Source organism: Poecilia mexicana, unplaced genomic scaffold (genome assembly GCF_051168715.1).
Source record: "Poecilia mexicana isolate PSO_F unplaced genomic scaffold, ASM5116871v1 scaffold_5, whole genome shotgun sequence".
In the NCBI taxonomy this organism is placed as follows: domain Eukaryota; kingdom Metazoa; phylum Chordata; class Actinopteri; order Cyprinodontiformes; family Poeciliidae; genus Poecilia; species Poecilia mexicana.
In genome coordinates this window covers 10595360-10665365 of record NW_028263374.1, presented here as the reverse complement: position 1 = coordinate 10665365, position 70006 = coordinate 10595360, and the positions used below count along the sequence as shown (strand labels likewise).

Sequence of the window (70006 nt, the reverse complement as noted above, 5' to 3'; positions counted from 1 at the left end):
TGCAGGTTCAGCTCACATTTCCACAAATGTGCAACAACTTGATGACGCAACAGCACACAGAGAATTCAAGGACGCTCATTGAGGATTCAGCGCGCACACACACACACACACAGAGTACATGCACAGAGACGGCCAGATGGCTGTTACCATGGAGACTAGCTGTGATGTGCGCTGTGCACGCGTGTTCAGCCCTGCATTCACCTTGGTACACGCTCGCCACAAGCTGGGCTCATACAAACTTTAAGTATCTTTTGCAGAACTGCCACGAGTTGCACAAACGTCATTTGGGTTTGAAGTCAAGCAACAGAAGCGTAGAGAGAGAGGAGGAAAAGGAACTGAAAAACAATAAGAACCAAAGACTCCCGGAGTGGGGACAAAAAGGCAGCAGAAAGAGGGGGCGGGGGGTATGGAAAAAGTAACTTACACATCGTTGAACTCCTCTAAGCTGGTTGCAGGCGTGAAAACATCTAAGAGTCCGATTACCTGCAGAGAAACATAAGTTAGGAGGTTAGTAATCATTTACAACTGCCTGCTCTTCGACACAGAACACGGCACTGGAAAATACTCGGCTCACATGATTAAATATGCTTGTTTTAAATCAAAAGAAAGCATCACACTTGCACCCAAGTTGCTTGAGGTGAGAAACAAGTTTGATGAGGCCTATTTTTACCGCGCAAAGCCAGGTTCCCACTGATTTTCCGTTGCAACAATACAGACTTTGCAGATGGAAATTTGCTCAAAAATAAATGTTTTTTTTTTTTTTTGCGTTGGCTTTTTTGAGTACTAGAACCTCACCTGCAAAACAAACAGGTCCTGGCATCTGTATGTTCTACAAATCATCAAACAAGACAACACAGAAGTTGGTTTTCAACGTCTTTGTGTGGTGAAGGGGCGATTTAAAGTTTAAAGGCTTCTGGTGGACCAATGTAGATCAGTGGAAACTCAACTATTTATCCATATGCAATTGCTTTCTTTATTAGTTTTCTAGATCTGGAAAATAACAAAAGTAAATTCCAAACTATTTAAGATTCTGTAGTAACCTTGACTGAAGTACAATAACCAGATATCAAAGTGACCTCAAATGTTTCTTTAGATTAAGCCCAACTAACAAATCTAATTTGATCTGATTACATTATTTGTAGATCATGCTATGTTTTGACTGCACAGCTCTTTAATCACACAAATGGGGACATTACACAGAATACAGTTTTTTACTTCCTTTGTGGTCAAGTGTGTGCAGAAAGCTAAAAAACACAAACCGGTAGGATGCCACCGATGTGTCTAAATACAGTTCATTATAAAAGAAAAGTTGCACACATTAAAATGAGCAGTGGCTCTTTTGCGCTCATCTACAATCTTGTCAAGTGAGACTGAAACTGCAAAAAAGAAAAACCAAACACGATGCGTTGAATATCTGAACATGAATAAACTGCTTTCCTGCTGTTGCAGGATGAACCAAAACAAAGGTGAGGAATGCTGTGCAAAAGCAACTCTGTGCGATATGTATCTGAAGCACCTGCTTATGCACGCAATCATGCATATTTATATATACATAAATGTGCAAGCATGCACACTGACATAGAGTGCCAGCCCTGCCCCCATCCCCTAGAGAAGAGACCGAGATGGATAAGGTGCTGTGAAAACATTTGAGCGGCCCACCCACACAGCATCCTAACTCTGAGCTTATTGGCGGAGCTGAAGCCACAGCAAACAGCCGATTGGCCCAGTCTGACTTTCCAAAATCAAAACCCGGGGAGTCTCCTGGCAACAGCACGAGCAAAACACAGAATCCCTTTTCTGTGTGTGTGTGCGTGTAAATCTCACGTTTGTATCAAAAAGCTGCGCAGCTTTATGCTTTTGCTTCCTGTAAACATGACGAACAAGAGCTCGATAGCATGCATGCACTCTTGCATAAGCCCTTCAGTGTGATTTTATTATGCGAGCAAACTATTCAGTTTCTATACAATGTCACTGATATGCATTTAGCACAATGATTCCACTAATCCCAAATAATCCCCCCCCTCCACTTCATGTAAAACCTGTTTTTCATATGAATACAGAGAGGTAGCTACAGTATCGCCGCTTTGTGCAACACTAATTCCAAAACTGCTCAGCAAACATGCTGTAGCTGTTCCAGTAGTGAAATAAGGGTGTGTTCAGAAAACAGGATCTAGTTAAAAAGTCATGTCGAGAGTGCAATGAATCACAACCAGCTTTCATCGGGTTTTAGTCAAAGGAATCAGGCTCACACAAAGATTCTTTTACGACGACGTATTTTACAGAGATTTTATGTGACGGACCCACAGAAAGTAGAGTAAAAATCCAAAAGTGAAAGGAAAAGACAAGATTTGAGTCAATATTGATTAAATCTGGAAAACTGAATCTTTATCTCATGTGTCAAGCTTTAAAAGGCCTTTTGAAAGCCTGACGTAGAATAGTTCATAAGCACACTTTCTAAATCAAAAGCTTTAATGACAAAATAAAATAAAAACAGAAAGAAACGCACTCTCTTCCATACATGATTGCTCGTCCTCCTTTCCATCAAATCTAACTGTTAAAATTTGCTAATGTCATCACAGCGCTCAGCCTCATCGGCACTGACGAGACACTGTGCAGGACTGAACTGCAACATCAACAATGACCCGATTCTGAACATCGGGAAGATCAAGGAAATTATTGTGGATTTCTGCAGAAGCAGACAAAACCACTCACAGATCTCTGCAGGCGGGGAGGTAATAGAGAGACTTCCTAACTCTAAATACCTGGGAGTAACTACTTCAGAGGATTTGACCTAGAACAATAAGCAAAGTGGCTAACACAGCAGAGAAAGTTATTGGAGCCAATTCTTTCAGAGAGCAATAACATCCGCACCAACCACTGGCTGAGAAGAATCTGCAAAAGTATTTGTAACCAACACCATCCGGTGCATCACCTGTCCCATCTGCTGCCCTCAGGTAGAAGGTGCAGGTTTATACAAGCTTGTAGCCTCAGGCGGTGAGGCTGCTGAACAGCGCCTCCCTTCTTCTGTCTACCCCATCCAGAGACAATCAGCCTAACTGCATTAATCAAACATTACTCTTCTGTGTTGATATTGGAGATGTGCCGATCAGGTTTTTTCCTGGCGATTCTGATTCCGATCACCCATGAGGCCCGATCACGGCCGATCACCGATACCGATCACATAATTATTTTTTTAATCATAAGCACTACTGGTTACATTATGTGGAAAAAGTAACCATGAATTCACCTTAATTTAGACAAAGACTTGTTTTTAATAACTTTTTCCAAGAAAAAAACAAAACAGGCATTGTGCAAATTGTAGTGCTATTGATAATACTATCTTTAACAGACTGATATCATATGAAGGCTCTGAAGAGGCTAAATAATGCACAGCCAAAATAAAACCTCTCAACATTGCCAAGAAATTCAAGTATAAAACTTGACATTCAAAGGCAAAAACAGGATCCATTACAACAAACAATCGTGAGTTACTGAATGAAAACTTCCTGTTAGCATGGCGGCTAGCTGATTACTGCTAGCTCTGATTGGCTGTTTCTGACTGAGCGGAGTAATTATGCAGAACAGGGAGGAGATCGATTATTTTCTCAGAGATAATCTGTCTCATGTTAGGACAGCAAAAGTTTTAATAAGTATGTAAAATGTATTTTTTTTTTTTAAGTTAGATGCTGCAGCTTTAAGCAGAGGTTCGGTGTGAGAGTCACTACCAGGTGGAGCAGAAGCGAAGCTCCGTCTGTGAAATATTACTACCTGTAGCGTAGCAGCGGTTCAACAGTGAGAGCAGAACCAGCGTCTTACATCGCAGCTTGAAGACTTAAATAATTTTGCAGGTTATTTGTTTAGCTTTCTGACCGTCATGCTAATCCGGGTGAGTGTTTGTAGCTGTGCGCTGCTTTACCTGCTATCTGATCCTCCGTATGTCTTTTTTACTGCAGTGAGCCTCGATGTAGCCAAACTCTGTCAAGTATGGCATTGTTTTTATGCCATATTGGATTCGTCGTGTTGATGCATTTTGACCTGCTTCAATTTTCCGCCGCAACAAGCAAACTTCCCCATTCACTCAGTGCGATATAGTTCCACACGGCATCGCTTATAGGATTTGTTGCTGCGCGTTTGCGCAGTGTGAAGGAAAGAGGAGACCAGCTGCACAGGCAGGCTGCGAAATGAGATGCAGGTGATGATCGGTTTGTGTGATCGGCAACAAGAGACTGTGATCCGATCATACACTTTTTCACGGAAATCGGCCGATTATGATCGGTGGCCGATCGATCGGACCACCTCTAGTTGATATGCTGTCACTGCTTACTAAACTTGTGCCAACACTGAAATCATTTACTGTGCATTGTGAGTGCTGGGCTAATTTTGTAGTGGGTGTTTAGAGGACTAATCTTGAATTTCTGAATGAATGAACGTGACAAAATGTCGGGTTTTTTTTTTTTAAGACAAATAATTGAAAATAAGAAAGGAATTTCAGATATTTGTTCAGCAAAGTCTCTTTCTTACTCCTGTGATAGCTGCAAGCACACCAACAAAAACAAACTCTTGGCCATGCACATTTCTCCACACACAACTTAGTTCTAAACCTTAAATAGCCGATATCTGCTTATGTAGAGTAACTCAGTCATTTGTGGAGTGCTACTATTATTAGAGTTCCTACACAATTTTCATATAAAATACTTTTTAATTTGTAGAGTTCCATTTTTAAGTCCATGCTTGTAAAGCTTTAAATTGGAACCAGGAAACGCCACAGAAGAAGGAAGAAGGAACACAGATAAAGCAAGGAAGGATCATGGGATAATGAAAGTACAGAAGGAAGGAAGGACACCAAAAAGGGAGACCAAGGAAAGAAAGTGAAGAGAGGAAGGAGACAAAAGGAAAAAAGTAAGACGGCATGAAGGAGAAGGACTTGAATAACACAAAGAGCGACAGAAAGGAGAGAAAATAAAAGGGAAAGAATTTCGGAAGGAAGGAAAGTATAGCTTTAAAGAAGAAAGGGAATAAAGAAAAGAAAGAATGGAAACAACAAATTTGAAATATTTTTCATACTTCTTTTTCTTCCTCATGCTCATCCAGACTTTGGAATCTATTCAATCAAAATGGGAGCAGAAGCAGTGATTTGTGGCAACTGAAGCCACTGCCCTGAGTAATGCACTGTGACAAAAAGGGACACACAGAGAAAGAAGACTCCGTAGAGCAGAGGGTGATGAGAGAGTGCATCTAGTAAACTTGTTTGGTGACTCAGAAAGCACAAAGCGGCACAGAGCCACACGCAGGGGGAAAACCTCTCCATGCAAGAGTCGACACCTGCCTCAGCTGGCCAGTTCAGTCTTGGGTTGGTTATGCTATCATTCACAGAACAACAGAAACCTCAGTGTGTTGCTATGACCTTCACTTTTTCTCATAATTGGAGCCTTTTCAAACGTGCCATATAAATAACCTGTAACCTGATTAATACAGTCTAGTTACATGTGTCACAACATGTTTTCCTCTGTTCTCTCCCCCCCCCTCCAGAATCAGCACTGCATGATGCCCTAATGTCACCTGGCTCTCCCTGCATGTACAGCAGACATAAATGTGACCGGGCGGTTATTAAGGCTTAAAATAAACAAAAAACATATGCAGGTTTGCGTGCGGGTTTGCAGAGCCAGGACAGAGGTATTGCTGGAAGCGAGGGAGGCCGAACTGCAGGGGGACTTACGTTCTCGTGCTTCATGTGTTTGAGCAGCCGCAGCTCTCTGTACGTTCTCTTTGCGTGGATGATGGACTGGAAAGGTCTGGACAGCTTCTTCACCGCCACCTTGAGGCCCGTCTTCTCGTCGAACGCCGAGCTGTGAACGAGCAGAACGCATGAATCGCGTGAGACGAAGGCAGCCGATGTCTTAATGCAGGCGGGGAATAAATAACTGCATCAAAAGCTCAACGTTTCCCTTGATTTAGCAGACGGTGAGATCCTTCACCTGACTGTGCAGGTGGTCACAACCCAGCAGACGGAGCAAATAATTGCATAACACTGAGCCCTCGGTTTCAGTTCTTACTTTAATAACTGAACCTGCTGCTGAACATTATGACCGCTGTGGACGGCAACAGGCAGAAGAACAACAGCCACTTTAGTACTGAACTGCTGTTCAAAGCACTGTCCAGATAAAGCAAACCTACCGTTGTATATGGAGTATTTTACATTTGCTAAGTTTGAATGCTGTAAAGACGGATTTTGTCATCATATTAAGCATTACAACTTTAAAAACCTTGTACTGGGGAATACATATCCATCATCAAATCTCTTATAACTAATTACTCTTATCACACAAAAGCTGCACAACATATTAGGTATCCTTATTACATACATATGCTGATTATAATATCTAAGTGTACTGTATTTCTGTATTGTAATTACAAAGGACTGCTTTGAATGCATTATTTAGCAAGTCATTAGACTCTGCATCAAAGAAATTGCATGCAAAAAAAATTACTGGAGCTGAAAAACATCAAATATTGCTACCTTATAAAAATGCTAATTTGTGATTATTTACACTGCAGAGATTTTTCAAATTAAAAAGAAGACTGCCGCACAACTTCTTTGCTTACAAAGCAACGGTTTCTAAATAAAAACAGTTGAACGGGATATTTTTTGTCAAAAACAGCGAATCCGGTCGGACCAAACATGCAACACTCGGAAAAGCAGAGAAGTGATTTTGTTTTATCAAGTTTCAAACGTTACTCAGGGATTTTCCGTGGTCTCCTCAACACACAGGCAGACAGATCTTTCCTTTAAAACACACAACATATTTCTGCCTTTACTGTGTCTGAAAGGAGCACAACCTGCTTGAGATAACCCACATTCCTCTCAGGTCAATCACCTAATCTGAATAGATATAAAGACGATTGCAAACCCGGGTGGAAAAAAAATAGCAATCTTTCCTGATAATGATGCTAACAAATTTGTTGTTACAATGGTAGTCTGCTTTTTGTCAAGACTAGACTACAAATACAAAACAGGAACTTTAGTCAATGAGCAGCAAAACTCAGAAACAGAGCAGTGTAAATTTCTCCTGGACACCTTAATACACACTTGGACGGTCAACATTTTAAACTACCAAGAATGCAAAACACATCCTAGAATTTACTCCCAGCTGTAGCAGGGTTAGTGGTAAACTATGACCCTATTTGTCATGCGTCCATAACAAGAACATTAAGATAAGCATTGCGCTCTTTCCAGTAAGCCGAAGATAATCTCCCACACCCAAAGTTGGAGGCTTGAGGAACAACCATGTGTGTGTCAGCAGTGAGGGAAAAGTCAGACTCAGCAGAACCAGAACTAAAATAAAAAAAAAATAAAAAAATATGACACGAGCAAACCATGTTTAAAACTACTGCTAATCTACAAGGCAAACAGAACAAGCCTAAGAACACATCGTCCAATTAGTCTGCGATAAATGGAAGTGCAGCAACAAATGGCCATAAACTGTGGGCTGTAAAAAAGGAGCAGCGCTGTGAGGCCAGCTTCTCATGGAAGTGGAGAGCCAGGCTGCTGACTAACAGGCACGCTAAGTGAGCAAACACATAAATGTGTACTACAAATGACTGGTAGAGATGTCTGTAATGGGTGCAGTGTCATCTTTCAGTGCATTTTAGCTGTTCTCTCCTGGAGAAAATCGTAAACCTACAGTCGCATTGTTGTGTGAACTAAATCTGAGTAAGCCATTTTGTGCCAGCCTACATCCATTTACACATCGAGATCTTTATCTTACGGTGTTTGGTCACATCTGACAACAACACCTCAGCAAGTTTTAATGCAGTCTAATCACAAGAGTCTGAAGACAGGTGCTTTTCTTTAGTGAAATTTCAGATTATTAGAGCATAAACCAACGTGATTAAACTGAGACAACAAAAACTTTTCTATAACCGTCAGCAGCAGCATACAGTATGTCATTCTTAATTTTCTTTCTTTTTATATATTTTTAACACTTTATCTTTATGTGACCCCACATGCCCTGACCCTGCTGTTACACCAGAATTTCCCCACTGTGGGACCCACAAAGGATATTTATATCTATACCTATATTTATTTCTAGCAATGTCTTCAGCAGCAACACATTGGGAACTCTAATCAAATGAAAACAAATAAAAACTTTACATACAAGTCTACAATGCATTTAGCCTTTGTTACTTAGTGTGTTTGTTTTTAGAACAATCGCGTACAAATGCAATATTTAAATTAACTAAAGTGAATTAAAAAAAAACATCCTTTTTTTTTTTAAAAAAAAAAAAAAGGACAAATATAATTCTTACAACTTTTAAGGCTCTCAAAATAATTTTAGGTGACTTTTGCTGTCACAACCCTAATTTTCATTTGCAAAGAATGGAGGAAAAAAAAAAAACACGCACCAAGACATAAAACTAATTAATGCAGGTATGCAAGACAGGTGTTATGAGTACTAATCTTTTTATCCATTTTAAGACAAGAACAAACATCAAGATGATCCAGAAATGTAGGCCAGTGCAGCCTTTCCAGTTAACACACTAACCTTTGAGAAACATGACAAACTAAGAAAAGAAAAAAGAAGCCATTTTTAAGGTTTGTCATAGAGGTATTTGCACTCTTCATCATCTAGATTTGCTGTTTTTGGGCTCAAGATGTCAGAGCTCACAATGCACATAATTACAGAGCTCAGGTGTTGATGTCCTCCTAGTGACATAAGGCAACAAGAGCAATCAATGCAAGAAGTGAACTGGTATGACAAATATAAGAGCTGTGATAACTTAGTCAAAATTGGCAGCCAAGCTACACCCTGCTTATTTACTGTTTTTTGTTTTTCTTGAGCAAACTGAAGCAGTATTAACGTGAAAAAGAAAAAGTAAACTGCAGTATAATAGAAAACATTAACATACAGTGAAGCTGTAATATGCTCTGCTCAGAAAGACACATAAAACACATTTTCTGAATGCAATACTAAAGGACATAACTTTCCAGGCAAAATAAGTCTTTTCCTTTCATCTAGAAAAAAAGGACGGAGCTGCGGGGGGCGGGGGGGGGGGAACTGCAAATATGTTAAACTGAAGTTTTCAACCATTTGAGAGTTGCTGTAACGTTTTGTGACGTCCAAACTACAGACTAAAAATGATTTCTAAAGATGCTGAAGTTAAAGACAGAAAAGGACTTGTTCTTAAACTTAAGCTGAAAACATAATACTGCGAGACGAGAACTGAGTGAGTCAGAGCGCAACAAGGCGTGTAATTTGAATTTCAAAAACTTTGCTACACACTTGTGCCCCATTTTTATCTTTGACTGTCTGACACTTTGAAATGTGACTGACCTCTGGCTCTGTATTGGGTTCGTGTTTTTGTTGTTGTTCTTAGCTGAGAAAAGTCAACTTGGAGCCCATTCAAACCATTCAACGCTGACTTTCTGCAAACAGTGACATTCAGGGTAAACTCTACACAGCTTTAAAATCGTTTGAATCAGTGCGACTTTTTAAAATAAAACTGAGCACTGCTAAGACGACATGGGATTGTTTTCACATTATATCACTGAGAGGGAAACCAATAAACCAGCATAATAAATCTTTTTCGCACAAATTTGTGTGACAAAATTGAGCAATACTATGGGAGCAACAATAAAAGACTTAAAAGGAGTGCAGCTAGAGGAGCTGACGGTATTCATGCTTTTCAGAAACAATGAAGGATTTCAGAGGCTGGAGGCTGTTTGGAGAAACTGGCCGGATGATTTATTAGAAGTTACTGTAGTTAAACAGGCTTTGATGTTTCTGACAAAGACGGCATGAACTTGTTGTGGGATTCAAAAAAAGAGAAGGACTTCTTTTTCCCTTTTTGATTTGCTTAACTTTTAAAAACAGTAGCAGCTGACAGCAGTGTGACATGAGTGAAATTGCAAGCTCAAAGTTTTATCAACCCTTTTGCAGTAAAGTCGCAAGGAAAAGATGAGCGTAAAAGGAAAATATAAGATAGTTTGACATATAAATCACACAGAACCTCACAAGAGTAATAACAGCATTACAACTTTTTAGACTGTGTCCCATTTGACTGACTTTTGGAGGAACTGTATGCGACAGACCAACACAAAATAGTAAATAATTGAGAAATGAGGCAAAAAAAAGAAACAAAGCTTTCATATTTTTTTCATAAATTAAAACTGAAAGTGTGTAATCGATCAATGCCTTTACAGTGACTTCATGCTTTGATTACTACTGCAAGTCTTTTTGAGGAATGTGTCTTTCAATTTCCTTGCAAAATCCTAAGGAAGTTTGGATGGAGAGAGTGAACATGAATCTAAGCTTGGCCAGAGATATTAAATTACACTTAGGGAAATTTGACTAGGCCATTTTAATATATGAATAACTAAGCCTGGACAATATTAGAAAATCTTGCAATAACATTAGCAAATATTACGATGGCAATATCTGGTGCGATATGTGTATGTTTTCTTCCTTCCTCTACTTCTAATCAGTGCTTCCTACTCTGCATGGCCTTCAGTATTTTTGGAAATGTCATTTATGTCTAAGCGAGAGCTTTTGCTGAGTTGAAACTCTGGTCTACTGGCTAAATATTGTACTCCGAAAGATCCTCTCTGATAAACCCAATAAACCTTCGAGGCATTCACTTAACAGCTGAATTTGCACTCAGACTAAAATGACTTCCGTTTCACAGTTGGATGCAATTGTTTTGTGGCTCCCTAACATAAAAACCACTTCAGTTTGTGATTGCGTCATGAAGCTGGGGGGGGGGGGGCTATGAAAACTTTTGCAAGAGTTCTCCCGATTCACTTTAATAGCGGTTATTATCGTCAATTCTAAATATGGGCATGCACTTCCGTGGAATTCCTCTTGCAAAAGACTTTACAAGCAGCTAAAGTTGGGTCGAAGTAAGCAGGAAAGTTACAGGTCCAACACGTCTATATCATAATGACATGGCTGAGTTGGAGGGCGTCACAGCTGAGGCCAACACCTAACCTCGGGACTGTGACTCATCCGTGTGTAACACAACGGGAGAAAGGATGACATCATTCCAGACTAGAGTCATCATCATCATCCTCGGATGGGTTCCTGTAGAACGATGTGAAGTAAGGGGGCCTGCTTTCCGAAAAACCACGTGACCTCCTGGTACTCTGCAGGCTGCACCCAACTGGAAAATGAATAATGTACATGCAATACTAGGACGGGTCAGGTAGTTAGTTCTTTACGTGCAGGACTAAGAGCAGCCATGCTATTTACAGACACCATCAGAACAGATGCAACGAGGAGGCACCCTTTCTCCATAGGATACAAGTATGGGCATGTCATCTAATCAGAGGAGGGACCAGTGCAAACCGAAGGCCGTCTGCACAGTAGACACCAGGAGTGTCGCTAAAACTTAAAGCAAAAAAAAGAAGCAAAAAAAAAAAAAGAAGAAGCAAAAGTGAGCATGGAAACGCAAGCAAATGTGCACAAAACATAAATCAAAGCCCGAAATTGACGCGAACTGCTATGGTAAGTGCACGACGAGAAGCTGTAAACAATAGCTGCTGTTCAAGCATGTCTTCCACGGAAGCTCGATGCAAGCTAATAACTACTCCCGAGGAGAGCCAGCTCGCTTGGCCTCCGCGGGTAATGGGAAGCCAGTCGGTCGTTGTGCAATCGCGCCGCGAGCTTTCGACAGGACTCTGCAGCAGCAACTACTCACCACACGGATCCGTAAGCACCGGAGCCGACCGGAGACAGGTTCTGATAGCGCTGCGGGACTTCCCACACGGTTTTGTTGAGCTCCTGTCGGTAAAAAACGGGTCTCTCCTTGTGCGACATTCCTGCGGATTGACCACCAGCAGCCCCGCGGTGACAAAACAAGCCAGCGGAAACTTCTGCCCTCTTCTCCGCTCCTCCCTGCGTGTGGCGACGTGCTGTGCTGCAGCTCTCCCTGTGTAAACTCTAAAAATTGAAGCACAACTTCACTCGCCCAGTCTCTGCAAAAAGAAAAAAAAAAAAAAGAGCAGTTGCGCAAAAGGAAAATCCCCCTCCTCTGTCTGCGGAGCGCACGGAAACAACTTGGTGTACACAATGTTTCAGGTCAGGAAGCCCTCTGTCTGGCTTTCGCTGGATTTTTCGCCTCTATTCTGAGCTGGGCGCGAGGCGACCTGAACGCGCACGTTCGATCGTCACTGCGCGTTCACGGTGGTGAGAAAGATTTTCTCGCGAGAAAGTGCGCGCTATTGGGTAACTAGGGGATATCCCCTGGGGAGGGAATCTCCCTCTGTCAATAGTTAGGCATTTTTACTTGAATAGCCTCTGATAAGAATAAAACATGCCAGGATGAGGCATACTTTGAAAATGTATCTAAATTACAACCAAACCTGGTTACTAAATGGTTTAAATGAAGAAAAAAAAATCTTGTACAACTGTTTAAAACCTCCTAATTTGGACTAAACATTGTCTTACCTGGAGCATTTTTCACAGATTGACATGCTATAACCAAGACCTGTGTAGTTTATTGTGATTGTATGTAGTAATACACAAGTAATTATTGTTATTTGTATAATTATTATTGTTAGTAGTAGCAGTAGTAGTTGCTGCTGTTGTTGTAGTACCCCGGGTACTCCAGCTTTCCCATAGTCTAAAAACAACTGATCTCTCTAAATTGCCTTTAGGCGTTTGTGTGTGCATGATTGTTTGTCCTGTGTGCTGAGCCCTGTAATGGACCTGTGACCTGTCCAGTGTGTATTCCACCTCTTTCCTCGTGACCATTGAAGATTAGCACCAGCCATTCTGTAACTGTGAAAGGGGAACCTGGTACAGATAGATTGTTGTCGTTCAATCACCCAGCAAGGTCCCAGTGAGACACAGCATCTCTTTCTCCAGGGAATCCTGATCAAGGTCACTGCACAATTTCAAAAACAACATCAGTAAAGCTAAAAAGAAATAAGAGAAAAACGTTTTGCCCCAAAACAGACCCACGCCAACATAATTCATCACCAAGAAAATGCTGGATGGAATATATCATGTCTCTTTCAAGCAATGAAGAGACAAAAATATGAAGAGAAGGAATTGTCTCTTAACATATAAACATATCTTACAGAAGTGGAGCAAAATAGAGAAATGCACTCTTACCAAATTCTGTTTTAATTCAGGGATCTTCAACCATATATTTTTATCTGGACCTGGTATTATAAATACTGATACGAAATGACAAAATGCTTGAAACAAAAGTATGGGAATTACCTCAGTAAGCTATTCCAGTACAAAAACATGCATTTTCCTCCTATAGTTTAAAGATATTTATCCAAAATATTTATCCAAGATGCAACAGCAGGTCAAATTGCATCAGTCTGTTACATATGCATGGCAGCATAATAAGTCCAGTCTTCTCAATAGGGAGGAAGAAACATTCATATAAATAAAATGACTTTATTCAGCCCTAATTACATCTGTACAACTTTATATCATTACTGATATAAATTTGTTATAAAAGTATTACTGATTGCACTTTAAAAATTAGGTAACTTTATGTTATTAAAGGTAAAGTTTAAACAGTAATGATTTCTTGGTTAATGTCAAGTTGTCATAACAAAGACATTTTGGATAATGTCAGCTTTGTATTAAAAGTGTCATAATTTACCGAATGACGCTTTATGACAACAGTCATAAATATTCATGAAGGCTTATTCATGTTCATGACAGGTGTTATGTCATGTTTATGAAAGTGTCATGACAGTCTTATTCACCCCCCTTCAAATAAAGTGTTACCCAACATTTTAATATCTGCTATTTGCTAACTCTATTCTGTAGAGACAGACGCATTTACCAAAAGATGTGTGAGTGTAAAGCACAAAACTGTGCATTTTGTCAACCAACATGCTCAAGGAGGTAGATTTTACAAAAACACATTTCCTTGGCATTTTCGAAATTTGTCACACCATATTCATTAAAGAAGATGATGTGGCAGTAAATGTCAAAGATTTTAGATACCAGTACATAGACATGCACATACTGGAGATTGTTTAGTTTTCTATGCACGGTAGACATTGGATTTGGAGGCTCTTGTATTTGGACAGGAAGTATATCAATAGCTTTTGGTCTTTATCTTATTTATAAAGAGCACACTTATATTCCATCTCTATCCTTTGAGGTTAACACATTTTACAGTACAAGCCCAATGGTGATGCTTCAATTCATAACTGCTTTTGCCACTAAAAAGCCTGTAATGAACATGGTTGTTCAATAACTTCATTCATAAAAAAACTGTTCTGAAGAAAAGTAAGTGAAGGGACGACTTGGTGATATACTAGCTTTTGCATGTACACTATTTTTGTGGAGCACTCTCTTAAACACACTGGATGAAATTCGAAAGGTAAATGATGTAAATCAAAAATACACCAAGTTATTGACTGACTGGAAGTCAACTTAAAACCAGTAGCAGCACGCAGAGCCCACCACTATATGCTTGAGGGGGGTAAAACAGTTGAGATGGGAAATTCTGCGGGGAGATTCTGCAACATGCATGAGGGTTTGGGGGTGAAAATGAAAGCACCAAAACAATGTATTGTTTCAAGAAAAACACTGACCACAATGACTGTGAGCTATTTTGAAACAAGTTAACAATCTGAAACATGCAGACTTGTGTGTGCTGAGCTATGCTTCGTGGGTACTACTAACACTTGAGGAATACAATGTGTTTTTCAAACACAAGAAGCAGAGACTGTTAACATTTAAAAAAAAAAATCCAAACATCATTGAACTTCTCCAAAACAATGCATTTTAATAGTACAAATAATGAAGTCTGATTAACAGCAAATGAATAAATTGGCACGATCACGAAACCAGTTTGGCATCGTTTTTAAATTAAATGTAGCTAATTTAGCATTAGTTTCATTTTCATTTGGAGCTCTTCTGTGGCGATCTGCAAATTTGGTAGATTTGTGATAGATCTTGAACTGATCTCAACCCCTTCCATCACATTAATACATGCTTAGTATAAATTATAAAGTGACTGCATGTGTCAGTTCAACATAATCTAGCACCCAATTGCCAAAATAAAGAAATGTTAGTTTCAATATCTGCTTTCACGAAAACGAATCTCAGGTGTGTGATCCAATTCCAGTCATAAAATTTTAAAACATACTAAAAGATCAGTACTCATTTCACCTGATCTGTTTGGTGGAGGCCTCAGAGGTTTGCTAAAGAACATTTTTGTTTTTAGAAGAAAAGGCTTCATGAAGACCAAGGAACACAACAGACAGGTTGGGGATAAAGTTGTGGAGCAGTTTATAACAAGATGTAAAATGCAATTTGTGACAAAACGAACAATGCACATCATCCTGAATCACACAGAACCATGGTGGTGGCAGCATCATACTGAGGGAATTTTGTTCTCCAGCAGGTAAAAGGAACTAGTAAGGTTCCTTTTATAAGATTGTTCTATATAGAAATCAGTCTGAGAAACAAAAAGGTACGAAAGAAATTTTGAAGATTTTTAACTGAGTCGGAGGTTCACCTTCAACCAGAACCGTAAAGTCCAGATCAAAACATATCCTTTATTGAATTTAAGCAGTTTAACAAAAATGTGAATTGCAAACTGGTAAAAAACAAAACAAAACAAAACAAAAAAAAAAAAAAACGTGAAACCGTTTGTGTGCAGCACAAACAGTGCTGGGGGTATGAATTCAAATGCTCACCACATTTTTTATTTTCCTTTTATTTCAAAAGCATGCATCATTTTCCTTCTGCTTCACAAATATGAACTACTTTGTTTTAGTACTTCACATATAATTCCAGTAAAGCACGATGACGTTTTTGAATGTAACAAAAAACGTCTGCAGTGACGATCAAATAAATGGAACATAAACTTGTACAAAAAGTGTCCTTCAAACCTGAAACATGTTTAGGAGATGTCAAACATAAGAGGCGCTAGTAAGAAAATGTACAAGATTAAAAGGAATTATTTTAAAAAATAGTGTAGACAAGGACATATTTATATATTAGCTATATCTTTCCCTCCACCGGTGCTAGGAAAAGCAAGACATAAACAACAGTATAACTGGGAGCAAGTGAAATTAATCATTGGATTTCTATTATTATTTTTTTAATATGTACAGTGTGGCAAATTTTAAATTGTACACAGGTAAAGTGTATGAACATTTCACCCTTCAATCTGCTGTTTTAAAGTACAACATTAATAATAATCATGTGAGTGTCTTAATTAAGACAAATAACAATACAACCCAACGACAGAATGAAATCAAGTGAACCAGCAGGCTCTCTCAATTGTAGGATCTGTAGATTCACAACATCCTCCATGTCTGTAGTGCATACATATTCAGGGAAGAGTTATATATGCCTGGCCTCCAGAAGGGGGCAGCACTGGCTTGATATTTACAAGGGTCCAGAAGCCCAGGGGGGGGGCTTGTCTGTCACTTCGAGGCGGCCCCCATGGCGAGGATTGACACAGGACCACAGAGATGAGTCCGTTCTCAGCCAGCAGCCATTCAGTCTGTCCAGCCCAGGGTGACTATCATTTCAGGAAGATGACATAAAAGGCCATGATCAAGCAGGAAATCGCCACGGCGATGTGAAGCCTTGTCCCAATTATTGCAGCTAAGAATGAAGAAGATTACAGGTCAGTGATGCACAGATACAGCACAGGAAAGATGTATTTTAGGGCAACACTCTGAACACTCTGCTTCCTCAGGTGACATCAACTGAAACTGAAACAGATGTCAGACATCTTGCGTACAAAATTCCCTAAAGTGTCGCACTGTTCTGTTCCAACAATTATTTTGCAAACAGCATGAATGTCTATCCGTCATACCAGATAGGAACAAGAGATGAATGTGGTTTGGTGTTAAGTGTATGAATCCCAGAGTAATAGCAGAAGACCTTGTGAAGAAGATCACCCAATCAGGTTAGAGAGTTCCATTCGCAATTAAATGAGTCATGTACCAAAATGGGATGAAGTAATGCATTAAAGTTTTTTTTTTTTTTTTTTTTTTTTTACTTTCTGCAAATGGATTTAGGGATAAAGTCTCTGATTTCTGAAGACATGTTCTGTGATCTGATGAACCTAAAATTGAAGTACGTTTGATACATTTAAGGGAAAAACAGAGAGGCCTGAGAACACCATCCCACTGTGATGTACAGCAGTGGCAGCATCAAATTGTGTGTTTACTGCAGGATCCACTGGTTCACTTCACAAAATACATGACATCATGGAGAAAGAGCAATACACTAAATTAGTAAAGCAACATTACAGACATAAGACAGTGTCTTAAAGCTCAGGCACAAATTGGATCTTCCAAATGGACAACAATCCTGGATGGCACGCCTCCAAATTAGCAACAAAGTGTCTCAAGAAACTGTAACATTTTAATTCAACTTTAATGTCAGAGCGTTAAAACAAATTGTTTAATATTTTCATTCACCATGAATTGATGACCTTTCACCCAATGAACACTATAAAGAGATAGGCACCCACCTGAACAAACCACGGATATCTTAGTCAGTAAATGTCGGCATTTTGGTAGTTTGCTGGTATAAACTGGATAAACGAGTGCTTATCTCACTATTTACTAGCTATGTCAAATGTTTTGGAAAATCTAGTATGTTAAATGCAGAATAAAAATAAAGTTACTCGGTGACAATGACACACATATTGGTCTAATTAGGAGTTTTAAAAAGTTTTCCCAATTGTATTGTTTGTTAAGCTCTACAATGAGAAAGTTGGGCATGAATGGCACAAACATTTCCCCTTATTAATGACAAAATATGTCATTATTTCTGCACGGCAAAACTCTCCGACAATATCCAAAAAACTATGTTGATTTAAATTTTTTAATATGTTGAGTTATTATTCTGTTGGGGTATTTTACTCTTTGTTTACCTTTGTAGAAGACGCCCCACACTCCTTTCTTCTCTGACAGCAACCAGCTGTTGAGACGAGGCACCTTTTTGAGGTACGCACAAGTGCAGATGAACAGCAGCCCAAACACAAGGATGCCGTCAAAGGAGTAGACTGCAAAAGAGGACAAACAACATTATAAACCATTACTCAGATGTAAACTGGGCCATTAATTTAATAAAACAAAATAAGAGAACTTCTGTAAAACTACAACACCGTGGCTAATTTTTTTTTCACCATTACAACAACATCAACTTTGTGTCTCCTCGCTCCTCCTTTCAGACTCTGGGATCTTGATCTCCGAATAGAATGTAAGATTTATTTCCATATGAAACATTTTAACAGTAGTTTATTTTCTCCTTAGCCCAGGTAACCTGACTCTGATATCTCTGCTTCAGGAGTCGCTAAACACGTGATTTTGCAGCTCCCGTCCTGGATAAGTCTCAGTGTGGTGGCTCTGAAAATATTGACTCTGACTTGACAACTATCACGTCAGCGATGTTTACCATGATTACGCAGGTTATTTCATTCACTGAAAATCCAGGTTTTAAAATTGTGTAATATTATAAGCAAGCAGGTTGTTTTGTTATGAATTTCTATCATATTTGGTTTTCGCTTTTTTTTAATTAATTACAGAAATAACTGTAGTTTTTTGATAATATAATTTATTGAGATACATCTGGAAACGTGAGCAGGCTGCTTGTCTAAATGTTCTCTTTCCATGTAAATGTTTAAATTCAAGTGTTAATTCTTTCCCAAGCAGGCTAGGCTTGGCTAAACATTGCTGAAAAGTTAAAGTAGCAAAAGCTCTTTCAATTAATCTACTACTAGTCAGCTTTGGTCAGTTCCAGCAATGTCAACATTTTAAGGTTAAGTCTACATCTGTCCACTACCAACAAGATACCAACCATAGAAAAAGAAGAATGCACCCTTCACAACTAAGGTTCACCTGGACATCCTGATTTGTTTAGTGTTAGCTTCACCGACCAATGCTAGTTAGCTAACTACTTTGTAGCCCAACAACTCTAATAGTAATTTTATCGTAAACACAAGGAGCTTGACAGTCCATTTATAACTTCAAAAACAATGAGATCAGTCCGCATCAGAATGAATGGTGGGTTTATTTCGGTTTTCATGACATGACAGAAAGAAGCACCAGGGGCCACGTCTACAGCCCAGCTAGCCTTCACTAGCTCTGCTCTTAACTAAGCCAACTTAAAACTATTCTCCTCACGTTAACCTGTCGGATAAAGCAATTCACTTACCATTCGTCATAGCTGCAGTTTGGTTTCTGGCAATATTATATGACTTTTTCTTCTTAATAATTAACAAACCATCCTACAGTTTAAAGAGAAGGTATTCTGCGTCGCATCCTGCTTACTCGTTTGACATTTCCGTTTCCCTGCCCAACACTCTTCCTTTATGTTGTACGTTTGTTGTTGTCCAACTGATATTACTGCCACCTACTGGAGGTTATTGGTAAGACCTCATTGAAATCCACAGGTTTGTAATGAAAAGCATTGTACGAAGCCCGTCTGCTGACATTGGAGGGGGAAAAAAAATCGTTGTCACGGCTTGTTTAAATCATGGGCACAACTTAATACTAACGTTAATTATTAATATTAATAGTGTAAATAATTGACAAGTCCAATCCTATTTAGTTTTATTTCAATCGATTTGGATTTTTTTCTTTCTCATGCCACCAGACAGCATCTGTAATATAATGATGCTTGTGGGTATCCTCCCTTCTTCATCAAATATACTCAACAACTCTGTAGGTTGCGTCATAGAAGAAGAAATAATTTATTTTTGTGTACTCTAAATATAATCTAAATATAATTTTAAAATAAGGGGTTAATAAACAACAAAAAATATGATTTTAATTAAGGAACAACACATACTGAGAAATGGTCTTGGTTTTTCTATGTTCATATATTTACCAATGCATGGTACTGTATCCAAATTATTAATGAAATTATTTATTATTTGTATATTTTAATTTACATCAGTGTGCACAATACTCATCACACACAGGATTTTATTTAATTACTTTTACTTTTCTAGATTCTAGATTCATTTATTTATGCCAGTAAATTGATTTTATTTTAGTTACTTGTATTTTTGTTAGTTCATTTATTTTGCTGATTGCCATTGTATGGTACTGTATACACATCAGATCTTTATGTATTTGTTGTTGTTTTTTTACATGAAAGCATAATTTTTGTTTTTTTGTAAGTAATGTTTTACTACAAGTACGTCTATTTGTAGCCTAAAGCGTATCTTCGAGGTCCAATAAGCTTTCTTTTTCATCCATGTGTTATTTATAAGGTTTTATCTCAGTACCGTAAAGAGAAAATTGCAATTTAACAACAAGGTAAAGTTTAATGTGACAGTGTGAGCCTTTAATAAATATGTCTACAAAGCAGATGCTCATTTGTGTAAAGACTTTGGTGTTATCCCCGACATCATGTTTCATTATCCTAATCTGTGCGTACGGTGCTCCTGCTGCAGAGCAAAAACAACAGAAGTTTGTCTCTAATTATAATAGGGGTAAGAACAAAGGGTCATAAGACACTTAACAAGATTTGACAGAGTGGCACAGCTGCTCCAATCCACCTCACAGCTACTGCAGCTCACAGTGTGCAAACAGCAGAGAAAGCTTCTCCTGCATCATCCGTTTCTGCAGAGTACCTTATCCAAAGCAATGCGTCTCTACCAAAACATACAGGTAAGATTGTCTCATTATGATTAATGTGTTGCTATTTGATGATAAAATTAGGAAGCAAAAAAGATTTCCTTAAGAAATAAAAATGTAAAAAAGGAAAACAATGTTAAGCTGTTCTAATGGCTGTTTCTGGGTTCAAACTTCTATGACATTTGTGTTACTGTGCAGAGATGTAGTATCAAATGATCATCCTATAATTCTTTTCTTTTTACTATGCTTTTTAAAAAAAAAAAAAATCTTGAACAACAAAAATCTATTAAATTGTTGATTAACAAAAAAATATATATTAAATTTAATAATATAAAACCATTTATTTAGTCAGCCAACTCTATGCTGAAGTTTTTATGTCCAATTTCATTGTAAAAAAATAATTTCAAAATCACAACAATTTTTCTTTGCTTATTTGCATAATGCAAATTTTAGAATGAAGGGTTTTAATTCATATTTTATTGTTCTGACACTGACATGGATAAAATGAATAAAAATAATACAAACTGTTTCTAAACTGCTGAACAGTCCAACAATTGTTGATAAACTTAACAAAAATTGTAGTTCTGTATTGTTTAGAAGAACCATTAGTTATTTGTCTTTTTCCTGTTTTGTTATGATCCAACAGAAATTTAATTACCCATTTTACTTAAAACATATACCTAATTCAATGGTTTACATGCTTGATTGAGAGAATGATTGTCTTTGTGGATTTGCATTATTTGAGCCTAACAGTTTCTAACTGACCGTTTTTTTTTTGTTTGTTTGTTTTTAGGTAGCACAAAAAAATGGTCTCAGAACCAAAACAAGTACGTAAGGTTCATTGTTTACATTTGATCTGTAAACTGAAAAAAAGCCTCAGCTTTTTCATATTTTGCAATTCAACATTATAATATAAACCACATGACTTATGGCGCACATTTTCTGTCTTGCCGAGAGTTAGCTCTGGTGCAGCACAGACACTGACGCACACTGACGTTGCATTTATCCGTATCAGACAGAGCGCAGTGTTGGATCAGCCCCCCTCACCAGGTGATTGAAAATCAACAACAGGAGGAAGATGACCTCATCAAACCACAAAAGCTGATAAATCCTATCCTGGCCTCTGTCCAACGGAGAGCTCTTCATCAGGAGCTCCTATTCTGCCACAGACGGTGAGGAAACAGCTTTCTGTCTGACAACAACCAGGTCATTTCAGCATTACCACAAAAAACATACACAAGGGAGCTGTAAACATGGGAACAGATGATATTTCGACTTCCAATGACTCCCTGGAATCTTTGTTTTTCAGTTTTGGTGGTATTAAATACAGGTTCAGTGTTTTAGGAGATTTGATGTGCCTTTTCAAGTAGGTCATTTCAGAAGGAGGCACATTCTGTGTTGTCTCTATATTGTAAATTCAAGTTGTTGACGTAAATCAAGTTGCAGTGATAGTCCTGTATTTTATCTGTCCCCTTGTTTGAGTCACTGAATCCTCTTAGGTTTTCCCTGTCCAGCTGTCTTGGAGCTGTGGACATAGATAAGCACTGTGTCCAGGTGGTATAGGTCGACTCAAAGGTCCAGCACTCATTTGAACATCCGTGATTATCCCTAAAACAGGTGTTTTTTTTCTTTTCTAAAATGAACAAGTACCGCTACGCCAAAAAAGACTGTCCACTAGCTTTATGGTTCAATCTCTAATAGTGTGGATTTCTAATACTTGAGCTCTTATATCACCATCTACATTTTTTTGGTACCAATAGTAAAGATGTCTTAAGATTAAATCATATTTTGCTGCAGTTACATGACCTTCCATTTAAAAAATGCACCTATTATTCTATATTATTATTTTTGTTTGTTTTTGTAAAAAAAAATATTGCTGTCACAATGTTTGGCATTCCTAATAATTCACTCCTAATCATTTTTGGCAAACGAATTCAAAGAAAATATTTTTTTTTTGTTCTATGATACTTTTAAGGTGATCATTATCATATAACTTTATATCCACTGTTGATTTTCAATGCCTGTAGCTACAAATATATTGTGACAAAGTGGTCTACTTCTTTAAGAGACTGTTCAAATTGGAAAAGATGAGGGGACATTTTAAGGAAGGCAGAGATGTCTTTATGAGTGAAAATAAAATGATTTTCTGACGGCCAGTGTTGTTCTCAGGCCCCGACCGACCACTCTCAGTTCTTGTCTGATTCATAACTTCTTTGCCCCTCATTCACCAACTGCTAAATCTAGTAGCCTTTACAAAAAATTACTTTGAGAATTTGTTGTTTTCTATATTGATTTCGTGCACACCTCTGAACCAGAAAACAAGTTGTTTTCTCAGCCACAGATTTTCTTAAAAACCAGATGGGGTTTTCAGACTGCCCTTCCCTTAAACCACTTGCTACATCTCTACTTCCTCCTCCTTATGGCCGCTTCCTTGACACAACCAGCCATAGAAGCTGTTCTAGTTTTTGAAGTAATGACCTGGTTGAGGAAGTTGTCCAGCCAATCTACCTAAAAGAAAAGAAGCCACGAAACAACATGCATTTCGCCCCATTTGGGGAATTTGTGCGATCAACAGCAAAACCCCCTCTATCTTCCTATTTATAATAGCAAGCAGGGGGCAATAAAGAAGGGCACCAACTCCCCTTGGATTGCACAAGTATGAAATCAGTCGCAAACTTGTGCAAAGAACAACTAACAGATAAATATGTTCTATTTTTGAAATGGTACAGGTGTTCCTCCCTCCCCTTACTACTGCCGCCCTGGGCAGAAGCCTATATGGGTCATGTCAAAACCTGCCATATATAGGTTAGGAGTCAACAAGTCTCCATAAGAGTAATTTATTTCAAGTTTTTTCCCCGTCTTCAACCCGAGTTCCTATAATTAAGGAGCGTACTGTACATTGTGCCCACACTGATTTATGTGTTGCACACTCTGCAGCATTTGTGACTCATTCCAGAGACCAAGCCCTCTGGTAATAATCTGTTGCATCTCCAGGGGTATGCTGCCGCGAAAGAAGTCAGAGCTGCAACGTGTGCTCGAAAGCAAAAACAGAGAGCAGCTCAAGAAAACGGAACTGTCTCTCCAACCTCGCTCCGACTTAGAGGTGAAACTGCGCAGGAGACAACAGAGAATACAACATGTAAGCACAACAAAGGGGGATGGCGGGGGGGAATAGCAACTGTTCGGTGATTCATTTTCTCTAGGATTGTGAAACCTTAAAAAAAACACACACACACAAAAAAAATGTTTTCTGTTTTGCAGTCTGAGCTGGAGGAGAAGAAGTGGAGGGAAAGCCTGAAAAATGTACCAGAGTTTGTTCGCGTGAGACAATCCCTGAAGCACGTGCCACATTCTTCCTAATGCAAATAGGGAAATAAACACTCTAACTGAGACAGTGTGGTTTGTTTCCATCATCTAAAAGGAGCATCATTAACATATTTCAATCGAGAATCGCATGCATCCAGTCAGTTATTGCCAAAGCGGTGAATCTTTACAAGTACTAGGAAAAGTTTCCTGAAGGCTGCAGATTGTAGTCGTGACTGTGTCATTATTAACTCAAAGGAGCAATTCAGCTCTTTTACTATACAAGGAAACTGCTGTGTTTGAGCTGAGTTACTCTGCCAGGCCTGTTTGTGAACAGACAGAACCTGTCTGACAACAGGAAGTATGCATTGTGGTGCCCTAAGCACAAATGCTTTGCGGGTGAATTTTTCTATATTCGATGGGGGAAAATTAAGGCTTGCAAAGACAACAGATTTTGGCCGGGATTGAGACAAGGAAACAAAGTAGGAGGAATTGAACGTAACACTAGGAAGTGTAATAAAGAAATACAACTCGACATGTAAACTGCTGATAAAATAAAATGTGCTGTTATAACATTGTTCGATGGAAACCCCTAAAAAAATCAGAAAGGTCTGACTTTTGACTAACCTGTCGTGGCTTTTTTTATATAGCCATGACAGGTTTTGTTTTCTTGAGGAAGATTAATGGGGAGGAGATGGCTGAAACCAGGAAATCCTCAAAGTCTGCATGACTGTTTCACATAATTATGTTAGATTAACAGACTTATTCACACTGCTGGCGAGAGTAAATTGTCCTTGAGGGAGAACGGATGTAGCATTTAAACATGAGATCATTTCTCAAGTCTTTGTTGCTTTTATTTAATTAAAAAAAAAATCATTTTTCATGTTCATTTGTTCAAAGCAGTATGCTGCTATAGAATTACTGCTCGTCTCCTTTGAAGGAGACGAAAGACGACAAGTGAAAAAAGGAGAAACTGCATCGGTCCATCTAAGCTGAGGCTTTTGATTTTTTTTTTTAAACGCCAACCTGCATTGGGAACATCGTTTGGTTGCCCAGTTTGGTTCTGGTTCTGTTTGGTAGATTTCTCACCAGTGTTTTGTTCATTTGTTTTAGTGTTAAATTAATATAAAAGTTTCAATAAACTATTACAGAAGAATGTTTGTTTTCGTAACGGAACAAATGTACAAATTTGGAAAAGTGTTAGGCTTCTCATAAAAACACTAACTGCTACAAGATTTATTAACGTATAAAACATCCATATTTGTAAAGCTAAATCAAAAATTCGACGCTGCATATTATAATAAATTAGAAGCCATTTGGCAGCAAAAGGAGCCGACTCTGAAAAAAGCCAAGCTTCCCATCACCACTTAGCGCTGTCTCATTGCAACAGTGCAACTAGGAAGCACCAAAAACCGTGCTGAGCCAGAAGAGGAGGGTGACAGGATATCAACAGGGGCAGAGTGACAGAACTGCTGAGTTATCTCTAAAAGCAACAAACAGGGAATATATGGAACAGCGGCAAACCTTCCCAGGCTGGGGAGTGGCCAAAGATGACTCATCCAGGAAGTCACAAAGAACCCAAAACAACATCGATAGGCCTCATCTGCCTCGGTTAAGGTCAGTGTTTATGACTCAAAACTAAATGGGATCCATGTGGGAGAGCCAAGCAGAAAAATACTGCTGACTAAAGGAAGATAGGAAGATGCAACAAAATCCAATTGCTGTGCTGCAGTTACCACCATAAATACATGAAAACCTTAAAATGTTAAATTTCAAGAATTCTGTGAAAAAGACTCGGCACATTTAGTAAAAGACTCATTGCAACCTTTAAACTGCTTTCCTACGAAGGTGTTGGCTAGTTTGGATATTTTTTTTCCTGCTAATTAAATTAAATCATTTAAAAATGAAGGTTATATTTACTCGGTCTAATAATCAAATGACGCTCATCATCTGTAACTTCTAATTATGGCAAAAATAAAATCTGTTAGAGGGCAGACACTTTCGTCCACAGGACTACACCTGACTAAGATTTAATTCTTTACAAAATTACCAAAGTAAATTTGAAATGACAAGAATACATTTGAGTTTTCTTTTAATAAAACATTTAGACATGTGAAAGCAATCGGAGAAACGTAAGAAGTGACAAACGCAGAGGACAGGGGAACTGCAACATTCACAAAAAAACTTAACTTGAGCCATTAAAAATAAGCTTGGACGTTGATCTTTTTGCTTCTTTTTTTCCTGACATTTCTGAGGATGAAACGTATAAAACGACTTTCCAAACTGAAAATCAAACCAACAAATCCGGTCGCCAGACGACGTTACAGCCCATCAACCAAATCTGCTTCATAAACTTCCCGAAGCGTTAAGACGTTACAGACATTAAAAAGGAGAGTTTATGGTGAAGAGTCACATCAGAGACGACAATTATCAACATAGAAACATTACAGGAACTTAAAAATAATTAGAAAAAAACAACAACAAAAAAAGTGCCAGGTGTGCTGCTAACTAACATTCACGATTAGCACAATAAATACACTGACCCCCGACAGTACAAAAAAAACAAACTCTCGTACCGCTAGTGTTTGTAATATCATTCTCACATTAGTTTTACTATAAGGAGGAGGAAGGCCTTTTCAATAAGATATAGTCAAACATTTTCTTTTGCACCATTAAAACAAAAACCTTGTGTAGCGTTGCTCATAAACAAGTTGTTTTTTTAAAAAAAAGAACATTTCTCATTCATCATTTCTGTTCATTCAATCCAACATGTTCCGAAGTAACACCCACTGCACTCAAGTCCAAACTGTAGTGCTTGCGTTTGCTACAGAATAAGTTAACAATAAATAAATAAATCACAAAAACTTACTTTCACAGAATATAAAAAGAAGGTAAATAAACAATATGGCAGAGTAATGTCCAGGTTTCCACGTACGACGACACTTTAAATATTGCCCACGAAGAAGTTTCAGCAGATGAAGCACGTACGGATTTAAGTTACTGAGGTTGTAAACTGGAGATCACAGCGAGGTTCAAGCAGCAAACGACTCAAAAAGCAACAGGACTGACACTGTTTGATTCAGGAAGTGAGAAGTTAAACTGGGAAAATACTTACGTCGAACAACTCGAGGTTGAAAACGTACGAGATGACACAGAAAAAGGTAACAGCTCGGTTTAAAAACCCGTCTGTTTGTAAAAACAAATCGGAGGGAATTAGTGTATTAGTGTCTTAATACCAGATTAACATATGCAAAGACTAAATCGATAGACTTTAGAACCAAGCCTAGACAATAGTGAGAGTTTCAAACCAACCTTCGGCTTGGTTGAAAGTTTTTTTTTTTTTTTTACCCCTAATCACACATCCACAAAAAACGCACAAAAGCCATATCTGTTGAAGCTCTGACTAAACATCTTGAGGGATCTGAAGATGTTTAAATACTTCCAAACTATAGTGAATATTAGCATTGGTTTTCGAGCCCACCCAGTTTAAATGAGAGAGAAAATTTTCCACCATGGCGCTTCTTAGTGAACCTACAAAATAGGACGGTACTGTACTGTGGATTATGAGGAAAACATGAAATTGCATTATTACTGAAGACTGCAATAATATTGATTGCAGTTAAATATTTTTTTTCTTACAACTCTGCTCCTGTGTCTGTATGCACATCTCTGTGCAGCGTGTTGTCTCATCTCAGCTACATGATGTGTGGTTATAGAAAGCAGTTTTGGCATTAATAATCAATTTGCAGTTCCACTAGACAATGTTAAAAGCCCCACCTGGCAGTTATTTAGTGACTACTACCCACTAAATATACTTAAAAAACAAAACTCAGATTAAAAAAAAAAAATCTAAGAGCAGCATTACTAATTTTACACCAATAGAAGTTTGATAAGCAACACCAGGTGTTTAGCTAACACCTGGCGGTACACTTTTTGAACACCAAGTGGTTCCTATTGAACATCTGTTGGCATTCATAAGTTATTCAGAAGTATGCAGCGACACCAAATAATATGCAGGTGGCACCTTTAAGGTGGTTTAGTACATGATTACAGATGGTGCTGCAAAGCGCATAATTAATTCCAAATATGGCTTTCTATAAAATGAAGAACAGAAAGCCTAGAGACGGGGAGCTTGTTGCTTACTTGACTTTTAAATAACGCTGAAGCTCAATGTTTTTAAGGTTTGTATCCTTAATCAGACAGTTTAAAGTCTCCAAGAGCCAGCTCTTGATTAAAGCTGTTCTTTCCTCTTGTCCAGCTCTTGTCCAGAGATGGCGCCGGTTTATAGGTAACAGTGCATGTGAAGGAGGAAACGCAAACAATCGGTGCCATCAGTTCTACACTGGATCCACTTTGTGTTTTCACAAATGTAAGAATGCTTTTTTTTTTTTGTTTTTGTACAGCTTAAAATGAAGTTTTCAATTGGAGTACCATTTGTCTTCTGACATCTAGTACCAGCTGCACAATTCTAAAAGTGTCCACACAGATCGCGATCCGATGGAAAACGTCAACATTCCTTACTTTGTATTAAAGTATATATTATTAGGCAAAGGACAGAAACTATGGGATCCCATCTTTTCTTTGGCAGCACTGCGAGGGTGGGACACTCCAATCGTAAATGTAGGACAACCGCAGCTTGACCTCCTCTTTGCAGAGCCTCCCGTCTCGCTGCAGAGTCTGGTGTTTCTCCAACATGTCCTCCAAACTCTGCTTGTGCGTCACCAGGTATTTGTTGTTGCAACCTCGCGACTTGTACTCCGTGTCGAAGCGCGGGTCGTGCGTCCGCCGAACATCCACCGGTGCCAGCCAGGCGCCCAGTGACACGTCCTCGCTCTGCCATGTCTTGAGGTAGCCCGCATTAAGATGCACGTAGCGTACCAGGTCTGATGAGAGAATGTAACCCCCGCCCAGGGCGTAGGGCAGGTAATAATCACAGAGGTCCCAAGAGCTTTCGCGCCACTTCCCAGCTGATTTCACGCGGCCTCTCCCTGAAAAGAAACCCCAGTACAACTTGCTTGGCTCCTTCCCCTTCAGCTCCTCTTTAAGGAGGTCCAAGCGAGCAAATGTGTCGTCGTCCGCTTTGAAGACAAACTTAAAGTCCACGTTCTGGTCCAGCCAGGAGTACATGTGCAGCAGCTTTAGTGTCAGGTTCTCGTAAGAATCCCGAAGATCGGGCAGTAAGAGCAAGTCTTTGTGCCGTCCTTGCTCCGTGTTCAGATTCTGAAGGTCTTCGCTGGAAAGGCCCTGAGTTCCAACCACGAACATGGCCAGAACATCAGAGTCACGTTTGGCAAGCCATGTGCTGCGGATAATGCTCCTGCGTTCTGTGTACTTGGGTCCTGTTGTGATGAGGACCACGAGAAATGCTGACAAGTCTTTCGAAGAGGACACGGGATTCTGGTGGTCTGGACGGAACTGCAAAGACTTGGTGTGGGGAGCAAAGCCCGGAGGATCCAGGTGACCCTGCTTCAGAGTTTCCGATGTACATTTGGCCAAGAAGACAAGGACAACGGCAAAACTGCAAACGGTACCAATGACCAGAGCTGTCTTATGGCGACATATCAGACGGAAGAGATTCATGGTGCTGAATGTGGGGAGGGGAAAACAAATATTTGTCAGTGTTTCTTTAATTCAATAAACCTGTTTGATTATGTAATATTCCTCAAAATATTTTGCAAACAGATTATTGCTAATGTTACTGATAAGAACAAAAATCTGGACTAAGAAAGAAAGGCAATGTTTGCAAAGGGCTGCACCTGGTTAATGAACATCCAGGTATATCTGACTTGAAGTATTTATTTGTTCACACATATGACCGACTCAAACTAATACTCAGAGGTAAAGGATTAATATCGGCATTCATGCATTAATTCATGTCCAATTCCTTACTTATGTTGACTTCATTTTCTCTGCCTGTTCTCTGTTCATTTGTCAAGTTTAAATACAATAGTTTGCAATAAATATCAGCCTTTTGTTAAGGAATGGGCAAAAACAGCAGACTGCTGGACAGATGGATGAATAAATGGACATAAATGTTTGGCCACAAAGATGGATAAACATATGGAGAAATGAATAAATCAATAAAAGGAGGGACAGATGGACATAAATGTTTGGATGCAAAGATGCACAAATGCCTGGACGGATAGCTGGATAATAAATATGCAAATAGTCATTAAAACAATGCCATCCATTGTTGTAAGTGATACAACAATGGATGACAGACAAATGAATGTACAGATGAATGATTAAATAAAAAAGGGATAAATGGATGGGTGGATAATTAGATGGATGAGTGGATAAAAAAGTCGACATTGGATGAATGAGTAAATATATGGAAAAAAAAATTAGTGAACATATGTATCGATTAGGTTGGTAGACCCATGAATGGGTGGATGAACTTGAAAACGCCAGAATCGCAGCCCACATTTGTCCAGACTGTGTGGGAAAACTGTAACAAAACCCACAATATTAAATGCACTTAAGGATGACTCTGTTCTTTTGACTTTAATAACGGTGCAGATTAGCATGATGCTAGTAAACAACCTAGCCATCAGCTGAACAGGGCACCCCGATGACACCTTAATTGGGTCACCAGATATCATATAGAGGCTTACTTGTTTACCTTTGCTGGGTTAAAGGAGCACCGTCCCTTGAATGATGCAGGCAGGTCGAGCCACGGAAAGCAGCTGTGCACGGCTAGCGTTACCTACCCGGATAAAACCATCTGCGCACTTTGTGAGCACTCTACGCGGACAGCAGACACACACAGCCTGTTCATGATGGTCTAACCAGGGGATGGATCAGGCTCAATCACAAGGGTTACTATAAATAGGTTAGAAGAGACATTTTGTGATATGATGTGACCGTCTTCAGTCTTGATCTGAATCAGTTCTGGGTGGCTCTGTGGAAGAGGAAGCGGAAGTGAAGCGCCCCCCGCAGTGCGTGAGTGAAATTAAAAACACAGAAAGACAATGTTTAGATGTATACATGGTGGAATACATTTAAATAAATTTTACTTTTGAATTTACTTGAAAAAAAGAAACCCTGAGAAATATACAAGTACGAATCATAACATTTTATTGTTACAAAAAAAAAATGACCACATAACTAAGTGTTTGAAATAAATATGAATATTTGCGTTATACTGATACACGTGTGTGTTCTTTTCTTTTCTTTTTTTCATGATGTACCTGAAGACAAGAGAAGCCAGGGAATAAACATAGAATAAGAACGACAGTTGGAAAGTGGCACATGCGCATTAAGATCCAGATTTTACTTTCGGAGGCACACAGGATGTTATGTATAGACATTCCAAAATTAGAGCCCACAGCTGGATTTTGACTGTTGAAACGATGTATGTTCATGCAATGTAAAATAATTTTCTTACTGTTAATAATAATAAAACCAATCCAACCTAAAAAATATGTTGAGAAAACAGAATACTGGTGAAATTAGGTAGTGTTTGTAAAATATGGACAATGTTAAGGGAGTTTCAAAAATTCAATATTGTTTTAGCTTCATTTTTCTTTCTCTCCGATGTTCTTGTTTTGCTTGCTGTCAAAACGCGAACATCGGAAAATACACGTGCCGCACTTGTCAGCTTTGCTTGGCATGCACGTTTTGTTCAATTCTATGATTAATTTATTTTTATCAGAAAAAAATATATTTTGAAAGGTCAAACCGGAAGTTTTGCGTTTCATAGGTCGCTTTGGCCGTGATGACGCTATCGGTTTGCTAATGTCCATCATATGTAAGGAAAACTATGGCCTTGTCGTAGTAAAGCAGTCGTATTTTACATGTAATTCGACTTGACGTTCAAAACCTTCACTGATCCGAACATGTAAGGTTTATTCTCCGTTTTATGATAGCTAACTGCCGTAACGTCAGACTGTAGCAGCAGCATAAGATGATGACGGATCGGAGCACCGGTTGGATTGCTCGGACATGTCCAGTCACTCTCGCCATCTTTCTACTAATTATTACTTCACATGTGGTGCGACCGACTAATGAGCTTGACCCGTATAAAGTGCTGGGGGTCAGCAGGAAGGCCAGTCAGGTAGAAATTAAGCGGGCATATAAGAACCTGGCCAGAGAATGGTGAGTAACACAAGTGTGTGAGAGAGGCCATTAGTTTGTATTGTGGGTCTGTCATGTTCAACAAAAACCGGTGTCAATGATTACCGATCATGTAATGCGCCACATGGTCATTTACCACTAAATATGTTGCTTTTGGCTAAATATATGCTATTGTTTATGATGTCTTTTCTTTAGGCACCCGGACAAGAACAAGGACCCCAATGCTGAAGATATGTTTATTAAGATTTCCAAATCATACGAGGTGAGTTGAAGAAATATTATACAGGCTACACAACTGCTTGTTGTCATATCTTCTTTTCAGTTCCACTATATTGTTAATGAAATCATGAGTATAAAAACTGTCTCCTTTCACTTTTGTTTTTACTCACAGATCCTGTCAAATGAGGAGCGAAGGTCCAACTTTGACCGCTATGGGCAGATGGATGAAAACCAGCCTTTCGGACAGTCACAGCATCATGGGTTCCGCCACTTTGACAACAGCTTCTACTTTGATGAGTCTTTTTTCCATTTCCACAGGTATTGTAGTTTTTGTTGTTAATAATGCAAAGGAGATGGGTGCAGCTACAGAGTAGAATCTACCCCAAAATAACCAATAAAGTATCTGAAAATATATCAACTTGTCAACTTTACTACTTTGTCTTACTTTACTAAGATAATATGGGAGGGAAAATGTGTAACGATCAAAGTTAGTCCACCCCTGCTAACTCCTCAAAATGTGCATGCATGTACAGATTCGTGATTTTTGCAGAGCTTCTTGTTGGCAAACCCTAACAGAAACGCTTCTGTCTGGTTCCAGGTCCAGAGACTTTGCAGACAGCAAGTATATGCTGCACCATGCTCAGTTTAACAGCGACATTCTTCCAGACAGCTACAAGAGGCCATACCTGATCAAAGTGACTTCTGAGTGGTGCTTTGCCTGCATCCACATCGAGCCAGTGTGGAAGGAGACGGTGGTAGAGCTGGAACCTTTGGGTATGGCTTTTGAGTATTTTTAAAATCGTAACAGTACTCTACGCCACATGTGTCAAAGTCAAGGCCTGGACGCCAAATCTGGCCCGCTGTATCTTTTTAAGTGGTCCTATACACTCCAAAATACATCAAAAAACCCTCTGGTTTTTCACAAACCTGCAAAATTCACGCAAACTCAATAGATCCCCAATTTTTTTTTTTGTTGTTGTAATTTTTGCTGCAAATTTCTCTCAAAATTGGCCAAAAACATTGGGTTTAAGTGACTGCTACCTCAGCCTTACCTGATGTCAAGTCATAGACCATGATAGATGCAGTGTTTAATAAAAAAGTCACATTTAACATCCTACATTAGCGCAAATATCATAAAAATTTCTTACAAATATTTCTAAATTAGCATCTCAAGATCTGTGATTTTGATTGCAAAAAAAAAAAATAAAACCACAAACAATCACAAAATCCTGGTTGGACTGATTGGTGTGAAAAGATGATTGATATTATTTAATTTTAAGAAACACTTACTGAATGCTGACTGACTAAATTGGTTTTATCAATACATGTGATTACACATTCTGCCAACAGAGTAACTTAAATGTGCCTTTAATACTCTACTTAAAATAGTTTTAGTTGCTGTAAAGCAGAGTATGTTAAACATGTCAAAGCCTGTAGAGTTGATTTGGTTTCAAATAAATCTATCCGATAAATAAGTGGATCATTGCATATCTCGACTGATTTGGAAAATATTCCTTTATTAGGCTTTGTTAATAAGGAAACAAGACCTATATGTTTACATGTAATAAAATATCTAAAATAAAGGAATCCTGAAAGGTTTCCACAGCTTTCCAGGTCATATCTAGATGAGCAGTTTCACTTTCAGATATGACACATTTATACAAGTTTACCCACTGACCACGTTTGTTTATTGTTTTTTTTTTTGTTTTTTTTTACCTCATTGTATCATTGTTTATGTCGATGTTGAATCAGGCGTGGGTATCGGCATCGTGGACATGGGTTCTGAGCGTCGTCTGGCCAACCAGCTGGGAGCCTATCGGGCTCCCTCCATCATTGGGCTGGTGAACGGCAGGATGACCTTCTTCCACCAGCATGTGGTTCGGGAGCACCTGCGACGGTTTGTGGAGGATCTGCTGCCTCACAACCTGGTGGAGAGGGTAACTGCGTTTTCATTTCACCTTTGCAAAGGTTTCTCTGGAGTCACAGCCTCACAGCTGCCTCTGCGGTTGATTCCTTTTCCATGCAGTCACACTAGGGCAGGGCTGTCCAAAGTCGGTCCTCGAGGGCCTGCGTGTTTTAGTTCTCTCCCTAGTGGTAGTAACGATCTCCTCAGTAAGTCAGTGTTTCTGCTTAGGCTTTCTGATGAGCCATTATTTGATGCAGGTGTGTAAAGCCAGGGAGAGAACTAAAACATGCAGGATGCCGGCCCTCGATGACTGACTTTGGACACCCCTGCACCAGAGATACGTTAGCTTTGTTCTTCATTTAAATCAGCATTTAGCAAACTGAGGTGTAAATACACGGCAGAGGGTCAAACACACCTCCTTTCTATTGCCTGGTTTTTTCCTGTTTCCAACTCTTGTCTGTCTTTTACTAACTTCTATGATGTTCTCTTACAGATCGACGACAACAACTATCAGGCTTTTCTTGACCGGTGGCATGTGGAAAATAAACCCAGTCTGCTGCTGTTTGACCAAGTTCCTGTTGTGCCTCTTCTTTATAAGGTAAAGGCATCTGGTCGACTTCAGCCATGTGAAAGTGTATTATTAACCTACACATGTACCATTAATTGCTCGTCACCTAGGCAACATTTATCTGTATGGAAAGGTCACAGTTTGACCATTTTTAGTAGAAACAGGATTAAAATCCTTGCATAAATCAAGAACAAATATTTTCTTTAGATTATGTTTGATGTTATTGACAGTTCAGATTCTCTATGTCATCATAACATCTTTTTACATTGTACAGAATTAAGTTTAAGCCCTCAAATAAATCTGTTTCTTGACTTGTGTATTGGCTCTGTCCTATATAGTTGTTCAATGTGCTGCTGCCGCTATTACACTGTCAAATAACGTTCAGCGTGAATATCTTTGCCCCTGATGTCAGCCTATTGTTTGTTTAATTGTTATTTCATGAAAAGTAAGTCCTGAATTTAGGGCTGTTGTAAACGAATATTTTAGTAATCGAGTAATCTATCGATTATTCTTACGATTAATCGAGTAATCGGATAAAAAAATTATAAAATGAAATATTGGTAAATCTGGCATAATACCGGTGTTACTATCAGATATCAATGTCAGTCCAATTTTTCATATTTGAGCATCCCTAACAGTTGCTTTTTTGTAGTTTAGAAAACTAACCTGTAACAATAATAGCTCACTTTCTAAGTTAACCAGAAGAAAAGTTATAGAAAAATCTGAAATTATATTGAATTTAACAAAGAGGCAGGCTCACAAATATGCTTATAAAAAATGTCTACAATCCAGCTTTTAGTTTATCTATTCATCTTCAGTGAGTTTAATAGATTAATTAAACTCACCTTGCCACCTAACCTGTCACGCTTTGGGTTTGAAAATACGGGAAATGCCGCCTGGAGTGGGAGGAGAGGGCGAATGAAGAACGTAAGATGGGGTGGAGGGGAGGAAATAGACCAGCGGACTGACGAACCGTTAGACCGGGGGACGAACACGGGGGGGGAGCAATACGGGATATTTACGACACCTTCACTGGTCACACTCAGAAACTCATCTACCAGCCATGTACGATGCGCTCCGCCACCCGTTTCTTCAGACCGGGTTATGAAATTTATTGTGCGGTTCGTCGGTAAAGCTACATTTACACGGTAAGCATCAGCTACTCAGCCGCCCGCCCTGTTCAGTCTATCCGCTCACCTCAGCGCTCTTCCCGCCGTTCGCTTTCAACCAGCAGCCCCGGAGGAGAAATGCTGCCGTACTCCAGGCATTCCCCCAGTCATTTTAAGGATGCTTATTGGTTCCCCAAAAACGATAAAAAGTCGGGCATTATCATCAATCAATAAAATCCCCACGGGCCAATCTTGAAGATTGGACTTTATGCCGCTCAGACTTAGCTTTTGTCAACAACTCAGAGGCGGAAGTGAGAGCTCCGCGCAACGCAAATGAAGTCCCGGCCGGAACACGGTGCGCTAACTAATAAAACATAAATTAACGAAGCTTCGAGGCAGGTAAATTTTCCTCGAGGAATTTTAGTAATCGAGGTACTCGAATCATTCGAGGAATCGTTTCAGCCCTACCTGAATTTAAATCATAATGGTAAATGGTCTTAAAAAGTTTAATATGTCCCTCACTGATACCTAAGGAAAAAAATGGAGATGTGACCAAAACGTGGTAATTTTTTATTTAATGGTACAAAACATTTGACCAAAGTGTTGGACTGAAGCTTAAAAGTCCTGACATGTTTTTTATAAGAAGCAGAGAGTTTTGTATTCTGACATCATTCCTTTCTTTTCGACCTTATCATCCTTCAGTTGACAGCTTTTGCCTTTAGAGACTACATTCGCTTTGGCTACGTGGATCAAGGCGCGACGACCAACACTAAGCTGCTACGGCAGTTCAACATCAACACCTACGCTCCCACCATGCTGCTGTTTAAGGAGGACACAGAGAAGCCTGTAGATATCATCCAGGTACAACTTGTGTTCTCTGAAGTCCAGGGCTCCTCCCTATTTAAAATAAAAATGTATGTTTGCTTTTTTTTTTTTTTGTTTGATTTAAATTTTTAACTCCTCTTGACGTTTGTCTCTTCCAGGCCAGGGGGATGAAGAAGCAGCTCATGGACGAGTTTGTTACGAACAACAAGTTCCTGCAGGTGCCGCGGCTTGTCAACCAGCAGCTTTTTGACGAGCTGTGTCCCGTTAAGCAGTTCCACCGACGGAGGAAGTAAGAAAAATGAGCAGATGGTTGTTATAGTACGTTTTGTTGATGGCTTGATTAAACCCCTTTTTACAATTATAATTTTTTCTGCCCCTTCTACACTTTTTCTCTACATACAAATTATGTTTGGGCGAGACAGAAACTAAGACTCTAAAATCATTTTAAAAATCATTCTTATGTCCATCAGATTTCAAGCCTTTCCACAGATGTCCAGTTTATTTTAGATGTCTCCATCACTCCATTGTTGTTCTGACTGTGCTTAGAATAGTTTTCCTGCCAGAAAGTGAACCTCTACCACAATGTCCAATTGCGGTTCCTAGGAGATATTCTTCCTGTATTGCTCTTCATTTGGCTTCATTCTGTGGCTCTCAGTTAGAGTTATTGTTTCATAACCTAACCCTAGTTTAAACTTGTTTTTTTTGGGGGGGTTTTCCCAGGTATTGTGTGCTCCTCATCACTGGGGAGGACGAAGCCTTCCTCCCAGGCAACAAGGCTTTCGTGGACTTTGCCACTACTAACAAAAAAGACATCCTACGCTTCGCATACGTCTACCAACGTCAGCAGCAGCCTCTCTGTCAGGCGCTACTACCCAACCAGGCTGCCGCCTTCCCTCAGGTCGGTTCACGCACAAGAATCAGCAAACACCAAGGACAAGATGAACTTTTTTATTTTTTTTTCCTCCCCGCACTCCCCCCTCTCCCCCCCCCCCTTCCGTTGACGGCACACAAAACGATGAAGTCGTATAGGATTCGTTGTTTCGGATTACAGACACGCGACGCGCAACGTGCCGCGCCGCCTCGGTTTAAAAGTGCTCTCCGATAACACTGACAGGTGGTGATTCTGGAGAGGCGGAGTCAGGCGGGCAGGGTGCTGTTCCGCTCCGTGAGCAGCGGCTGGAACGGCAGCCAGGAGGACAAGTACCGGCTCCACGAGCAGCTGGAGCTGCTGCAGAAAGACCCCACCTACCTGAGCTCAGACACAACCTTACCGGAACTCAACAACGAGATGGCTCCGGTAAGTCACCCGATCGCAGTTTGGAGACAGAAAGCTGCGTTTCTTTTTTTTTTTCTTTTTTTGCCTTGCAGTCATGTTTAATTTTTAATGGATGTTGCTGTTTTTTTTTATGTGTGTTTTTGATCTTTTCTCCAGATTTTTATCATCCAGTGGATGAATGCTGCGTATGATTACATCCTTCAAATATATGATGGCCTTCTCTACTCAAACTGGTAAGACAGTACTCCCTCAGGAAACGGCAGGATGCGATGCAAAAAGAGATCAACGGTGTTCGTTGAAACAAGATCGGATGCTGCTTTAAGATCTGCATTGGTCCTTATTTAGTCTGTCCTGTTAAAGCTGCAGTGCTCCGCTTTGAAAGTTATACAACAACTAGTGACCGAATTGACAACGCAGTGTCTTATTATGGGAGTGAACCAACAAATCCACCTGTGTCTGAGAATTTTAATACATTTTTAAAAATAACATTTATATTTTTCCCCACTTCTAGGCGAGAGATGATGCCTATCCTGTCCTTGATCTTCTCGGCTCTCTTCATTCTTTTTGGTACTGTAATAATTCAGGCTTTCAGGTGAGTCTTCATCTAATGCAGTCGGTTGAATGAGCGTGCAGAAATCTAACCTCCTAGTTCACAGCTAGAAGAGCCTTCACCTCTCATTCTCTCGTTTGCCGTTGTTCACAGCGAGCCAAGCGAGAGCAAACCTCAGAAACCGAAGCCAAAGGAGCAAAACGCAACTCAAACAGAGGATGATGCATCAAGCAGAGCAAATACCTCGAGGTAATGCAGTGAGTTGAAATGAGCACAAGACGGACCCAATACACGAGACGTCTCGCCTGAATATCTGTAATGATCTACTGCAGGGGTGTCAAACTCATTTTGGTTTAGGGGCCGCATACAGCTTAATCTGATCTGCAGGGGGCCACACAAGTAAACTCATTGCAAGATTAAATAGAACCAATAAAAGTGGAGTTGTTGTTGATTTTTATATTAAACGAATTTCACTTTTACAAAATATATTATGAATAATCTCAGTTTTTAAGAAAGGTATCTGCAATTTCAACAATACTTTTACTCAGTTCAGCATTTATTTAAGTGCATTATGCATAAGAACTGATCTCAGTGATTGTACAATGTTGCAAAACATTTATTCACAGTTTTTGGAACTTAAAAACACTGAACTGCATCACAAAATACAACAGACAAAAATTAAGAAAAGATTTAAAATCAATTTTCAACATCTGGGAAGCAATTTGAACAAATTATCTGGCTTCACACATTTGAAATCTTAAGTGTCAGCTGTTTTAAACAGACATTTGATTAAGTACATTTGTTGATACATAAAATGCATACATATAGAAAAACTTGCATACATAACATGTATGTATGTTAGCATGCACGAGAAATATGAGGTTGCCAGGGCCAAAATGAAAAGCTGGTAAAGCATAGAATCCAACTTGTTTACAGAACCTGAAGCTCAGTGCTGCCATCTGCTGTTAGTTCCGCTGCAGTGTTGCATCATGTTGTGTGCTCTGAATAAAACACAGCGCCCCTCGTGGACAGTATAGGAACTGCAGATTTTCAATTAAACGAAGTATATGTTTTTTCATGAATAATGATAATGCATTTAGCCCCCGGGCCGGACTAAATCGTTCGGCGGGCCGGTTCCGGCCCGCGGGCCGTATGTTTGACACCCCTGATCTACTGGAATTAGTCACTCCTAGTCTCAGACTAGCTCCTGCAGAGCATGGCTGAGCACAAATGGCTCAATTATTTGCAGCTGGTCAGTTTTACATCAACATTTTTTGGTTTAATTTCCACGAGTGCTTATATCAGCTCTGACATCACTTTAATTTTATCTCTCTGAAGTCCGATCAATGCGAGACCTCGCAAGATGGTTCTTGTCACGCTCAGCGGGAATCCTAATTAAGCAGAATTAGAAAACAATAAAACATTTGCCACTATGTTGAGGCAAAGTTTTATACACAGTATTGAAATAGATTATTATAATTTTTTAGTTTTTACCATTTTCCAGGTTTTGATAAGTTTGGACAAAAGAAAATTGAGAAATGTTTAATTTTAAAGACTTCTTTCTTCGATTTCAAGGGGAAAAAAATGTAGCGATTTTTAATAAATTCAGTTTTTTGCATTGGCAGGCATTTTAGTTACATTACTTATCTTTGATTTACCACTTCACCTTTTTTTTTTTTTTTGATTGAGTAAAAGTATATTCCACAAAGGGAGAAATGGATAATTTCACTTCTTTCTGGACTTTAGACGACTTCAGATTCTGGTTGAGCTGGGCTTGAAAAGTGCTAATTTTGAAATGTTTATGAAAAAGTAAATTTACAGTCATTCTTATTTGGCAAATACAAATAAAGTTTAAAACTTTGCTATAAAAATTGTCCGAATTAGTCCAGATGTACAACATGTTCCGAATGACTAAAATAAAATGTATAGACTTTCTTAAATTTATACTTTCTCCTTCAATTCATACTTTACTTTGAATTTAAAAATTGATTAGAGTTTCTAGGAACTTTCTAAGTAGTCAGTGACTTTTTGTTTCAACGGTGGATAAATATGATGCGACACAGAACTCATATTTAACATTCAGACGCACCCAGTGAGCAGAATGGTAGGAAAAATGTAAAAAAAAAAAAAAAAAATCCAAAGCTGTACTCCAGCAAAGAATGGCATCATGGAGTCACCAGGTCTCCTTGACAACCACTAGATACGCTACACATATCAAGTAGTGTGTTTGGGTGACATGCCAGAAACCTTTTCTTTTAGTTACAGACACAAATGTGTTGCAAAACTCCACTGGAACTTTAACTGGAACTGCGTCTTTCCTCTGCAATAATCACTACCGTTTTGTTTTTCATGAACCAAAAGCATGAGTGGTGGAGGATCTGTCATGCTGTGGGCCTGTCAAAGTACTTGGTGTCATGAACTCTATGAAATTCCAGATTTAAAATGAAATCGGGTGGAGCTGACTAAAAATGTATCATCAATCATCGTCAACAATTATAGCTACACACACACACACACACACACACAAACAGAAGAGTGTTTCCCCTCTTATTAAGCATGCTCAAATTAATTGTTAAATGTTTCTAAAAATGTCCGGGGTGAATTTTTACTTCAGTAAGAAAAAGTGGGATACATTTTTATTTAAATAATGTTTTTGTACACATTCCTACATGCACCTGTATCCATTTCAACCGATGCACCAAATATTCCCAAAGTATGGAGTTGCTAGCATCATTTACGCTGTTCTCCGATCAACTCTCCTCTCCCCTTGTTGTTTCGCAGCCGTCCTCCGAGGAAGGACTTTGTGGAAGTGACAGAGCTAACGGACGTCACCTACACCAGTAACCTGGTAAAGCTGAGACCGGGTCAGATCAACGTTGTGCTAGTGCTCACCAACGCCTCCAAGAACGCTCTGCTCCGGAAGTTTGCAAAGGAGGTTTTCTCTTTCTCTGGGTGAGCCTTCTAAGATGCATCAGCTGTGTTAAGAAGTAGCCCGTAACTCCTGTTGTTCATCCTAAAATTGCTGTCCTACTTCAGCACTCAGACCCTCCACTTCTCCTTCCTCAACGCGGATAAGCACCGCCACTGGATGCCTTCGCTCCTTCGCTCTGCCTGTCCCGCCGGGCCGAGCGAAAGCCACTCGGACGACGAGGAGTCCTCGGACTACACGGGCCACGTCCTGGCCCTCAACGGCCACAAGAAGTACTTTTGTCTCTTCAGACCCGTCTTCACCGGGGACGACCCCGACGACTCGTCATCCGACTCCTCCGACTGCAAGAGGAAGTCGCGGCCCAGATCCAGGTCCAGCTCCCACTCCCGCTCCCGCTCTCACTCCAGGGAAGGCGGAGGCGTCCCCAAGAGGGGCTCGAGCAGGCCCACCAGCATAGAGGTCCACCACAAGCTGGACAGGCTGGGGTTGTGGATGGAGCGGCTCATGGAGGGCACCCTGCCCAGGCTGTACGTCTCGTCGTGGCCTACGCTGAACGATGCCTCCGGCGCCTTCTCCGCAGAGAGCTGAGGTCAGAGAAAAGAACAGCTGCACCTTATGTTTTTTTCTTTTTCCTCCTGAGCAAAGAAAGCTGCAGAGCAACCATGTTGTTTTCAAATAACTGTTTAAGTTGTGTGTAGCGCGGCACTGATCTGTTGGTGAGCAGCAACACCTGGTCCCATATTGCTTCGTCATATTCGCACAGTCTGGATGAATCTCAGTGCAGGAGGTGTTAGCTGTGTCTAGCCCTGTCTGAAATTGGAAATGTATTTGGTTATATTTGTTTTGTTATGCCGTTGCGTACCATAGGTTTTATTTGTAAATCTCGGTCATAATTGCACGGGATGAAAATCCTCCAGTAACATCCGTCGAAAGGATTTGGCGCAGACACACCCGGCTCAATCACAGGCCCAGATACAAACACTGCTTTCATCACAGCCGAATGCACTTGAACGTAAACGCAAGAGCAAAGAAGAAGCAAAAAGGAACTAAATAACAAAATAACAAGTAAAAGAGTTCCGAGAAAAGCCTTTGCAGGATAATGAAAAAGCTTCCAGAGGCAAGAAAGATCTACTGCTTACACAAACACTATTCCTTATGTACAGGAGATGTACATTCAGCCTGTATGGTGGATTATAGAGCTTGGATATTTAACGTCCAAAACATCCATTCCAGGACCTTTATACATGGGATGTATTTGTTGGGCTGAAATCCGATCCAGCAGCAAGAAAAATGTCTGCGCTTATCTCTAAATATTTATTGTTGCATTAAGAAGCCATCTAAATGCCGGACCTCAAGAGAATATGTCAAAAACAAACAAACTGAGAAGCATATTGTGAGTACAATTCAGTCCTGTCGTTTCTTTTCTCTTTTTCTGCCATATCAGCTACAGAAATGTCTGCGATAAAGAGATTTTCATCTTCTTCGTAAATACCAGTTTATCTGTAAAGAAAAGGCGGATATGGTACGTGGCTTTTTGTGTGTACACATGTTTTCTTCATCCGACCCCAGGAGTTTGATTCTCTGCCATCTTTCTTATTTATTAGGTGAAGTCATTCAGTGTGTGGCATTTTTTTGCACCATTTAAATTATTTAAACACGCAACAAGCCTCAAGCTTCGAAGCTTTTTTTTTTTTTTTTAAGACTTCTCTTTAGAGATCGATTTTCAGCATGTGGTCTGAAGGAATAGAGTTAGGCTCAGAATTATTCATACCCCTGGCAGCTTTCAAACTCCCAATAACTTTTTATTTAGCACATGTTGAAACTTACTTAAGCCATTACTTAATCAGCGATAAAGCCTTTAGTGGTATTTCAGCAATGAAACACTCCTTAAAATTCATGAATCTTGCAGATCCCAGTCAGGACTTTAACTAGGCTGCCTCAATGCTAAGCAGTTATTACATCCAATCAGAGGAAACCTGTTTGCCAAATGTTTCTTTAAATCTACCAGACACACTTTTCAGTTTAATCACAAAACTTATTTTTTTCCCCCCTTCATTTTTTTTAGCTGATAGAAATTTCAACTTTGAAACTGCTTCAAGAGATTTTACACATCAAATAGGAATATTCGATCGGAAATGTTCATTCAAAAGCTGATTTTTTTGTTGTTGTCACATTTGGGAGAAACAGTCAGAACATATTATTGTGTCTTTCTGTAAATCTTAACCTTTAACCTCAAATGTGTAAGCTTCAAGTAGGTAGACTCAAAAGACGCTGCTGGATAAATGTTTTTTTGTTTTTTTTCCACTGCATAAATATTTCACTTTTCTTGATGATTAATTCCTTAACTGTTAATAATCCTTTGCTGCTCAACAAATAATATTTGCTGTACACTGAAACCTTAACATCCTTTTCTGGTCTAGCTGTAGAAAATGAAAGAGGACTCATTTTCAGAAAATGTTTATTTATTAAAATGTGTGCATCAATTTCTGTTTTTGCTTCTTGGAACTAATAAATATTTTTTATCTACATTAAGAGGCCATCAGTTGTTTTTGAGTCAGTGGTGCAAAACTGAAACAAATCTCTCGTTCATATTTTTATAATGCGGATATAGAACATTTAAATATTGTTTGTTTGCAGACAACACAAAAATTGGTATTAATCATAAATATAACTGCTGCTAAACAAGTGGTGTTTACTGTTAAAGGTGTGTGCAAAACAAACCAAAACAACTTTTAAGTCAATTTCTTTTATTGCAGTACAATAGCTTCACTGAAACTTTTAGAAAAACTCGACTAATAAATTTTTTTTCATTAGACATTTACCTATTCAAATCTTAGATCCCCAACATGGGAAAAAAACAACAACATGAGAACATGCTATTCAAATTAGGCAAATTTAGGTTAAGCTTTAAACGTAAGGGAGGTAAAGACCAGCACACAGTATTCAGTTTGAGATTATGCTATTGCAACAAGATATGCTTCTATTCTATATATATATATATATATATATATATATATATATATATATATATATATATATATATATATATATATTTATTTATTTTTTCTTTTTTTACTCATACTTTACCAAAGATGAGAATAAATGTAGAGAAGGTTGTGTGTATGCTAAAACAGAGTGCATCTCATGTTTCTGTAAATTAACTCGTCATATAATCCAAGCTCAGTGTTTGCTGGGAATGTTGGGCACCTTCTCCTTGGACAGGTCATCGGGGCCAAAAGAGCGGGGCAGTAGCTCGTCCACAGTCATCTTCTCGTACGACTTATCGGTCTTTGTAAGGTAAACGTCCCAATTACACCCAAACTGTAGTTGGAAGAATAAAAAGATAAGAATAAATAATTATCTCTATCTTTCTATCTTAGATGGTTCATTCACAAATTCATAAGATGCCATGTACAATTGAATTCCTCAGCAGTACATGTGTATATATATATATATATATATATATATATATATATATATATATATATATATATATATATATATGTATGTGTGTGTATGTACTGCCTGGAGACAGAAAAAAAACAGGTATAGATAGTACAAAAACACATCATACCTCTCTCATGACTTGTCTGCAGGCTCCACATGGGGAGATGAGCTCTGTTTCCATATCACTGAACGATCAGAAGGCACAATTTCCTTTAAACTACAATAAATGCATTTCCTCTGAAAATGCAGTGTGGTTGCTGCATTGTTGAAGAGTAAAAATAAGCATCAACATTTAAAAAGTAAAAAGAGGATAAAACTGGAAAAATTAACACCATGTATCATGTTTAGGTGTTAGGTAGTATGGAAAAAGTGAGGTCTACGCAGTAGAGCACTCGGAGGTTATTTCAGTGATGAAATATGTTTATAATGCTAACATTCAAATAGCATGTCAGATGCCAGCAATAGTTTAAATGCTAACTTTGGCTAATGCAAAGGTATAAGCTTGTTAGCTATGAACATCAGATGTTACTATGCTATGGTTGGGTAATTTGATAGCATTAGCTAGCATGCTAATAAAAACTAAGCTATCATAAGCTTAAATGCTTAATGTATTGCTAATAGGAGTGAATATTAGCTTTGTGCTAAAGGTGGTTAATACGCTAGGATAAACTAATATGCAAATTTTAGGACATTAGCTAGCATTAGCAACTGTGTTCAGCTAATATGAAGACCTTAATATCCTTAAGAGTTGATATTAGGTTAGGTTATTAGCTATGTTAGCATTGACATACTTTACTTCCTTAATACAGACAAGTATTGAATATTTGGGCAAGAAAGAGTGAAATTGTTCATGACTAACTATAGTCTCTGGTTTGGTCTGTTAAATTAGCGAGCTGATTGTCAACTTTAAGCCTCCTAAGGACTTTATGAACTTAAGAGTCCATAAAGTCTCCAAAGACTAATGGAGAGGTCTGGTGGTTGCTCATTAATACATTTTTCTTTACTGTTTGGAAGATATGAGTACATGAGAACAGCTTTCCATTCTAGTTTATAGCAAATTTAATCTAAAGTGAATACTAGACTTGCTATAAAATGCTATAAGTTTTTAAAAATGCTTTCAGTGACATTTCAGCAGATAATTTGTATTGTACCCATTGGGAGACAATGACTCGGATTTAGCTGGATAGTGTCACTGGGTAGAGAGGGCTTTTTTTTCTGAGAATTTATAATTTTATTACCAAACTTGAGTGATACTGTATAATTATTTAGGCATTTTGATGTGCAAAGAGAAATGAAATGTGAAGTGCCTACAGGACAAATTTCTGTCCAGGGTGAATTCCAGACACCAATTAAAGGCGTTGGTTACCTGGCGATGGCAATGGCAATGAAGTCTTTGTAACCTTCTGACACGGCCTTTGCAATGACATTTCTTTCGGCACACACTCCCAGATTGTAACACGCGTTCTCCACATTGCAACCTGACAGAGGCACAAACAGACATAATGAGTGATCCTGTAAAGAGACCCACTACAGGTTACAGGTTACAGCTGGCTTATTTACTTATTCAGGTCTTTTCAAACAGTGACTCTCTGGGTCTTTGGACTCACAGCTGTTTGCTTGTCATTCACCTCACCACCCTTCACCCAACCCCCTCGTGTGATGAAAACAGGTGACTTGTCAAGCTTTGTGCTGTCCAGCAATGCTGACAGGACATCTGTGTCCGTGTACAAGGTGAGGTTGACACAGATTGCATCTATATTGTTAAAAGGTAGCATGTGATTCTGTCAGATGGACTTATGATGCCCTGTCACTTGGGAGGATTGTTGATTGATAGGCTGGATTGTAAAACTTTACTCTGAATTTTCCACATAGTTAACTCTTAGGTAACAATTAACATTATTTTGCAGCATCAGCTTCAGAACAAACCTACATATGTGCCGTTTAGATTATGAATTGAGTATCTTATCCCAGAAGTCAGAACTGATTTGGTTGAGTCAGACTGTGTAACACTGAACACAATGTACTGACAGTATTTCAAAACTCCTGAAGTCCAGTCATAAGCAATGCTACTAGTTTTCTGTTCTTCCGAAAATCAAATTCAACCTCTGTTCATCCTATTTGCTCTCCTCAGCTGTCCACACCCACAGCTTACCTGTAAAGACACGGCCGTCTCGAGTCTTGACTGCAGCTCCCACTCTAAATTTGCTGTAGGGAGAGTAAGAATGTTCTTTGGCCTTGTGGGACTGATTGATCAGTTCATTAACTTCCTCCGGTGACAAGTGCCTTTGGTCCATCCTGCGTTCTTTGTTTTGTTGGGTTGGTTTTGAGCATCTAAGTGAGAATGATGTGGCTCTGCTTTAAATGTGAAAAGGACAGAGGGAAAAGGGGTGAGGGTGCAAGTCATACAGCCAATCGGAAACCAACCCAACATGGCGTCATGAAGAAAAGGGGAGGCGGTTTTAATCCGCAATAAAGGACAAGTTATAGCAAAATACACTTGGGCGAGTCTTCTGAACTATCATGTGGGTTGAGTCACGCAAAACTTCCAAGTCTAGTTCTGGTTGTGTATTTGTGTTGTACATTTGATGTGGAACTCAAATGACAGAAAAGGGGAAGTAAACGGATACAAGTGGTTTTGAGTTGTTTGGCGTTATTTTTGCAATTTTTTACCTTTCCAAAAATACTCAGGATTTTTGTTAAAATTATCCCTGCTGCAGTAATGAAAATAGTAGAGAAAAGTATGAATAGAAATATTTACATTAAGATCGAGATTAAAAATATGTATCCTATTTTACATTTTGCATTACAAAATGTAAAAGTCATTAGATTTTTTGCATATTTTGCTTTTTTTTTGGGGGGGGGGGGTGGAATTATTGCACCTGGTGTTGCAGTCCAAATCATAACATGCATACATTTTTAAATATTCATCTAAAGACTTCATTACAAAATGTAAAAGAGGATATATATGTTTGAAAGACTCATGTGTTCATGTTTAGCTCGAGGTGAGCAAAACAACAGAAAAGGACAAGTCAGTTTGAGAAAATATGTATCTTTATTTTAGCTTCCTTTTTTTGTTGTACTTATTAGAAGAATTGTTTGAGAGGGGTAAAAAAAAATCCCAGACATGAATTTGCAACCTTATTTGAAATAGGGTCTAAAAAAAAAACAATGAAAGTGTATCTATTAAAAAAACAAAAACAAACTGTGTCTCTCTGTGTTGATCTGTTATAATAAGAATAATCCAGTCATTGATTAAAAAAGTGTAAAAAATATCACTCTGTAAGTTCGGTCATCTTGGCAGATTCATTCAAATTTATTAAGATAAACTATCAAAAAGACAGAAAAGCCTTTTGATCTTCAGCATCCATTTGAAGATTCATCTGAGGAGGGTCTTCTGGTGGATGGTTAGCTGTTCTGGATGACCCAGTCGATCCACGAGACGTAGTTTCTCACATTAGTGTAGACGCCGGGGTAAAAAGCATAAGCACAGCCGATGCCCCATGACACAATGCCTTCCAGTCTGCCGTTGCAGACCAGCGGTCCTCCTGAATCTCCCTGGCAGGAGCAAATGAAGGGGATATTTTTTAGAGCTAAATCCAAGTAATCTAAAGTGATGAAATAGGTTTTAATTAAAAATCAAACTTTTGTGCGTGACAACCATTTTTCCGTTCAGACATGTTTTTGTTTTTTTTTTCCAGATAAACTAAACAATCTGAAGTAGGTCTGGCTCATAAAATATTTGGATTTGTCAAACACCTTGAAATGTAAAACAAAATTAACACTGGAGGAACAATTTGCAACAGATCTTAGGTGTCCTTAAAACCTCTTTCTCTGCTCTGTCCGGTAAAGAAAATGAAGTAATACAGTTCTGACCATTTTATCAGCTGAATTAAGTTCTCACTTCCCGTTTCTTTCCTGGGAATTGTTAAACACTGAGAGCAAAACAATAACTCATCAGCTGTCACACCCTTTGGTTTAGCGTCAATTCCTGCATTTCCCGTTCAGACATGTTTTTTCCAGATAAACTGGTTAAACAATCCGAACTAGGTCTGGTTCATAAAATATCTGGATTTGTCAAACACCTTGAAATGTATTTAAAAATTAATATTGGTGGGACAATTTTGAAAAGAACTTAAGTATGCTTAAAGCTTGCTTCACTGCTCGACATAAAATGGCTGTTTGTGCTAACCGTTTAATCAACTGAACTTATTTCTGACTTTTTGTTTCTCTCCTTGTAATCGTTAAACACCGAGAGCAAAGCAACACCTCCTCTCCATCTCCAACCTTTGGTTTAGTGGTTTAGTGACTCACCTGACAAGAATCTCTTCCTCCATCAGTGGACCCAGCGCAGATCATGTTGTTTGTGATCCTGAAGTAGTAGTAGTACCAACAGTCTGCGAAGTAATCCACGTCTACAGACATCAGCTCAGGCGACAGGCTCTGGCCATAGACAGAGGTGACTCCCCATCCGCTAACAGTGCACCGAGCAAAGTTTTGCAAAGTGCCCGTGCGGGGCAAAATAACTGGACTGACCACTTCGTTGATGACAGCAGGACGGTCCAGCTTTCCACAAAAGAACAAACCGGTTGGTTAGCCACCTGAAAATGTTTGCAATGCATTTAAGATGCTTTCCAGCAACAAATCCTCACTGGTATCATGATAAGTCTGCTTTGTAAAATGTCCAAGTGAATTTAAAAAAATGAAAAAGGCGACAATGAAACTACACCGTCGATGCCATTTTTTTTGTCATTAGTTATTAGATTTTGCATATTTTGCCTTTTTTGGGGGGTTGGGGTTATTGCACTTGGTGTTGCAATCCAAATCATAACTTGCATATATTTTTAAATATTCATCTGTAGAAAGACTTCAAATGTTGCATTTATTATTATTATTATTGCACTTTTTTTTTTACCTCCCAAAAATCCTCATAAAATAATAACAATAATTGCACAGAAAAAAAAATGCTAAAAAATATTTATATACATTAATTAGACTTCACATTAAAAATATATATTAATAAATGACATATTGAAATATACTGCTATGTATTTACACATGGTTGCATATTTCATTTAAATACTACTTTTGGACACCAATTAGATTTGAAATTTGTGTATAAGGTCAGCTAAAGTTTTCATCTTCTCTCTGTTGTCTTTCACATCTCTGGGACATTCAGTCCAGTGGCTCTAACCACCCATTTCTGAGTGACTCAGCATTTTCTAAATCCAAACATTTGTCACAGCGGATGTTTTACCTTAAGGAGCATGATGTCGTTGTCCAGGTTCCAGTAATTGAACTTGTAATGTTTTATGATTAACAAGACGTCAAATATTTGCTCATATCCTTCCTTCTCTTTGATGTTATGCTCCCCCAGGACCACTTTCATCAGCTGATTCCTGCAGAGGTTATTTAAAAAAAAAAAAAAAGTACACAATACACTTCATCGTGTTTATGTAAAGACACCCGATGAGATCAGAATTATGTGATATTATTTCTTTCTGCCATAAAAGACTAACTATTATAATCCATTCTAAGCGTCACGATGTGGACTAACTTCTGTTACATATTAATGTGTGTTGGCGTGACTGGTGAAGGAGGACAGCTGCAGTAACTTACGGCCTCCAGCAGTGGGCAGCAGACACCACCCACTGCGGGTGAACCAGGGTGCCTCCACAGAAGAGGGAATCTCTGTACAGGAGAGAGGCTTGATATTTGATAGAGTAAGGCTCTACCACTGTGCCACCAACAATTCTGTTATCATTCTCAACTAAAAGAGACAAAGAAAAACAAAACATTTGTTCTCCTCTACGAAAGGTTGCATTTGCAAGCAGATCCACGTGAATATTCTGGCAAAACAGCAATGCGTATCATTTCTCACCTGCCAGGCTAGCAACAATCAGGGCGAGCAGTAAGAGGAGACAGTAGGGAGCAAGTTGCGTCATATCAGCTGCTACATAAAAAAAAAGAAAGATACAGACAATAAAAATCAAGTTAAGACAAAAATCCTCACGGAAAGCTGATGGAAAAGGGCACAAGCGTCGTACTGTTCATATACACAAAACAAACAAGTAATATTAATTCATTCCATTTTGAATTGCTAAATGAACAACAGAAAGACAAGTGGTAAAATAAATCTCAGAAGCAAGATCATTTTCACACAGCGGCAATAAATCATAACTATCAAATACACAAAATGCGTAATACTTCAGGATCAACACTTGCACCGAAGTTTGGAGATGCAATCAGAACAAAATATGACAGATTATAACATGACATAATGCAATGCAACATATCACAACACATGTAACATGGCAGTTACTCTAACAACAAAAGAAAATGCAACATAACATAAAGTAATAAAATGTGATGTAAATAATCAAACATTTTCTTACATTTCATTGCATAATGTGAAGTAACACTAGGTAAAATAACATAATGTAAATCTATGCTATATATAAAATGATAACATAACATAACCGTGAAGAAAAGAGCTCAGGAGTCATTCATCACCCTGGCAGATTTAGGTTTGCAGTAATCTTTCAGTATGATCAACATGTTTCTTTTGACTGGATGAAAAACAACTTCTTGAGCAGCGAATGAAAAGCCTTTTAAATCTAAGTCTGCCAGGGATGCGATTAACACTCTCACTGCTTAGTGGTAGCAACACATAAGCTTTCTCACCTTATCAACAGTTTTGTCAAAATCCTCCAAGTTACCAGCTTCAAGACACACTAAAACATTCCCACACATCACGAGGAGACGGAGAAGTCTCAGGACTCTTTTATACTCTAAATAAGCCTGTCCCTCTCATTATCCCTCACCATTATTAACATCTCTGTCACATTCAGAAAGGAGAGTATCTGACCCAGTACTAGAAGAAGAAGAAAAAAAAAACACTTTATCCTTCTTTTATTACACCTTTTTCTTTGGGGGGCCTTTGTTCTCACAGCATCAACTTATTGTTCGGCGTTGCAGATAAAGTGAATCTTTGCAGACATGAAACCCAACAAGCCAGTGAAATGACAACCTATACTCGTTCGACATGTTGTTTTTATATCCAGCGATGTTATAAAGAGCCCTCTCGTGTTCTGTCCACCTGAGAAGAGGCAGGAGACGATGGCAGTCATTCTTTCTTTGAACAAGGAAAAGTTTTCTCTTTTTGTCCCCCTCTAGTATTCCTGTAAAGCTGGTCAGAGAGTAAATCTGCTTAACCCTCTTTGTACATCTCACATTGACTCGTGATCAAAAGTAACCACCATGTGCGAAGGTGTTGCTGACCGTGCTTCAGCTGAAATGCAACTCCTTTCTTATTTCATTTTGCCCCTCACCGCCATATTTCGCCCCAGACTCCCCTCATTTATTTCCTCACAGAGTTTGCAGCCATATGGGTGTTTGCAACTCCTAGCCTACATACAATCAGCACTCCCCGAGGTGTCGCTCCACCTGTGAGCTTGGAAGGTGATAGCATGCTGAGCTTTCCCTCGGGTGAAGCGTCGCTGTGACAAAAACAGTGTGCGCCTTTGTGTCTGGCGTGTTTGTGAGACAGGGAATGTTTTGGGAAATGAATGTTGGAGTTGAAAAATAGAAAAGACAAGAGAATCAAACCTTTCCCCACAGAACAACACAAACTAGAGCGAAAGAAGGGTGATGCACGGTTTTAAAAAAAAGATGAATAACAGCATGAAAAAGTGTGTTGTGCATTTCCGCCTGAACTGACAGGAATGTCCGGAAGAGTGATAATCAAAGAAATAGCCATGATATCTCTGGAGAAGCTGCAGAGGTCCATTAACAAGACAACTACAGAAGCAAGATTGGATTTTCTTGGGCAGTTTCAGAACATAACTATGGTTCCGTCTGAACCATTCCATGTAAGTCCATCTCCTGCTAAAGAAAAGCGTCCTCACACAGCATGATGCTACCACCACCGTGTTCCACAGTGGTCTGCTCAGGGCTCAGTTGAAATAAATGAAGCTTAAAAATATGCTGTTCATAAAATAATAAATTAATGATGTACAAAAGAAGAAAAAAAAAAACTTAGAAAGAAAATTTTGGAAAGTCTTTTTCACCATTTTCTTGCTGTCTGGAGGAAAACGGTCAATCTGGTGCTGTGTTCATTTGCAGCTCGGACTTGGGAAACACCTGGCCATGGAAGGTCACAACACACAAAGCCGTTTCTCCCTTTCTCTGGGTAAAACATCAATTAGTCAGATGGCTCCACATGTGGGACAAGAGGAGGTCAGGTGACCGCCTCCTCTTACCCCTCCCCCCTTCCCCAACAACACACACACCAACACTTCCCTCCCAGCCCTCCCACTGTGGCTGATATTGACTTGCCAGATGGCTGATCATAATCACAGTCATCATCATCATCATCATCATCATCATCATCATCATCATCATCATCATCATCATCATCATTGTCGTCGTAGGTTGATAAGGGCTTCTTATCGTTGCTGACACAGATTCAGCAATGGCCGATGAGTCAGAAAGAGACACTTGGGTGCAGAATCCCTCTGTGTGAATATCCCCAGGATTACACAACAAAACCACACAGAAATACACACACATATGTACTCACACACACAGTACATCTTTCTAGAGACTTTGCATTGACTTCCATCCATTTTTCATTCATTTCTACAGCCAAACCCTGATCCTAACCCTACATCTAACCCATACTCAGTTCACAACCTTTGTCCTAAACCTTAGTCCTAACCCAAAAACAGCACCTATTCTCAATGAGCTTTGGGCCCCATAAGGACCAGTCGGTCCTCACAACGTAGCATTTGTTGGAAAAATGGTCCTTACACTGTATCAAATACATGAACACATACTCTCACACCCACACAGACACGCACACACGCACTCACACAGATACTTCAGCAGGGATAATCCTGGATGTTGAAAGAGAGCGTGCTGATACAGTATAGATGAACCCACCCGGGCACAGTGCCATCTTTGTTGCTATGGCAACAACGTTGGGCCTTTCAACAAGTCAGGAGGGTCAGAGGACAGGCATTTCTGATAATAAAGACTTTCTGAATGTGAACTTTTGTTGCTCCTACTTCTCTTTTTCTCCTCTCAGCCCATCCCAGAGTGACTTTGCAGCTTCATGAAAACCAGTGAAATTAAAAACTTTTTTTTTTAATAGGGAAACTGAAGGATACAGTTTGATTAGAATCACTTCCACTGGTACCAGAGAAGAAGGAATGAACAGCCTGGGCTGACAGAGAGAAGGCTGCTTGTCTGCAGTGATCCAGTCATATCGTCTAAAGAAACATCCCTGTTTGCTATATGATGAACCTGCTCATGTGTTTAGCCTGTCTGCTCCTGGCGCTAACCGCGGTCAACAGTGAGTACATTTTTTTGGGATAAATGCCTAAAATGTAATAGTTTAATGTATCTCCTTTATTGTTGCATAGTAAAAAAAACTAAAAAATCATTGAATTGAATAAATAAATTGGTATACTTTATTTAAAGTTCCTTTCGGGATAAATTAACTAATTTGTAAATTGAATTTGAAATATAGTTGCTGATGTCTTGTTCAGCCAGAGTGCAAACTTTGAACATGTCAGACCAACAGACTGCTGCCTTCCTTCTTAACTTTCAGATAGTGAGTCATTTTTCTGCAGACATTTTGTGCATGCACAATGCAATACGCTACTGCAAGAAAAACAAAAAAAAAAAGATGCTTTGAGAAAGAGAAGGAGCCCCACTAGTTCCCCAATCCAGCCTCATAAGGTTAAAAACTGGACATTTCTTTTACTTTCGGGGCTCCTTTGGACATTTGAGAGAACACAAAGATCCACGTAAGGCCCTGGTGAGCCCAAACACTGCAGAATCAACAAAGGCAAAATTCAATTTGACACGCTTTAATTTTATGATCCACCCACAATTCAACATAAATCAATCCTTATCTTTTCCTTAGGGAAGAGTTAACTACGTAAAGCGACGTAGAATTTCTCATTTGAATAATTTAGAAACGTGTTTTAAGAAAATCCATGATAAATAATGTTTTTTAGGTTAAACTCTGACGTCAGCCTGAACATTAATTTAGTCTAATGCCTACATGGCTAGCTAATTAAATGTAAAATAGCACAAGAGTGGAGTAAGTTTTATCTTCAAGGTTAGTCTGTTTATTTTCTATCTCTCTTCATGTGTCATAATAATAATAATAATAATAATAATAATAATAATAATAATAATAATATAATTTCAACCAAAATCACGTTTGATTGGCTGATCAGCATCAGACAACGACTCATCCCTCACTTCACCTGCTGGCTCCTCCTGAGGCAAAGCTGAATATTAAGAGAGATGAAAAAAATACCGAACCAATAAGAAGCTATGCCGAGACGATTCAGTACCAGATCTGATCAATTTGGGAGAAGATCGGGTTACGAAAAATTTATTCTTTTGTATTACACACTTTGCTATGATCATCTAGTTTTACGTTGGCTCACCTCCAGTGAGCTCAACTATTTTTCTGCACATGCAATTAAAAATAAAATAAAAAACATTTCTTTACAACATTTTTTCCTACCTTTTTTATGCCTTAAAATGTAAAAAGAAATTGGAAAAAAAATCCTGACACAAAGGATCATAATTCATGCATGAGGGTGTTAAAATGCCTCAGAATGGGTTCAAAATCCTATTTAGAATCACTAGAATCTAGTTTAAGCGTTAAAGGTGCAAATATGTCAGAAAAAAGATAAAAAGTGGGAAAAAAAAACTGAGAAGTTTGCTGAGTCACACTATTTAATTATTTTTGGAATGGTGTTGAACAAAGAAAGATCTTGATCAATCATAAGTGGAAATGGATATGAATGATTTTGAGAGAGTGTGCATTCTTTCCCCCTCATGTTGAGGAGTCGCAGGAAATGATCCCCACTTCTCCTCCGTCTCTGATTGTGCAGCCTGAGGTCAGAGCTCCACGGTTCAGTAGTTACATAATGCTGGCAGGAGAGTCCCTGCTGTAATGTTTCTGCAGCCAGAGTGAAGTAGTGACGCTGCGTTCCATTACCTTTATTGCACCGAGGCCCCCCATATGGCAGAAATGTAGCAATTTTCCAAATGGGTAAATTAACTTGGAGGAAGTGGGATAACGAGCAAAACTCTACAGTCTTTCTACTCACCGAGGGCGTTCTGTTTTACACGTGGACTTTGACCAGCTGTCATAGCTTTCCTACAAATGCAGCTTTGGTTGCTTGCTGTTTTTTTTTTTTTTTTTTTTTTTTAGGATAAACTATCCCAACGCTTCACTGCTAATCCAGTTTACCAGGAGAATATTTGATTGTCCATCAATTCATATCCGACAGCAATGATGGACAATTCACAGTAAATCTAAACGTAAACATGTGTATAGATTGCATCCTGTTTGTTTCTCCTTGCAGGCCGAGCGCTTATGCAGAGCCGCATAATCGGCGGCCACGTCGCTGCACCGAACTCCATCAAATACATGGTGTCTCTTCAGAGATCCAGCCGCCAACACTTTTGTGGGGGATCGCTAGTTCACAGGTACTGGGTTCTGACTGCAGCGCACTGTAACATCGGGTAAGAGTGTCCAACAGCTGTAATCATCTGTAACTATGAGCTTGAAGGATACCGCTACACGATTCATGTAATATATATTCTCCCCAGTCCTTTCGACACTGTGAAAAATGTCCACGCCGCTGACATTGCCTCTCTGCCTCAGTTGAACACCCACAAATCCTGTGTCGCATCGCTGTCACTGTCACATGTTCTTCCCTGCCCCACCTGAAGCACACGCACAAATGGCAAGAAAGGCGTAAATAAACATCAGTTATTAATATCGCCCCAGTTTTACTATGTAGAAAAAATTGACTTGTATCTGTCGATACCGATGTTAATGCGGATATATTGTGCGTTCCGAATAAAAACTACTCCGTAACATAATTTCTAATGTCTAAGAAGCAATAGCATTTTTTTACATTCACTTTCCTAACTTTGACATATTGTGTTGAGATTTCATGTGATAGAAAAAAATGTACTGTGCATCTTTCATGTAAGCCCCCTTTACTGCAAAACCCCTAAATGTAACCCACTGCATCCAATTGCTTACACCATTTAATTATGTAAATTTTAGTCAGTTTATTGTATCACTCAGTATGGTAGGAGCATATTTTTGGAAACAAAAAAAAAAAAGCCCTTTCTGGTATAAACAGGTAATGTCACAGCAAACTTGTGCATTGGAGGTCAAACTGCACACAAACAGATACAGTTGAGTCAGCTGACCTTGGTGCATCATCATTCCTGTGTGTGTACTTGTCCGCACGCGTGTGTGTGTTAAACACAGAGTGACAGTGAAGTGTCATCTTGTCTAGTTCCTGGAAATCATCCATATCTCTGTAGCACTGCTCCAGTCCTGCCAGATCACAGTAAGCCATTGTTCCTGATCCATCCAGCTGCAGTCGCAGTCAATCCTTTTCCACACCCTGAGCTGGTAAATTTCTACACTGCTGACACATTTTTCCGTATGCCATTTACTTATTCAAAGAAGTACCGAAATAAACTCTGCGCACAATTATTCAATAGGCTGTTCTCCTGAATATATTGCTTTGTACAACTACACTGCTGAAAGTCAATCCAAAATGTTAGCAAGTGTAAATTCTTAGGAAAGTAGAAGTGAGTTTTTGAGTTTTTGTTATGAGAATATCTATGTGTGTACAAGTACTGGACAGCTAAGATGGTGCAGAATTATAAAGCAACCGAATGAAATGGGTTTTGTTTTTCACCACACTTACTCATTTTTAATCTACTAAAGCGATTTTAATAAATCAACATCTGCAGATAAAAATTTCTGACTTTGAAAAATAATCATCACAGCTGTGAGCCCTGATTTCATGGAGTCAGTTGACAATCTGTTCACAATCAACTTTTTGTGTAGCAGCAACCAAACCTTTTAGTTCTGGACTCTCCTGCTCTCCTGTTGTGGCTCAGGAATTAGAATTAGGTAACACCAAAGGAGAACGGCTTCCTTTAAGAAGTCCATATTTCGGCTTAGTGAATAGTCAAAATAGTAATGCAGACACGTCAATAGGGAAGACAGCGCTGCACATTTTTCCTAGTTTGCTTATTGTTGAATACAACTCAGCCCTCATCTGGCCTGGAAGAAGATTTAACAAACTGTGGAATACATTTTTGTTTTGTATATTTTACATCCTGTCGCAATTTATTTCCACTTCAAACGAGCATACTTGAGTGAAACGTGGGGGAACTAGTTGTGACCAAATAAAATAACTTTCTTTCTCAATTGATGTTTCAAGAGTGCTGCATCCTTCTGAAAGATTTTTTTTTAAATCACATTTTCCTTTTCAGAGTAGTAATATATTGTGTTGCTCTCCCATCATTGCACAAACACACATCTTGAAGGTGGAAAAAAAAAATGCATGAAAATGATAATGTTTAAAAGTGACGTTCCGTGCAATGCTTGCATGTGTGTGTTTTAGGGCAGATCAGATGATGATAGTGGCAGGCGACTACAAAGTAAATATCTTCGAGGGTACTGAGCAGTACGCTAAACCCCACAAGCTGGTCGTTCATCCCTCATACAACAGCAGCACCAACAACGCTGATATCATGCTCATCAAGGTACTGCAGAGATTCATCTTTTCAAAACTGTGTGTGTGTGTGTGAACATTTTACAACCTCCTTTTCCTTTTCTTTTACTCTCAGTTGCGTGCCCCTATGGTCCTGAACAAGTTTGTGTCACTGGCGCCTCTCCCCAGACAGGGCACAGGCGTGGTCGAAGGCCACCTGTGTCAGGTGTCTGGATGGGGCCACGTCAGGGTGAGTGGTGGAGGACAGGTCCCTGTTAAGCTCAGGACGGTCACAGTGCCCATTGTTTCAGCCGCGAGATGCAACGGCAGCGACTCCTTCAACGGCAACATCACGGCGAACATGATCTGCGCCGGCTACCCGTCCGGAGGAAAGGACGCGTGCAAGGTTAACCCGGGGGCCGTAGGGTGGCACACGGCTCAACCTGTTTGGACACACGGGAGTGTCTTGTCCTTGAAAACACGTTAATTTATTTCTCAGACAATACATTTTCCATCGCCCAGTAATGCCATAATGTATATCAGGTAGCACAAGCTGATCTGATTCTCATCTCAGATCGGAGTATATCCGTAACACAGTTTTGGGGAAGTCCATCCCTTTGTCAGTAAGAGGACACAGCTTGTTATGTCAGTACATAATGAATTGTTAGGCTGACATGCCAGACTGTAGTTGCAGATGAAATGGGAAGTCTCAAAGGTCAAAGTTTAACTGTGATTAAAAAAAAAAAAAGAGCTAATCTGGTGGATGGCAGCAAAACAACAGCACACTTAAATGCTGGTGGATGTTATGGTGCATTCATTGTGCTTATTCATGTGTCTCCTTTCTTTCTTAGCCTTTAATGTGAGAAGAAAATGACCTGAAATTCAATATGCGATGTACCAGTAGTCATTTGCCTTTGTGAAGAGAAACCTACTTCTAAAACTGATACATCTAACTCTGTACTGGGAGACTTTTCAAGCAGTTGCGCGATAAAACGGCAATGAAAGTATTCACACCCCTCAATCATTTTCACATTTGTCATCCTACAACGACAAACTTCATTGTATGTTAAACTTCAATGTGATTATTCATGACTGATCAATATAAACCAAAATCTATATTTGTGGGGTGAAAGGGAAACATTGTGTATTTTTTACTCATAAAAATCTGAATTTTTTTTTTTTTTTTTTGTTGCAGATTCCCAATATAATTTTGGTCTTTACTTTGACTTTGCCAATTTAATACAACTGTGGTTTGACTTGACCAGGAATGTTCGATGTTTAGCAATATGCTTCCATCAACTCTATGCAACTTACCTGTCTCTGCAGAGAAGAAGCCTGCCCACAGCATGCTACGTCCACCACCATGTTTCATCACGTGGGTGGTGTTCACAGTGAAGTACAGCATTAGTTTTCTGTCACACAGTGTTTTGCATTCATGCCAGACAGTTTAGTTTGGTCCCATCTGATGAGAGTATCTTCTTGTGCATGTTTCCTCTATATGCCTCAAAATAAACTGTAAATTTGACTTTTTATGGCTAACTTTCCACGTTTATTTTGTTCTTGCCATTGTTCCGAAATGGCTGGATTTGTGCACAACCGGTAGCCGTTGAGACTCCTGATTGCTTCTTTGCTTCTTTGCTAATCTTCTCTATCAAAATCTCTGACACCTTCATGGAATAAAATTTATTTATTCTGACAAAAGAAAAAAATGCAGAGGACGATATCCTTGAATTGAAGGACTTCTAAAAGGCAACTGTTTGTGTTGTAATTCATCTAGAGGTTTTAGAGGAAAGCGAATGATTGCAATTCACAGTTGAATTTGATGTTAAACCATGGATCATTTTCTTCCCACCATCAAAGTTACACTCTGATTTGAGTTCATCAATCCTATTAAATCCTAGTAAAGTACTTTGAAGTTTACAGTTGCAAGATGACAAATAAAAATATAAACATTTCTGCTTATGCTTCTACAAAGTGGGTTTTTTCCTGTTTAATTTTTAATCACAAACATTGTATTGGTGAATGCAATGTTTCACTGAAACACTGAAAAACAGTTTGAAGAGGGGGAAAAATATACAAACACAAGTTTCAATATTTTTCCAGAATATTTTGAGATGTTTTTGAAACAATCTTTGAAATTTAGATACGATTACTAAAAGCTACCATTTCTGAAATGCAATATTTCATATCTGCGAAGTGAGGCTTTTTCACTGGACGTCATTTGTTCTACAAAATGAATGACACATCAAATTATGTAACATTATATTAGTATGCTTGAAGACAATACAATAAAAGTGACCTTAAATCCCTGAGACATTCAAGCCAAAAGATTAGCAAGCCCCTGCTCAAACGTTTTCCCACAGGCTCAGCTTCATGTGAAATCTGAAGGTGTAATCACCAAGGGGACATTGTGGCTCGGTAACTGATAGAGGGTGTGGTCTTGTCTTTGCAGGGAGACTCGGGCGGGCCGCTGGTGTGCAGGGGCCGGGTGTACGGCATGGTTTCATGGGGCAACGGCTGCGGCGACGCTCAGTTTCCAGGCGTGTACACCGCTGTGTCCAGGTTCCGCCGCTGGATAGATCAAACCATCTACGGGCCACACCTGCGCTGTTTCGGATACAGATGAAGCTCCGAGTGTCATCCTGTCATTGTTATCAGTGTAAAAAGACATGCATCCTCTGCTCTAAACTATTAAAGCTTTAGTAAAAGTCTGTGTCAACTAAAATCATTACTGGATCCCCTGCTGGGCTGTTTACAATCCTCCTACTGTGGTTCACAACCTGTAAGAAATTGCAGATTTATGACAATAAATACCATCGCTTGGATAAGAGTGTGATATTTCTTAGTCACTTCTTAGGGTGTGAGGTAAGCTTTTTTACATTTTGCCACATTGCTTCAGTGTTTCCTATTGGGATTTATTTTATAGACCAATGCAAAGCGGTAAATAATTATCAAGTGGAAGAAAAAATAAAAACTTCTATAGATATAAGGTAGGGAATAGAGCGGTATCCTGAAAACCGACAGAAAACAGGAAAACTATAAAGACAAGTTTTGCATATGCCAAGTTATATAAACTTAGCAATATATTATTATTTGTATATCTATTTTTTCCGGTTTTTAATTATTTGTTTATTTATTTTTTTACCTGCACCAGAAACATTTTAATACATTATAAGCACATTTATAGTTTTTTTAATATTTTTTCTGTAAACTCCGGTAGCCAAGCAAAGAGATTATTTGGTGCCAAATTCACAGTTGCATCTTTGTGCAAAAAAAAAAAAAAAAAAAGAAAGCCTTTGTTGAGGAGTTGGAAAAAGAAAGTAATTGCTGACAGAAAGCCACTCACACACACACACACACACACGCGCACACACACACACACACACACACACACACACACACACACACACACACACACACACACACCCCCACACACACACACACAAACATTTTGTAGGTATACAGTTACTAACTGGAGGACAATGTTTTGGTGAAATGTGGCCAAAAATATGACATAAAACCAACACTGAGCACGATCCTAAACGCAGCATCCACAGGGGGAAACGTCTCAGCAACAGTTTTATGTTGTATGGATGTTTTTCTGCAGAGACGGGGAATCTGGTGAGAGCTGGGTGGGCGATGGATGGAGGTAAGCACACCAGTCTGGAAGAAAACTTGCCAGTTGACACAGAAAGCTTGAGACTGGAAGTCCAAAATCCAACTGAGAATCTGTGACAAACAAAAACTAATGTTCACAGATGTTTGTAGAGAAATTCACCTTTTATGGCCTCTGAAGTCGCAATAGCAGATGAATTTAGGGTTATTTGAAGCCTATAAACTATCACCCAGTTGAGTTGACAACACGGAAGCATTATATAAACCTGCAGACCTGCTTTCCAGACCGTCTTGTTATGAATCTATTTTAAGTCTAAAGGGAGTAGGTGTGCCATAATTGCTCCTTTTTTATGAATAGACAACGTGTGGAAAGTCAGCTCGGCTGCAGGCTCATGTATCGTCTGTCCTGCCATTGTCTGTGTAATTATATTGGGTTTGGTTCTTCTGAGAAAAGACGATTTGCGTCCTTTATCGACTCAAAGAATCTGGGGAGGCCTCCTTTCATCTTGTTCCTTCTGCAGATGTTAGCGCTGCCAGCAGGTGGAGACCTACTTAAAAAAAAAAAAAAGTTCAGTAAGTGTGTAAATTTTAATCCTACCAGTTTCATCTTGGTCTGGACGTTTTGTACCTGATGTGTTGGCATATAAATCTTTTAAAGTGGATTATTTCAGCAAAATAAGTAATATGGGATGCCGTCATGATAATGTGTGTGTTTTTTTGTTTTTTTTCATAATGCACAAAGAAGGGAACACAGCAAAACAATGCATCTATTAATGAATGAACCTATGGATGGGTGAATGAATCACAACTTTATTTGGAAGACAAATAAATATTAATTAAAAAAAAAAAATTATAGCAATGTCATAGCAATGTGACAACAAACCATATCAGTGAAGGATTATAGCTGAGGCTATAAAATATAAATGAAATCAAATACATAAAATAAAAATGTATATCAATGAAGTTGAATCAATCTGTCCTTGAAAAGGAATGCTAATTAAATTACACAACTATTTAACTAATCCTACATATAAAGTGCATTAAGCCTAAACATTTATACATGTCATTAACATTTCATACTGATCATAGTTTTACAGCTACAATATCTATAAAACAAGGCCGTGCACCACCATTAAACTGCTAACATCACCTATAAATGTTTTACTATTAAACACTCTATTGTTTTTTTAATAGAACTAGTGCTAAATAACTGTATCCATGTCACATCTACTCACAAATGTGTAGCTCAAATCTACTTTTGGTATTTAAACCTAGATGATTATCACACAGCATTGAAGCTGAATCATTCTCTCTTCTGCCACCTTGGCCGATTCCTCCAGGAGAATCCCAAGGCGTTCCCAGAGCGTCCCAGAAACGACGTGACCTGGGTCTTTCTCTGGGTCTCCTCCCGGTGGGTGGTCCCTGCTAGCCTGAATCAAATTCATATATGTGTGGTTTTTTTTTTTTTTTTTTTTTTTATTAATTCACTCCATATGTTTCTGGGCATGAACTCGTCATTTTTGTCCCTGCTTTGTGTTTTCTAAAACAGAGCTCAGATCATAAGCTTTCCTTACTGTGAGCATCTTTATCGCTCCATACATTATTGGACTGGTTTTAAAATATGCACGGGTGCATAAATGACAACATCCGATGCAAGTCGGATTAATTATATAACACTGATTCACATCAAATGTGTGAATCAGGAGCTTTGCGAAACAAAAATTAAGTTAATACAAATATCTGATGAATCTGAAAGGCATATAGTCAGTTTAGCCCAGTCAGACACAGATTTAAAGTCAATACTTTAAACTTAAATCCTGTTAAAAGAACAACGCAGCCAAGCTCAGCTCGGGTTATCAGTCCGAAAAATGTCTTTGCTCTCAGGAAAACATTTTTCAGTGTCACTAAATTTGCTGAAATTCCTCCACCAACATGTTAGATTTTGAAAGTATTAAAAAAGAAAAAAAAACTTGTTTGCTCCTGATATCTGACCTTATGAACCGTTTGTTTATGTATGTGCTGCTCTAAATCTATGCGCAATCATACAGTGATTTCTGCCTAAGAATGTGCTTCATTTTCCAAAAAGCTGCCATGCTCTTTGCTTGACGTCCAGCATATTTTATGGGCCTACATAAAACCCAGCATTTTTTGTCATACATCTTTTTCATGATTAGGGCTTAGCACATGATTGTAAAATGGAAGGAAAATTATAAATAGCTGCCAACATTTTTTACATTAAAAAAAATCTGATGCATGCGTCATGGATTCAAACCTGTTTCCTCTAATACCTCTAATTAAATCAAGTGCAACCAGTCGTCTTCGGGATGTTGCTGAATTGTAAGCTCACTGTCCAGACAAGAAGAGCATTATTCAGAGAAGCAGACGATAAGCAATCCTTAAAGCTGGAGGAGCTGCAGAGATCCACAGCTCAGGTGGCAGAATCCTTCGGGCTAACTTTTATTGGAGCACTCACTGTAATAGTACAACTAATAAATGTTTAGTAACCGAGAGCATAATTGATCATTATCTCCTTGGGGGGAGGTGAAACTGTGCATACTCTCAGCGGAAACTGTCTGTATCCGGATTTGATCATTTTTTGATAGCTTCATCTGGACTCGGGGTTTTTATTTTTGCTCGCACACAAGCTGCCACGACTCACACATATCCGCAACTGCTGCACCCAAGACAGGTTTGGGCACACGTGATCATGAAAAATATTGATATACAAACAGGATAAGAACCCCAGAGTGGGTGCAGTTTAGCATAAATCCAGAGCTGTGTGTCTGATTCTTCACTTGGTTTCATCCTCCAATTGAAGCCCAGGGCTGAGTGGGGACTGACTCTCTCTGTTCTGTTCCACTTTGTGAATTATTCGGCATTAAAATTCCTTGTGCACAACAAATAATATCCTTATTTGTTATGGCTGGATAAATAAACTCTGGGAATAAAAGATCCTGTGAATGCAGACTTTGGAGCAGTGGTGAAACATTTAAAATCTGGGCATTAGCTTGACAAAGGAGAAAAGTCATCTTATATTTACAGCATGCAAATTAAATATTGAATTAAATAATTTAATCTACATAAGGCTCTCTTAAAAGACATCAAAGTTTGTGGGCTTTTTTTTCTGTCATAAAGTGTGAACGAGTTTTAAAAAATATATACTAATGTAAGCTATTCTCTTTGGATTGCTCATTTCTGACAATTTGTCCATATCAAACAATGGAGGGAAATAAATTTGGAATATATATATCGTTACAGCTGAGAGTGCAACAAGGGGCCAAATGTCACATCCACAGCTTATGAAAATACCGCCATCCTCTGGCGATGAACAAACGTCCTCCTCGAAAAGAAATCACGGCAAAAGATACAAAGAAAAAAAAAATGCGCATAAATTCGTGAAATTGTGGAGATCTAACAATTTGATGTCTTTCAGACTCGTGCTACTGCAGTAAACAAACAAACAAACAAACATATAGATTCGTCTCGTTTGGTACAGAATTTGTTGACGTCCTTGTTCAGAATAGTCGATAGTTTGATTTCTTTTAGCAGAGAAGGGGCTTTCTGGTTGTCTCCAGCTGGACCCTTCTGGGTTGCACCAGAACCCCCCCGCCCCCTCCCTGTACACAGCTCCCTCGTCAGGTCTCCCCGGGATCGGTGTTTTGCATCGCTCCTCGATTTGCATTTCTTCCTCAGATTTTCCGTGCGACGGGTTCAGCGGGCGCTTCTTCACGGCTCTTTTTTTTTTTATATATACATACATACATACATACGCGCGCCTCCATTTCCACATCCATATACGCGCAAAGAGAGACAGAGAACAAGAGAGAAGGAAACAAAACATACAAACGAAACACAAAACATCTGGATTTTTAAAATAATGTTGCCGAAGCTCCACGACTGGGGAAACTGACGAGATTTTTTTCATTCCCTGCTTTATCTTCTCTTCTTTCTGGTGCGTACCAGCGGAGCTAGACACGTGTCCTCGGGGTAAACAGAAAGGGCTAGGTCGTGCCAGCGGATCGCGTTGTTTCTTTCCCTCTGTTGTAGTTGTTTTTTTCCCTCCCCTCTCTACTCTGTTTGTTACCGACACACCGGGCTTAAGCTTGGCTACCGCATATATTGCCTATTTCATCCGTCGCGCCTTGGTAAATAAGACGCCTTTTGGAGATGTCGGAAGTGCTGCCTTTCAACGAAGAGAAAATGAGTCATTATGGAAATGAGGGCGACGAGGGACACCTTTCCTTCACCTGTCGCCTTCAAGACACCAACAACTTCTTCAACGGCTCACAGAACAAGCGTCCGCCGAAACTCGGACAAATTGGCAGAAGCAAACGAGGTAATTATATAATTAAGACGGTTTTTTTTTCTCTCCCCCCCCCAGTTTTCTCCCTATCTCCATTGGCTTACGTGGGGATGTGGTGAATGCGCACTTTTGGCTGATGTTTTGCAGCCATGGCTGAGGATGCAACGACCAGTTTTTTTCGTTGTTGTTGTTTTGTTTTGATGTTTTATTTATTTATTTATTTTACCACATCGATTCAGCTGGGTGCACAAATCTACTGTTTGCATGCATGTGTGTTGCGTAGATTGTTAAATAATTCGCATTGCAACACAAGTTGGATGCGCACTGCGTTGCCACTTCAATGTTGCTCAACAGAGTTGATCTTAACGCAACCTCTCCCCTTGATGAAAGGTTGGCATGGTTGAGTTTTCTATAAGCTGAGTCTTTCCTGATTATTATTATTATTATCTTTTGTATGACCCTTTTTAATTAACAAATTCTTTTAATTACAATGCATAAAAAGGAGGTTGCACATAAATGCATGCAGTTACAAGCAAAAACATGGCAGTCAGGGAGGAAGTACACCTGTAGGTCTGCAGTGGAGACACTCACGCATGCACATGTGCAGGAGTGCATCAGATGCAGTTGTTTGAGCGCTGCTGTGCACTAGGTTACTCTCACATGCATGCACATGTCACGTCTTCCTCACACAGCGCTGGGCTTTTCATGCTCTCTTGTTAGTTGATGGTGAATTTTTCAAGACGCCACACCACGACGACCCCCCTGCCACCACCCCAAACCCCACCATCCTCCTCATCCTCATTAACTTTCCCTCCCTGTCATCCACAGTTGTGATCGAGGAAGAGAATGGCGACGAAGCGCTGAAAAACGGAACAGAGAAGACTTCAGGAGAGGCTTAAGGCATCCGAACCCACCGAAAGACAATCCAGTTTTTGTTTTTTTTTTCTATGGCGATATTTACCAGTCCTAATCCAAAGACACTGTATATAAGCACTTTCTCTCATGTGGCAGCAAGCAAGCACTTCCACGCCCTCCTCCTCTTCCCAGTCTGTCATGACCAGCCGGATGGATGGATGCACAAGAGCTGGCCAGGGGTGGGAGGCGACAGCAAAAAAAAGAAAAAGGAAAAAAAAAAGTGGAGACCTCCGGGTGGACCCCCCATAACACATTTTACACAAACGCACCCTTGATTACAGGGTTTCGCCATAAATCCAGTCACAGGAGAGGAGACTGGGGGAGGAGGCAAGCGGTGGGGAGCGAGGTGAAGGATGGAGGCGATGCTGTCGAAATGCAGAAATCAGGGACAGGATACAGAGGTAGATCTATTATAATAAACTAAAGCACACACTTCTCCTATATCTTATCAATCAAACCTTTCTGCTCTTCGTTTTTTTTTTTTTTTTTTTTTTTTTTTTTGACTGAGGGCAAGCGAATACCATAGTTTTGTACATATGGAAAGGGTAGCCCATATTTTCTTGCACAAAGTGAGAACTGGTGAGCTGGTTTTGTTCCGTGTCGACGACTTTAATTTATTCTGGAAACCCTGGGGAATATGTCTTTTTGAAGTGACGTAAAGCCCGAGGGAGGGTTTCGTTCTTTTGTTGTTGTTGTTTTTTTTTTTTTTTGTATGTTGAGAAAAACTGAGCAAATGAGAGTGATGTTGTTTTTCACTTATGGATTCTCGATGTTGCCTGAGTGTTTTTGTTACCATACTTTGCAGCTATAACGAGTCATTTCTAAACAGTGAACTTCCCACCTGTTTGTAAGCTTACCCAGGCTTTCACCTGGATCGATTGATACTGTAACTTGACTGTAAACACCCTATTGATAAAAAAAACAACTATTTATATTGCATTGTGCATTATTGTGTGTGCCAAATCTCATGGGTTTACTGAATACCATTTTTTTTTTTTTTTGTTGTTGTAGGTGGGGGGGGGTTTGTGCTTAATACATTTACGCGTTGATTTCAGTCGTTTCCCTTCGGTTGCCATTTTTTTAGGGCTCTTTTTGGTAAAAAAAAAAAAAAAAAAGAAAAAAAAAACACTTAAAAGTACCAACTCATGCATGGCGAATATGAATTCATGCATGCATGGCAGCAGTTCTGAAACTCTTGTGTAATCTTGAAGCACCTCGTATACAGCTTTGAATGACAAAGACCTCAAGAAACAGTCTTAATTCTTCGTTGTACTGTACGACTCTCACTGATTTGTACAGTGGCCTAATATCTTGTAATAAAGATTATGATAACGTACTATTTACTGTTAGTGTTGATTGTGGTTTACAATAAGGAATGATGTATTTGATGTTGCTTTTTGTTTAAAAAAAAAAAAAGGAAGGAAAAACAAAAAAAAAACAACAACTTTGAAATCTGTAGCAAAAACATGAAAATATAGTTTTGTATCAGAGAGTTAAAGACAGTAGCAGGTAGCCCGGCTTAACTTTTTGGACATGTTGCTTGTACAGTTTCTCCTGTTTGTTATTGTATTGCCTATCTGGCTGCCAAGGAAAGGCGAAGTCGGCATTTTTTTCCACTGTGAGAAAAGTAGCATCCCACTCTTTGGAGGGCGATCGGACGTGGAAGAGGCGCAGGACGATGACAGGATAATCCCACGGAGAATCTGAGATGCACACTTTGTCCTGCTGAGACAAAGGCGAGCTCAAACAGTTGCACAACAGACTATGATCTCATTAAGTGCTACAGTTCTGCGAAAAGATTTTTTTCTTTTTTTTTTTGTGGGGATAATGTACAACACTGCTTCCCAATGCAATAAATGTCTGTTTGCTTTAACAAAAAAAAAAGCTCCGCTTTCTCTCTTTAATCGAGTCCTCCCTTTAAACCCCACCTCTGCCTGGGATGTCGAGGGCACCCGGGCGTGAGGAACGCTGATGAGACGTGACATTTCCAGCTCTGCCATGGTGACTGAATGATTCATGTTGTGTGACGAGCCTCTGTCAGCGCACGGCATCTTCAACCTGGGCCGCCTGGCTCTCCCGGGGACATGCATGCAAACGCGCACATCCCAGAACTTGCATGTCCATTTCCTTCCCCTCCATCTGCAGGCGAAAGGAACATGTTGTTAGTTCCCATAACCACCACCATCCCTTCTCCCTCCCATCTTGACAGACATGAAAGGGGCTGCCTGAGCCGGGTGCCATGGTAACAGATGCACCTTGCACTCTGTGGTGTAGCGGTGGGTTTCGAATAGTCTTCCCTGAGCCTCAGCTTGATATCATCGCTATCTTTAATGGAATGTTCTTCGCTCTCTTTATCTGTTCGCTAAGCAGCAGGACCGCATTATCCCTCCAAAACAGTCCCTTCTTTCAAGATGGCAGTCGACCATGACAGCGCCGGCTTCTCTGGCAGCAAGCTGTCCCCTCACACGGGATCAGAGGTAGCACATTTGGGTAGTAATGGTGTGTTGGCTGTCAGTGTGTTGGAGCTTTGCTGAGCACATGAAGAAGCTGAACGTGTAAAAAGATGTGGCCAGAATTCACGTGTTAACCCAAATCTGTGTAAAAAAAACAAACTGTATGAATAACAGACATGACTTATTCAGATTACTGTAATGAACCAGGAAGGCTAATTTAGTCATTTCCAAAGGAATCAAACAACACACAATGCCTCAAGAAATCAATTAGAAATAATAATAATAAAAACAAATTTCAACCTTTGATCAATAAAAGCACCACACCATCAGCGCTGAGAAAAAAAAAGTGTTTATATATTTTTT

The 70006-nt window shown here is 39.3% G+C and overlaps 9 protein-coding genes across 10 annotated transcripts in view; 4 read left to right on the top strand and 5 right to left on the bottom strand.

Moving 5' to 3' along the window:
- The window catches only part of mapk14b (mitogen-activated protein kinase 14b), a 22655-nt gene extending 10417 nt beyond the window's left edge, over nucleotides 1-12238 (bottom strand). The window contains exons 1-3 of one of the 2 annotated variants that reach the window (XM_014986324.2): nucleotides 11695-12238; nucleotides 5717-5846; nucleotides 425-483 (exon numbers count right to left, since the gene is read on the bottom strand). In XM_014986324.2, coding sequence (XP_014841810.1) covers nucleotides 425-483; nucleotides 5717-5846; nucleotides 11695-11813 — 308 coding nt within the window. In that variant the 5' untranslated portion in view covers nucleotides 11814-12238. The remainder of the gene's footprint in view (nucleotides 1-424; nucleotides 484-5716; nucleotides 5847-11694) is intronic. The other variant, XM_014986325.2, reaches the window with a different exon arrangement.
- A 3004-nt stretch (nucleotides 12239-15242) lies between these two features.
- tmem167b (transmembrane protein 167B) lies at nucleotides 15243-19317 on the bottom strand. The gene is made up of 3 exons (XM_014986336.2): nucleotides 19161-19317; nucleotides 17878-18009; nucleotides 15243-16595 (listed from the first exon to the last, which is right to left on the bottom strand). Exons 1-3 carry the CDS (start codon nucleotides 19168-19170, stop codon nucleotides 16513-16515), a joined length of 225 nt encoding a protein of 74 aa, XP_014841822.1. The 5' UTR covers nucleotides 19171-19317; the 3' UTR covers nucleotides 15243-16512.
- A 2260-nt stretch (nucleotides 19318-21577) lies between these two features.
- On the top strand, nucleotides 21578-24286 carry LOC106917401 (protein FAM107B; the record flags this gene model as incomplete). The annotated part of the gene is made up of 3 exons (XM_014986335.2): nucleotides 21578-21762; nucleotides 23585-23729; nucleotides 23852-24286. Coding segments are annotated over 3 exons (429 nt in total), but the record flags the coding sequence as incomplete, so codon positions are not given.
- Nucleotides 24287-25968: 1682 nt separating this feature from the next.
- On the bottom strand, nucleotides 25969-31330 carry b3galt6 (beta-1,3-galactosyltransferase 6). Its single transcript, XM_014986328.2, has 2 exons — nucleotides 30516-31330; nucleotides 25969-29477 (listed from the first exon to the last, which is right to left on the bottom strand). The coding sequence occupies exon 2, from the start codon at nucleotides 29471-29473 to the stop codon at nucleotides 28454-28456; it is 1020 nt and encodes a 339-aa protein (XP_014841814.1). The 5' UTR covers nucleotides 29474-29477; nucleotides 30516-31330; the 3' UTR covers nucleotides 25969-28453.
- A 271-nt stretch (nucleotides 31331-31601) lies between these two features.
- On the top strand, nucleotides 31602-43883 carry LOC106917397 (dnaJ homolog subfamily C member 16-like). The gene is made up of 15 exons (XM_014986327.2): nucleotides 31602-31990; nucleotides 32165-32231; nucleotides 32361-32506; nucleotides 32787-32962; nucleotides 33941-34125; nucleotides 34588-34692; nucleotides 36474-36632; nucleotides 36755-36885; nucleotides 37317-37494; nucleotides 37711-37893; nucleotides 38029-38105; nucleotides 38384-38464; nucleotides 38576-38671; nucleotides 41204-41374; nucleotides 41459-43883. The coding sequence occupies exons 1-15, from the start codon at nucleotides 31800-31802 to the stop codon at nucleotides 41937-41939; spliced, it is 2427 nt and encodes an 808-aa protein (XP_014841813.2). The 5' UTR covers nucleotides 31602-31799; the 3' UTR covers nucleotides 41940-43883.
- Nucleotides 43884-44081: 198 nt separating this feature from the next.
- LOC148159635 (cytidine deaminase-like) lies at nucleotides 44082-47165 on the bottom strand. Its single transcript, XM_014986333.2, has 4 exons — nucleotides 46951-47165; nucleotides 46165-46276; nucleotides 44926-44983; nucleotides 44082-44672 (listed from the first exon to the last, which is right to left on the bottom strand). The coding sequence occupies exons 1-4, from the start codon at nucleotides 47090-47092 to the stop codon at nucleotides 44532-44534; spliced, it is 453 nt and encodes a 150-aa protein (XP_014841819.2). The 5' UTR covers nucleotides 47093-47165; the 3' UTR covers nucleotides 44082-44531.
- Nucleotides 47166-47831: 666 nt separating this feature from the next.
- Nucleotides 47832-50999, bottom strand: LOC106917399 (putative trypsin-6). Its single transcript, XM_014986329.2, has 5 exons — nucleotides 50677-50999; nucleotides 50415-50565; nucleotides 50053-50194; nucleotides 49110-49361; nucleotides 47832-48353 (listed from the first exon to the last, which is right to left on the bottom strand). The coding sequence occupies exons 1-5, from the start codon at nucleotides 50738-50740 to the stop codon at nucleotides 48204-48206; spliced, it is 759 nt and encodes a 252-aa protein (XP_014841815.2). The 5' UTR covers nucleotides 50741-50999; the 3' UTR covers nucleotides 47832-48203.
- A 2721-nt stretch (nucleotides 51000-53720) lies between these two features.
- LOC106906166 (trypsin) lies at nucleotides 53721-61185 on the top strand. The gene is made up of 5 exons (XM_088005508.1): nucleotides 53721-54150; nucleotides 56192-56351; nucleotides 58268-58409; nucleotides 58494-58763; nucleotides 60810-61185. The coding sequence occupies exons 1-5, from the start codon at nucleotides 54093-54095 to the stop codon at nucleotides 60981-60983; spliced, it is 804 nt and encodes a 267-aa protein (XP_087861634.1). The 5' UTR covers nucleotides 53721-54092; the 3' UTR covers nucleotides 60984-61185.
- A 4501-nt stretch (nucleotides 61186-65686) lies between these two features.
- On the top strand, nucleotides 65687-68526 carry camk2n1a (calcium/calmodulin dependent protein kinase II inhibitor 1a). Its single transcript, XM_014971324.2, has 2 exons — nucleotides 65687-66308; nucleotides 67104-68526. Exons 1-2 carry the CDS (start codon nucleotides 66140-66142, stop codon nucleotides 67172-67174), a joined length of 240 nt encoding a protein of 79 aa, XP_014826810.1. The 5' UTR covers nucleotides 65687-66139; the 3' UTR covers nucleotides 67175-68526.
- Nucleotides 68527-70006: the final 1480 nt, after the last annotated feature.

Coding starts and splice junctions, on each gene's coding strand:
- tmem167b (XM_014986336.2), bottom strand. Junction 16,596..17,877: donor GTGGGGCGTCTTCTACAAAG/GTAAACAAAGAG, acceptor CTTCATTCTTAG/CTGCAATAATTGGGACAAGG.
- b3galt6 (XM_014986328.2), bottom strand. CDS start 29,473: ATGAATCTCTTCCGTCTGATATGTCGCCATAAGACAGCTCTGGTCATT.
- LOC106917397 (XM_014986327.2), top strand. CDS start 31,800: ATGATGACGGATCGGAGCACCGGTTGGATTGCTCGGACATGTCCAGTC. Junction 37,495..37,710: donor AGGCTGCCGCCTTCCCTCAG/GTCGGTTCACGC, acceptor TAACACTGACAG/GTGGTGATTCTGGAGAGGCG. Junction 37,894..38,028: donor TCAACAACGAGATGGCTCCG/GTAAGTCACCCG, acceptor TCTTTTCTCCAG/ATTTTTATCATCCAGTGGAT.
- LOC148159635 (XM_014986333.2), bottom strand. CDS start 47,092: ATGGACCAAAGGCACTTGTCACCGGAGGAAGTTAATGAACTGATCAAT. Junction 44,984..46,164: donor ATTGCCATTGCCATCGCCAG/GTAACCAACGCC, acceptor CTGATCGTTCAG/TGATATGGAAACAGAGCTCA. Junction 44,673..44,925: donor GCAGACAAGTCATGAGAGAG/GTATGATGTGTT, acceptor TTCCAACTACAG/TTTGGGTGTAATTGGGACGT.
- LOC106917399 (XM_014986329.2), bottom strand. CDS start 50,740: ATGACGCAACTTGCTCCCTACTGTCTCCTCTTACTGCTCGCCCTGATT. Junction 50,195..50,414: donor GCTGCCCACTGCTGGAGGCC/GTAAGTTACTGC, acceptor TAACCTCTGCAG/GAATCAGCTGATGAAAGTGG. Junction 48,354..49,109: donor GAGGAAGAGATTCTTGTCAG/GTGAGTCACTAA, acceptor TGCTCCTGCCAG/GGAGATTCAGGAGGACCGCT.
- LOC106906166 (XM_088005508.1), top strand. CDS start 54,093: ATGATGAACCTGCTCATGTGTTTAGCCTGTCTGCTCCTGGCGCTAACC. Junction 54,151..56,191: donor GGCGCTAACCGCGGTCAACA/GTGAGTACATTT, acceptor TTCTCCTTGCAG/GCCGAGCGCTTATGCAGAGC. Junction 56,352..58,267: donor GCAGCGCACTGTAACATCGG/GTAAGAGTGTCC, acceptor TGTGTGTTTTAG/GGCAGATCAGATGATGATAG.
- camk2n1a (XM_014971324.2), top strand. CDS start 66,140: ATGTCGGAAGTGCTGCCTTTCAACGAAGAGAAAATGAGTCATTATGGA. Junction 66,309..67,103: donor AATTGGCAGAAGCAAACGAG/GTAATTATATAA, acceptor TGTCATCCACAG/TTGTGATCGAGGAAGAGAAT.